Source organism: the organism of the source record quoted next, unplaced genomic scaffold, assembly GCF_019419815.1.
Source record: "Pyrus x bretschneideri cultivar Hongxiangsu unplaced genomic scaffold, Pyrus_bretschneideri_v1 Contig128, whole genome shotgun sequence".
Lineage (NCBI taxonomy): Eukaryota > Viridiplantae > Streptophyta > Magnoliopsida > Rosales > Rosaceae > Pyrus > Pyrus x bretschneideri.
The window spans coordinates 206020-269270 of record NW_025999422.1 but is presented as its reverse complement, the minus strand read 5'-3'; the positions used below and the strand labels follow the sequence as shown (position 1 = coordinate 269270).

At 37.7% G+C, this 63251-nt stretch overlaps 3 protein-coding genes, 1 long non-coding RNA gene and 4 pseudogenes across 4 annotated transcripts; 2 read left to right on the top strand and 6 right to left on the bottom strand.

The window, feature by feature from the left end:
- Positions 1–3423: 3423 nt before the first annotated feature.
- Positions 3424–4041, bottom strand: LOC125474673. Its single transcript, XM_048578638.1, has one exon. It carries the CDS (start codon positions 4039–4041, stop codon positions 3424–3426), a length of 618 nt encoding a protein of 205 aa, XP_048434595.1.
- Positions 4042–9156: 5115 nt separating this feature from the next.
- LOC125474672 (uncharacterized mitochondrial protein AtMg00810-like) lies at positions 9157–10383 on the bottom strand. Its single transcript, XM_048578637.1, has one exon. The coding sequence runs from the start codon at positions 10381–10383 to the stop codon at positions 9157–9159; it is 1227 nt and encodes a 408-aa protein (XP_048434594.1).
- A 5046-nt stretch (positions 10384–15429) lies between these two features.
- On the top strand, positions 15430–17199 carry LOC125474671. Its single transcript, XM_048578636.1, has 6 exons — positions 15430–15531; positions 15577–15711; positions 16166–16246; positions 16349–16760; positions 16825–16927; positions 17055–17199. Exons 1-6 carry the CDS (start codon positions 15430–15432, stop codon positions 17197–17199), a joined length of 978 nt encoding a protein of 325 aa, XP_048434593.1.
- Positions 17200–18805: 1606 nt separating this feature from the next.
- Positions 18806–19528, bottom strand: LOC125474670 (annotated as a pseudogene).
- Positions 19529–24578: 5050 nt separating this feature from the next.
- Positions 24579–25198, bottom strand: LOC125474666 (annotated as a pseudogene).
- Positions 25199–30070: 4872 nt separating this feature from the next.
- On the bottom strand, positions 30071–31372 carry LOC125474667 (annotated as a pseudogene).
- Positions 31373–56143: 24771 nt separating this feature from the next.
- On the top strand, positions 56144–57480 carry LOC125474663. The gene is made up of 3 exons (XR_007256118.1): positions 56144–56503; positions 56746–56875; positions 56999–57480. It is a non-coding gene; the product is annotated as an uncharacterized LOC125474663 (long non-coding RNA).
- Positions 57481–59454: 1974 nt separating this feature from the next.
- On the bottom strand, positions 59455–60463 carry LOC103966373 (annotated as a pseudogene).
- Positions 60464–63251: the final 2788 nt, after the last annotated feature.

Below are 63251 nucleotides of genomic sequence, written 5' to 3'. Positions count from 1 at the left end.
TTCGTCCATCCACCTTGCTCTATGCATATGCAATCCATTCCAAGCCCAAAACTGCTCCAAATAGCACCAAATTGCACTTTCTTGCCAACTTTGTCATTTAAACCTACAAACACACGAAAATAGCTTAAAACACTATAATAAATAGAAACTAACTTACTAAATGCAAAGAAACAAGCTAATAAAGTTGCATAAATATGCTCCTATCAATCTCTCCGTCTCGGATTGTATGTATTTGAGTATGGATCATTCCTTTGTTGCTTTTGGCCTTGATAACCTATGGCATTGGTGCTTTCCCATCCTCCATTCTCTATCAATGGAGGACATTGATCATTAAGATGCCCTTGCACAAAGCACACTCCACATATTACCGCACCTTGCACTGAGGATCCATCGACAACCTGTGACACAAGAATAGTGAGATTAGCCAATTGAGACTGAATTTCAGAAATTGCACTTACCTCATTCACTTGTTGTTGCCATGGGGGGTCTCTTTGTCCAACACCTTCGTATTGTTTTGCATTCAAGGCTCGATTTGCAATTAAGACCTTGGCAGCCACGGGTGTTTTGTCAACCAAAGCACCCCCTGCCGAGGCATCTAGCATTTGTCTCTCAATTAGAAGGAGTCCCTCGTAGAAATATTGAATTAAAAGCTCTTCTTTCATTTGATGTTGAGGGCATGATGCAACTAGAGTCTTGAAACGCACATAGTATGTTGGAAAAGACTCTCCTTGGCTTTGTTGAATTCCACTAATTCTCTTCCCCAAAAGAATGACTCTCGAAGTTGGGAAAAACTTCTCTAAGAATGCTCGTTTCATGCTTTCCCAAGAAGTGACGGTTCCGGGTGCCAATTCATATAGCCAATCTTTAGCCTTTTCCAAAAGAGAGAATGGAAAGGCCTTCATCTTCAAAATGTTCCCATCGACATTGATAGGTGTCATGCTTGAACATACCACTTCAAACTCCTTAAGATGCTTGTTTGGATCTTCCATGGACAACCCATGGTATTTGGGAATGTGATGCAACAAGCTAGACTTCAATTCGAACTCATCGGTATTGCCTTGAGCTGCCATAGGATATTAAATGCATAAAGGCATGTCATTGTCTAATCCCGAGGTTGAAAGTTCCTTGATTGTTCGATTATCCGCACCCATGGCTTGTTCTTCTTCCTTCACTTCTTCTTCTTCAGATTTGGCCTCAAAACTAGGTAGACTAGGTTCTAGGTGTCTCATTTTTCTTCTTAAAGTTCGTTCAAAATCGTCATCAAATTCCAATATGTGCTCACGAACAGGTTAAGAACTACGAGTCATGAACTAGTACCTATAACAAAGCAAACAAAAAACATAAAATCAGAAAACTAAACAAAACACATGAACAAAAATAAATGAAGACACACGACAATAAACAAAGAGGGATTAGCAAGTTTGTTAATCCTCGACAACGGCGCCAAAATTTGATGTGAAAATTAACTTGACACACAAATTAAACCCTACTGTTGACAATTGTAGTATATATGTAAGTAGGGATCGTTCTAGACTGGGTATTAACTAGGGATGCTAATCAACACAAATAAGACTCAAAAACACTAAACTAGACTCTATAGACTCAAAACTAACTTAAAACACTCAAAACAACAACAAACAATAAAAAAGACTCAATTTTAGACCTAACAAGTGATTTTGACGAAAATAAAACTTAACTTGACTAAAAAGACTAAAAGAAAACAGATTTCGACTCAAATAACAAGACTAAATGAAAGGGGGATTGTTTTTGACGAATTTAAAACTTAAAACAGAAACTTTGCATAAAACACTTTGTAAAAACGAATTTGGTGAATTTAAATGGGTGAAAGGCTAGTTAGAGGGTCCTTCTCCACACATGATATATGCATACAAACCAATTCCCAGTTATTATTCCTTTAGACTACGAATGACAACACCCCAAGTTAATTGCATCGCACAACCAACCATCAGATTTTCCTTATTTCATTGAATTGAATGAATACGCATTACAACCAAATTATCTTTCTCAAGTTCCCTATATGAAACTCATGATAGAGATACATATCAAAAGTCATTAAGTTCTATGAAAATCATAAGCATTGACAAGGCATTCATCACTATGAAATGCATGAGACTCATGCCAAGGATTCACTTAACACGATTGTGACTAGCAACCTCCACTACTTGTGAATATAAGTTCATAACGATTAGGTGAAACTCCCTTATACTCTAGCATCAAATTCATGCACGCAAATTAAGTGTCGACCCTCAATCAACATACATTAACAAGTTTTACTAACTCAGATAAGCAAATCACATTCAAGACTAAAGAAACAATAACTGGATATAATCAATTCATATAAAACATATAATCATGGCTTCGAATTCACCTCTAACTATAAAGAAATTAGTTCCATATGTTCATCATAATTGAAAACCAAATTAACATAAACATTGAACTAAAACTAAGGATAAAAAGAACCCAGAAACACTCCCCACTCCAATGGTAGATTTTGAACCTTCCTTGGATGGCAGATTGCACGGCACTCTTCTTCTCATTCCTTCGTTGCTTGCGGCACTAGGGTGATGTGGTGTGAATTATGGTGTTTGATGGCTGAATGTATGAATGAATGAATGAGTGAATGGATGATTTAAAACCAGCGACAAAGGCTTGTATTTATAGGCTAGGTCTTGCACAATTTCTAAAGGAAAAGGATTGCATAATCCAATGGGAAAAGAACTAAGGTTTGGCAAAAACCAAGAAGGAAAAGGTTAAGAACCTGTGGTGTTCAATTAGGATCAGGTATAGGGCTTCTAGAAAGGATGTTTTAGAACATATTTTTGACTCTAAATCACCACACATGCGGCAAGGATGTAGGAGAGGGATTACAACTCCTAATCCACCAAGGAATGGCATATATGCGGCACATAAGGGATAAGGTCTCTAGAATCTGAGTTATGTATTTAAATGTATAACTAATCCTTTCTAAATAGTTATAATTAAGGCACAAACTGATTTGGGTAAGATAAGATAGGATAATGCTAGATTTAGGAAATGATAAGGTTGGTTAGGATAGAATAAGATAAGGTTGGATAATGTTCCTTATTTCTTGCTCTTTCCTTATCATCTTTGTATTTGAACTTGTTTCTCCATATTTGTAGCATATTCCTAGCCTCTCTTGAATTCAATTTCGTCCATCCACCTTGCTCCATATGCAAGCTATCCATAATAAGCCCAAAACTGCTCTAAAAGGCTTAAAATTGCCTTTGTTTGCCAACTTTACCATTAGGACCTACAAACACACGAAAATAGCTTAAAACACTATAATAAGTAGTAATTAGCTTACTAAATGCAAGGAAACAACATAGCTAAGTAGCATAAATATGCTCCTATCAATGGCTCCCCCCATTAACAAGTTGGTCCTTAGGCGGCAAACTCAGGAAAATGAGTTAAGATAGAGTCGGCATCCTCCCACGTAGCGTTATGCTCCGGAAGACTTTTCCATTTAATGAGCCAACGGTTGATTGCGTGATTGTCTTGCTTGAACATTTCACGCTGAAGGATCTTTTCTGGGTTCCAGATAGAGGCACCATCTGAGGAAATTGGTGGAAGAATTGGTGATGCAACTGTATGAGCACCCACCTTGGGTTTGAGTAAGGACACATGGAAGGTAGGATGAATACGAGAATGAGGAGGCATGTCCAGAGTATATGCCACTTGGCCAACACGAGGAAGCACCTTGAACTGTCCATAGTAGCGATGAGCCAATTTAGGGCAATGCGTCTTAGACACTGATGTCTGGCGATATGGTTGAAGCTTGAGAAAGACCCAATCCCCGACTGAAAAGGTTCTATCCGAACAATGTTTATTAGCCTGCTGGCGCATTCTGTGTTGAGCGAGGTGTTGGTTCTCCCTCAATTGCCTAAGTAGTGCATCTTGATCACAAAGGGTGACATCTACCAGATGTACTGGAGAAGAGCCAGGAAAATAGAAGGACACTTTTGGAGGTGGGTAACCATAAACGGCCTGAAAATGGGTCATTTGTATGGCAGCCTGATAGGTAGTATTATACCACCACTTGGCCCAAGGAAGCCACTGTATCTAATCCTTAGGTTTGTCATCTACAAAACTGCGCAAATATCGTTCAAGGGTGCGATTGAGCACTTTGATTTGGCCTTCGGATTGTGGATGATATGCCGAGCTCTTGCAAAGAGTGGTGTTCTACTGTTTAAAGAAGGCAGTCCAAAAGGCATTGATAAAGATGGGATCCCGATCACTCACTATGGAAGCCGGCATGCCATGAAGACGAAAGACCTTTTGAATAAAGATATCTGCGATTTTGGCTGCAGAATATGGGTGTTTGACTGAAATGAAATGACCATACTTGGATAGCCGATCCATTACCATGAAAATAGCATTACGACCATGGATCGAAGGAGGCCCTCAATGAAATCCATTGCAATGTCCTGCCATACCTTGGTAGGAATGGACAGAGGTTGCAATAGGCCCGGTGGTTTAATCGTCTCATACGTTGTACGCTGGCAAGTGTCACATGCATCCATAAACTTTTTAACGTATTTTTTAAGCCTCGGCTAATTGAAATTGAGTGTTAACCTCTTGTAAGTGCGTAAAAAACCCAAGTGTCCTGCAGATGGTGAAGAATGAAACTCTGTAATGAGGCATGTTCGCCAAGGGGAAGATGCAGCGACAAAAACACCCTTCTTATAATATAAGAGATCCCCATGAAGTTTAAATAAGGCATGACGCTTCAGGTCCTGTTGCAAGACCGCCAAAATTGAAGAAGCTTGAGGATCAACGACATAGTCTACTTGTATAGCAGCGACACAATAAAAAAGAGGCTGAGATAGACCTATTAACCCAAGAATTTCCACGACGTCAGGAAAGAGCATCAACAGCTGTGTTCGAAGTTCTTGGCCTATATTCCAACATATAGTTATAACCAAGTAACTTCAATAACCACCTTTGTTGAGTTGGAGTAGTGATGCACTGATCAAGGAAATATTTCAAAATCTGGTGGTCAGTAAGGATTCAGAACTAATGGCTAATCAAATAAGAATGCCATTTTTGGATAGCAAAAACCACTACCAGCATCTCCTTATCATATACTGAAGAGTGAGTATCGGTGTGGAGGACAATTTCTGTTTAAGGGCTGAGAAGGCCTGATTAGCGCCGGTGGACCACTAGAAACTGTCACTACGTAATAAGTCCATAAGTGGTCGTGCTATGATGCCAAAATGACGAAAAAATTTATGATAGTATCTCGCAAGACTAAAAAACCCGTGAAGGGCACGATCAGTGGTTGGTGTTAGCCAATCTGAAATCGCAGAAATCTTAGAGGAATCCATGGCCACTCTCATGGCTGATATAATGTGTCCCAAATATGCAATCGAAGGCTGGCCAAAAAGACACTTTAAAGGCTTCAATTTTAATTGATGAGTGCGTAATAGCTCTAACACTGTAGCTAAATGGGAAACATGCTGTTTCATAGATGGGCTGAAAACCAATATATCATAAAAAAAGAACTATCACTGACTTACACAACAAGGGCTTCAGAATGGAATTCATTAATGCCTGAAAGGTGGCTGGAGCATTGGTCAGGCCGAATGGCATGACCGTGTACTCATAGTGCCCCTTATGCGTTCGGAAAATAATTTTCAGAATGTCAGGTTCGTGCATCCGTATCTGGTGATACCCCGAACGCAAGTTGAGCTTCGAAAAGATAACAACACTCTGTAACTCGACTAATAATTCATCAATAATAGGAACTAGAAAACGGTCTTTGATAGTGACGAAATTCAAAACCCGAAAGTCTACACAAAACCTCCATGTATTGACCTCTTTGGCAACTAAGAGTGCCGACGAAGAAAAAGGGCTGAGACTTGGCTGGATAATACCTGCAGTTAACATTTCATCCACCTATCATTCAAGTTCAGCTTTCTGAGCATGTCCATAATGATAGGGCTGCACATTCACGGGGCCAGTGCCTAGAAGTAGAGAAATCCGATGATCAATGATCTGGTGAGGGGATAAGGTGGTGGAATATTCAAAAAGATTAGAATATTGGAGGAGTAAGGCTTGGAGGATCTTGGGTGGTGGCGCTAAATTATATAACCCAGTTGGTAAATTGGAGAGCTGCGCCACAATATGGACTGTATCCCCAATTAAATGATCCAAGGAAGACAAAGGAGTTATGGAACCGGCCGTAGGGGCTGAAGACCCCACCAGATGATAATTAGTGCCCTGCACAGTGAACTCCATGACTGTTAGGAGGAAGTTCTAGCTAATAAGACCCAATGTTTCCAACCAATCAACTCCAAGAACCATGTCACACCTGACGACAGTAAGGAGGTGAAAGTCCGCATTGAAGTCATACCCCTGAAGGTGAACAGAGAGATTGCGAGCCATACCCTGTGTGCGAAAGTAGTGGCCCGTGGCCACCATCACTGCTTTACTAGAGGCCGAATCGATTGGAAGGCCCAAACGGGCAGCTACCTAAGGATTAAGAAAACTCTGGTCAGCCCCAGAGTCTATGAACACTTGAATCTGAGTATGGTGGATGACACCCTCCAATCACATAGCTCGCCCCCGAGAACGCTTTGTAGCAGAGATGGCGTTGAGAGCAATTGGTTACGCTGGTTGGTCCCCCATGGCAATGTCGGGTGGGTTAGAGGTCTCGGGTTCCGGCTGCAGTTCGAAGAAATCCTCATCCGCCAAAAGCATGAGGATATGGGATTGCCGACAACGATGACCCGGCTGATATTGCTCATCACAATTAAAACAAAGCCCTTGTTCCCGCCGTGCTTGCATGTCGGCTTGGGTGAGGTGTAAGATGGGCTTAGAGAGAGGATTCGGTGTGGCTGGTGGTAAGGAACAAAGAGTAATAGGGGGAATAGAGGGTGCGGCTGTGGAAGCGTGGAAATGTTTAGAGGGGGTAGAAGAGGAACAAGGAAGGCCCGGGCGAAAATTAGAGCGATGCCCTTGTTTGGTCTTGTAAATCGTAGTAAGTTCGATAAAATGGGCAAGGGAAGCAGGGCATTGGGCCACCACGTCATCTTGCAAGTCCTCCTTGAGCCTTCCCAAAAAAGTCCATAAGAGTTACTCATCTGACCAATCTGGAGTCCGACAAGAAAGTCGAATGAAACGGCCGACATAATCCTCTATCGACTCGGTTTATGTTATGTCAGACAGAGCCATGTGAAAATTGAAGGATTTTGTAGGTCCAAAACGTTGCAGTAACTATGCGGTGAAGGTCACCTAAGAGAAGAGAGGGAAACGCATTTTGAACCATCGGAGCCAATAAACGGTATCCTCACTGAAATGTAGACTGGTGACGGTGGCTGGGCAGTGGCTATTCAACCATACGGGTCTTCCCTGAAAAAAGCGTGGAAGCTCAATCTTCAAGTGCAGATGCGGCGAAATCGGCGATGGAAGAAGTGGGTAGTGGTGGGTGGACTGTGGGTCAGGGCCCAAGGTGTGGCCAAAAGGTACGCCCGAGAATGATGAGAGTGATCTGGATGGGAGTGGACCACCAGTGGGGTAGGTAAAAAAGGGAAATGACGTATGGTCGTAGAACATGGGGGAATGACCTGCGACAAACGAGGTAGTGAGTGATGAAGAAGGTGAAGTACCCCAGGTGGGTGGGGGAAGGGTGGTGGAGAATGGCCCAGAGCCGAGCGAAACAGGAATGGAACCAATCGGAATCTGGGGAAGGGGTTAGGTTGTGGGTGGGTTTTTCAGAGATTAAAACTCATTGATGAGGGTTTGGTGAAATTGACTCTGCTGAGTTTGGTAGACATTTAGATTGGCGAGAGACAGTTGCAGATCGCCATATGATGCTGCAATTCATCTTGACGGAGGTTTATCAGTGTCATGGCCTCTTGGAATCTATGAAGTTGGGTAAGGATTTTCTGCTGTTGAAAGTCCAAGTCGAGCTCCACCTTGGAAACCTCGGCCACCGTCACAGAGGCCTTGCTCTTGCCCATGGATGCACAACTTGGCTCTGATACCAATTGATAGGACGGCTCTGATACCAATTGATAGGACTCTAGTTCATAGAAGAAGAAATAAAAGGAAAGACAGCTAAGTTAGGTAGGAAAGTTAAAGCATATTCATTTCATAAATAAAAGGAGATACAATTGGGGGCTTATAAACCCATTAGCCAACACAAACAAAAGGCTCAAGTGCTGAGTCATCCTCTAATAACCACTCCCAATTACAATAAGGATAATAACAAAAGGTAAAGAAAGTGGACCCGATAAGGTTCTAACATCAAGCTCAATCACAAGGCTCTCTCTGACGTACATACGGCGTCGTCTTTGCCGTGTCTTTCTCTTAATTTCGTATTGGATTATTGTCAATTTTATAAATTTCATTTTATGGGTACAATTAATTTGTGATTTGCAAAAATGGGCAGGTTTCGTGCTTGGGCGAGTTCAAGAACTTGGAGAGGCTTGACCTCAGCTTCAACAACCTCAATTCTCTCGAGGTAATTGATCGATTAGCCGTCTTCTTTTTTGTGATGTGAATTTTGTGGAAGCTAAATTTGTGTGCTTTAAAATCAGGGGTTAAAGTTATTAACATATGAGATTATGAAGAATGGAAGAAATGAACAATGGCAGAAAGATGAATTAACAAGGAAGATGAAAGAAAATGCTCTATGTATTTCTCAGAAAAGTCAAGTCTAACATACTGAGGAAAATGGCTTTATAGCTACCTTTTGTAGTAACAGCCATCTATTTCAAAAGACTCAAATACCCTCACTAAAAACTTTATCCTAACTAACTCAATCAATTCAATCACTTAACCAATGATACTCTGCCACATCATCATATGGTTATTACTCCCTCTCAAACGAAGCTGAGCTGCTGAAGCTGAGTTTGTTGCAGTTAGAATCCCTAAACCAAGCCTTCGACAATGCTTAAGGAAGATAGGACTATGTAGTCCCTTAGTAAAAACATCTACCACTTGGTCATCAGTTGGAATATAATGCACTGTAAGATCACCTTTCTGAACCTTTTCTCGTACAAAATGATAATCAGTATCGAGATGTTTTATTTTTGAATGAAAGATAGGATTTGAACTCAATGCTAGAGCTGATAAGTTGTCACAATATAAAGAAGGATGAGCTGATATGTGCTAATGAATATCCTTGAAAACTGATCGAATCCAGAAGATATCAGCTGCATAGTGAGCCAAAGCTTTATATTCAGCTTCAGTAGAACTACAAGACACAATATACTGCTTATTTGATTGCCACGAGATATGATTGTCTCCAAGATAGACAACAAAACCAATAATTGATCTTCTGGTGGTAATATTTGCTGCCCAATCAAAGTCTGAGAAAGCAATGATATCAAAGTTCTTGTTCTTAGTATAGTTAAGATCATAGTTGACAGTACCTTGTATATATCTCAAAATTCTTTTAGCCAATAACATGTGTATATCAGTTGGTTGTGTCATGAATTGACAAACCAAGTTCACTGAATAAGCTATATCGGGTCTAGTGAAAGTTAGGTACTGTAATGCTCCAACTATGCTTCTATAATGACTAGGTTCAGATAACAAACTCCCTTCTCCTGCAAGAACCTGAGTATGAGGTTTGGATGGTGTTGAAGTAGGTTTACAACTGTCTATACCTGCTTTCTTTAATAGATCTTTAGCATATTTGGTTTGAGTGAAAAACAAAGATCCATCATCGTGATATTGTATATGCAGTCCCAAGAAGTATGACAATCTCCCCATATCCTTGAGATCAAACACACTAGCAAGATCATTAATCATAACTTGTAGTTTTATTGGATTTGAACCAGTAAGGATTATGTCATCAACATAAAGTAATAGAAAAACAAGATCACCATCATCCATTTTCACAAAGAGACTACTATCTGAAAGTGATGATTTGAAACCAATGGCTGGAAGATAGTTTGTGAACTTGGAGTTCCAAGCTCTAGGAGCCTGTTTTAGGCCATAGAGTGACTTGACCAATTTGCACACATGATTTGGGCATGTAGGATCCACAAAGCCTTGTGGCTGTTTCATATATACCTCTTCCTCCAACTCTCTATGAAGAAAGGCATTCTTAACGTCGAGTTGCCTTAATTGCCAACCAAATTGCGCAGCCAAAGCTGAGATTATCCTTACTGTAGTATGCCTTACTACAGGACTCAACGTCTCGAAATAATCTAAACCTTGTTCTTGAGTGTAGACTTGTGCAACCAATCGAGCTTTGTATCTCGAGACAGTACCATCTGGATTTTTCTTCACCTTGTACACCCATTTACTGCCAATAACTGATCGATTTGATGGTGATGGGATCAACAGCCAGGCTCCTTGGGTTTTCAATGCATCAAACTCCTTTTGCATTGCAAGCTGCCATTCTAGTTTTGTTGAAGCAATTTTAAATGTTTTAGGTTCTTCACCATCTGTGATATTAGCCAAGAATGAAAATCCCCCAGAAAAATGCTCACTAGTTGCACTAGATTGATCATCATTATATGACTCCTCAAGTTGTAAAGAATACAACTAAGGTAATGAAGCAAGACACCCCATATAGCTCTTTCGAGGAATATCACCAGTTTGTAGTCTGGTCTGAATACGATTTGAATCTGTTCCTGTGATAATTGAATTATGACTTATAGAAGATGAGGTAAACGGGAGGATTACCTGTAACTGTGCAGGGTCCATGACAGGAAGCAAATGAGTAGTGTCTTGTGGAGAAGAAAGAGTATGTGATGGCTGAGATCCCTGAATTTCTGACTCAGTAGATCCATTATCTCAAGATTGTCTTTAGATGGACTGTTGTGTACTTCAGTAGAATCAAACTCTATCAAATTCTCATTACTTGTTGGAGAAGATACTTCTGTTTCAGGTTGGGCCAATGAACTCTATGAACCTGCATGTGTTCCACCTTGCTGACGTCTTAATATAGGTATAGATATAATAACAGGCAGGTTCTTGATTCCTAATAATCCTCATGTCGCTGTGGAACTCCATTCCTAGTGTTATTAACCATTTTTGCAGGAAATAAACTTTCATCAAAATACACATGTCTGGAGATTATGATCTTCTTGGTTTGCATACGATAACAGATATGGCCTTTATATCCTTGTGTATAACCCAAAAACACACATAACTCTGACCTTGGTTGTAATTTATTCATATTGTATGGTCTCAGCCATAGAAATACAGCTGAACTAAACACTTTAAGAGATAGTAGATCAGGTGCTTTCTTATACAAACTGAAGTAAGGAGAACTAAAAGATAAACTTTTGCAAGGCATTCTATTTATTAATAACACTGCATGTGCACATGCAAACTACCACAGCTCAGAAGCTAAACCTGCATCAGTGAGAAGAGTAATTGCAGTCTCTACAATATGTGTATGTTTCCTTTCTATAACTCCATTCTATTGTGGAGTGTAAGGACATGAAATCAATTGCTCAACACCTTTATCAGCAAGAAAAGAAGTAAAATTTTTGCTTGTATATTCACCCCCTCCATCCGTTTGTAAAGACTTGATTGAAACACCAAACTGATTAAGAATAAACTTGTAGAACTTCATAAATATCAGAAACATATCAGATTTATTACTCATCGGAAAAATCCATACAAATCTTGTATATTCATCAACAAAAGTTACATAGTACCTATAGCCCTCTAGAGATCTTATAGGAGAAGGCCCCCAGATATCAGTGTGCACTTTTTCAAAAGGAAAAGTACATCTATCTGTTCTAAGTGGAAATGGAGTCCAAGACATCTTGCCTTTAATATAGGAAATACAAGTACTATGGTATCATCTGTTTGAGCTGAAATATTTGACTGTTTCAACATTATAACTACAATATCATGAGTTGGATGCCTGAGCCTTTTATGCCAAATGCTATTCTTCACTACTTTTCCCAAATAAGCTTATGGATTCTTGATAGTAAACTGAGAACCTCTTTAACTTGTAACCACAGGAATCTGGAATAACTCATCGGGCCTACTCTTTCCTTGATACACTATCTCCTTTGTCTTCTTGTCATGCACAAAAAAATTCAGACTCATCACATATAAACCAGCTTTTGTTGTCAGCACACAATTGTTTCACTGAAAGTAAACTCCTAGTGATAGCAGGCACATGTAAAACTTTATTAAGAGTTAGAGAGTATGTTGGTGTCTAAAGTATAGTTGAACCAATATCTTTAATTGGTAAACTTGTACTATTCCCAATAGTTATTCTCTCAGGCCCTTCAAATGGTGTTACTTGAGATAAGGCATTGATATCAGAGGTTATATGATGTGAAGCCCCCTGAATCAACAACCCAAGCATCTTAAGGAACAAATGTTGAAGTCTGTTGTGCATTCATTGCAGATAATGATGAAGGTGGAGGCTGCCCTTGATAAGCATAATTCCCCCTTTGATAAAAATCCAATGCAGAATGACCTCTCTTACCACAAATCTGACACTCAATCACAAATCCAGCGGCTGGAACATTTGTATTCCTGTGAAAACAATTAACTGCAGTGTGTCTTCATACCATATTAACATATGAGATTATGAAGAATGGAAGAAAGGAACAATGGCAGAAAGATGAATTAACAAGGAAGATGAAAGAAAATGCTCTGTGTATTTCTCAGAAAAGTCGAGTCTAACATACTGAGGAAAATGGCTTTACAACTACCTTTTGTAGTAACAGCCATCTATTTCAAAAGACTCAAATACCCTCACTAACAACTTTATCCTAACTAACTCAATCTATTCAATCACTTAACCAATGATACTCTGCCACATCATCATATGGTTATTACAAGTCATGTGTCAATTTGAAATGGCTATCTGTTGCGAATAATAAGCTGCAAGGCCTCAACGGAATTGAGGGATTCACTAAGCTCACTATAAGTACTAACTTTTTTCTACTTTTGATTTTAGTCAAAATGTGGGTGTTGGAAGATGTTAACATTTTGAGGGTACCCTTTTAGCTACTTGATATTAGCGGAATATGGATGTCGAACTTTGTTTAGGGTAGGGCATCGTGTAGCCTGGACTAGTTAAGGAAGCTCATTTAGTGGGAAATTTTGAAATTTCAATTGGTCTATCTTGGTCAGGCGGTATTTTTATACTACCGTACTCTTTGTTGTTCAGACCGGAAACTTGATAAACATATGGCCATTATGGTGTTCAAGTTTTCCGTCACATCCAATGATTAGGATTTTTTAACCTAATAATTTTCTTTCTCATGTACTTGCTTATGCTTTATGGAGAAATTATTTCGTAAACAGCACAAAGCAAGAAATCATGGATACTAAGTTTACATATATTAAGTTCCTTTCTATTAGTTACATGCCATTTTGCATGCATAAAAATAAGAGCTTGTACCCAGGGTTCTAGCTCACATGGGTCTTTCATTCAAAACTATATCTTGCTTATGCTTTATTGTTATCATGCTTGATATGTTTTTGAATAGAAAACTCATGTGTGTTACGACCAAGGAAATCTTGTAAGACAAAAAAAGTTGATATTAAGAATGTGCTATTGTATTATGGTTGCATCATATCAAAGGTGATTTGAAAATCAGTATATAAAGTATGTCAAACTCTATCCTAAGAAGCCATAATTTGTGGCTTCGTTGGCTCGGGTCACAACTTGATAAATCGTAGACCTACTGTCAGCTACTATCTCCTGTAGTATGAGGAGGGTTAGCTCCAGGTAAATAAATGAAATTGATAGAAAACACTTAAAAACTAGAGTGAATAAAGATGAAATAATTATACTACACAAGAAAATTTATGACTAGATTAGACAAAGTAAAAGAAAAATAAATGGAATAAAAGTTATAACAGTCGGAAGGATTGAACTAACCTGATGGTGTGTTTTGAAGTCTTTGTTGGCTCTTAGGAGAAAAGTGAAGAACAGAAAATCTCTAGTTTTCCCCTGCTTGTATCTGTTTGTAGGGGAAACTAGGAGGAAAAGGGATTTTTAAGGACTTATCTAGGATATAACGTATTTAAACAGCTCTCAGCTTCTCAAATCTGAGAAGTAAAAGGTAGGCCTCGATAGAGGTTGGTCCTCTTTCACTTCTTTGTTTCTCCACTTCGCAGAAACACTTTTTTAGACAGCTTACAAACAAGAATGCTGATAGTTCATTTGAGTTCCCTTCATGCCTTTTAAATAAACACATTTTTAGACAGCTTACAAACAAGAATGCTGATAGTTCATTTGAGTTCCTTTCATTCCTTTTAAATAATCGACTATTGACCAAGTCAAGATAATTCTATAATCAGTAAATCCACAATTTGGGTTCTAGAGTCACTTTGTTCAATCTTTGTGATCAGGTGTTAAATGCTGGCAACAATAAGCTTAAGGCGATGGATGAGGTCAAGTCTATTGTGAGCTTACGTGCAGTAATTTTGTATGGTGAGAATTTGTTTGAACATTTTGAGAAATATCATTTGGGCTCATCCTTCATCCTTTTACATTTTGATGTTTGTGAAACAAAATAAAAATGGAATGACATACAAAAGGGGATACCCAAGCGAACCAAATGGGCACCCATAAAAAGCAAGGCTAGTAGTATTAATGACACCATAGTAGAATGTTCTTATAATAGAAAACCTCTTTAGCATGGTAGGTAGGACCGTAAGAACATTTTCTCGCAACGATAAGAGCAAGAAAGCAATGGCTTCAAACCCAAGAAACCATTCTGATGTAAGAGAGGAAATAGCTTAAATTCATGATATCCCAAGTCAAGTGGGCCAATTATAGTGAATAGTAGTATTGGAGGATAAGTATTTGCCACACTGGAAGGTAGTGACTACTTAAAGTACTCTCTCTCTTGCTCTCTCTCCCAGTTTCTCATTTTATCTTCTGGGTTTTGTAGATAATGAGATTGCTTCAATTTGCAGACTTGAACCGTTGAGAGAACTGAACACTATTGGTATGCGTTCTAAAGTTTTTTTTTTCTTTTGCTTTCCTGAATTCAATAATGACTTATTACTTTTAGTTTTATTGTAATAAAGATAACCAATTTTGTCTACGGACTATTTTTATCTTATTTTATTTGAAGTGGTAAAAAGGTAGGATATAAAACATGAGGTGGAGATCCTTTCATAGAGTGAATGTCAATGTATATAAGATTTTAATGTGTTTCTGTAGTTACCTTTGTTTAGAGGTGAAATTCAAATTTATTAACATGTATGGGGTCACCTAGATTGCAGTGTCTCATTAGTTTGTTGCATTTCTTGGTAGAGCTTTAGTCAGAATAAATCATGAAAAGCCACAATTTCCCCCATTTTCTTTTTCTCACACTACAAAGCCGATAACCTCATATTCTGTTGGTTTTTTTTTTTTTCCTCTCTCTCTCTCTCTGCTATTCTTGTTCATGATTCATAATTATCAAGAAATATAAAAAAAAATTGTTCATGATTGATATGAATTCTGCTCTTTTACTTTGGGACTTTTCTGTAGTTCTTTCTAGAAATCCGATCCATGACGTTGGTGATTCTCTGAAGAAGATGAAATCTGTCACAAAGGTAAGCATTTTTCTGGTGATTGATTGTCCTTTGTGATAATTTCAGTTAAATTTAGCTAAACCCTTGAAGTTTTCTGGGTTTCAGCTTTCTCTCTCTCACTGCCAACTTCAGACTATAGAGGCTTCACTCAAATTCTGTATTGAACTGAAAGAGCTCCGTCTTGCTCATAGCGATATTAAGGTGTGTTTTCTGCTAATTGGTTTACCTGTTGGAAAACATGGTTGATTTTAAAATACCGTTTTCTTGTAATTACCTCCTACACTACTCAACCGTTGTAATTATTTCCTTTAATGATTACGCAGTGATTTGCTCTACTGTTTCTTCACCTAAGTGTTGAAAACAAATATTGTTCAAGTAGCTAGGGTTGATAACCGTGTGTTGCCTGGTTTTGTATGCTATGATGCTCTCTCTTTCTCACTTACTCACCCACTGTCTCTGTGCATGCTACTCAGAGTCTCCCAGCCGAGTTGGCTCTTAATAAGAAGCTCCAGAATTTGGACTTGGGTAATAATGTGATCACAAGATGGTCAGATCGAAGGTTAGATCCAACGACCTGGAACTTTTGTTTCTCTATATTTCTTTTATCTTGTGGGAATTTATTTTGGCCCTGCTTCTCGGTTGCATTCTGAGGTAGGTAATCAATTCATTGGTTAATCTGAGGAATCTCAATCTGCAAGGAAACACTGTTGTTGAAAAGGATAAATTAGAAAAGAAGGTACTAGTTGTTGTCCTAGTCTTTTTTTTTTTTTTTTTAGGTCTCTCTTCTGACACTAGATTACCCTTGTTAAATATACTTATAGAAACAATGTTACTGTAGATTAAAAAGATGTTGCCGAACCTCCATGTATACAATGCAAGGCCCATAGATAAATACATCAACAATGAAAAGGGCGCTGGAGTTGATGAAGTTGATTATTCTTCACTTAATACTGCTAGCAAGCGAGAAACTCAAATAGAAGAGCCAAAATATAGAGATTTCAAACATCGTGCAATGGGTGAAACCAATGGTGATATCGAAAATGCTAGTCATTCTGATACAAATAAATCGAAATGGAAAAGGCAGGGATCAAAAGACAATGCCTCAAACAATGTTGTTGTCGAGGGGGATGAAAAACGAGATCCTGTCAAGAAAAAGAACCGCAAACATCAAATGCAAAATGAAGATGATATGGAAATCTTGAGAATACTGGGGATTTTGAGAAAGCATCGCAACAGAAGACAATACCAAGGTTGGAAAGAAATCAGAGAAATTCCAGATGAGAAAAGGTGACCTTGATGTTATCGATGATACAGATACACCATTTTTGGAGCTTTTTTCTGTTGATGCTGAGGTTGCTGGTGAAGAAAAGGCTAAGGACAAGGAAATAGAATTGGGTGGCTTAGTAACCTTTCCCTTGTAAGAGTAAAAAAGCAAAAAACTTGGCCTCCACCGATTCTACTCTACAGCCGTCGCATGTTGATGAAATTGGAACAGGCGGGCCATCAACATGGGGTGATGATTAGATTAATGGTTGTGGATTCAGATGCTTGGAGCCCATGAAATTTTGTGTTGAGCTGGTGTCTAGATTGTACCCCTTCTCGACAGTTTTCATTTTTGAGATGCAGATGTACTGGCTATGCGTAAAATCTAGTTTTAGGAAACTTGCATCAAATCAGCAAAGAGTATAATGTGTTGGATAACTTTTCACATTTACCCTTTTGTGTTCGATAATTTTCACCATTTACCCTATAAAAGTTTAACCCTTTGCTTGCAAATCTTTCTATCAAGTTATGATTTTTACCATTCTAGAGACAACAATCCTTGAGCATCGATCAGTGGAGATCAAGGAGGGTTTTGGACTACTTGCCTTATAATTAGAATTTTCTTTCTTATTGGTTACATGGGAATTCACACGCGATAAAGCAAACCTCACACGTTAAAAGTTGATTAGAATAGTGTGTTCCCTCTAACCTTGATCCACCTTAAAAAATTGACCTAGTGAGCACCCCAGCACTCTGCATGCGCGGCTACATGCATGCATGTATAAAACTTCTTAAGCGGAATGAAAGTACCACCAGTCACCAATTAGAGTCCCAGTTTCGGCGCGCTTCATGGGGTCCATCGAAGAAATCTAGGCCTTGGTCGGACCCAATGAACACGCTCCACCAATGTCCGAGCTATTTCACGATGTTCGTTAGCCAGTGCCAGCTTTGAGAATTTGGCACGCTAGGCGAGCTTTTGAAGTGGACTCATATAGTTCTCTGAATTCCGATCTTTTGTACATTGGTAAGTATAAAAAGAATTTGCTAATACATGGAAAAAGTCTATTTCTACTTCAAATACACCTACATAAAGGCAAGTAACAAACACAATAAAAATACCAAACTATCCATACCATAGAAAAAAAAATTCCAATAACTCAAAAATAAAAAACTATAAAAAAAGAAAAATTTTTCCCTTCGATTACCTTATGAATTTGCAGTCAAGAGTCTAAATTGAGAATTTTTTGTCTATTTGAGAAGGGAACCAATTAGAATAAACAAGGGAGTTTAGGAATGGGTGTTTGTTTGGGGAATGCGGCAATGGCCAAAGGGCTTAATCGTTTATGGCCTGTCTGGTAGTCCAGGAAGTACGGCAAAAGAAATAAACAAGTTTATTTTTCAAGTTAATTAATTATATAGAGCAATTAAATCATCAAAATGTTGGACACTGTTCTATTGTATTTAGACAAAGACTCAAAGTCTGCGAACTTTCTATTTGAGCAAACACAAGGTTTGTGTGTGTGTGTGTGTGTGTGTATATATATAATGAAATAAAATATTGGGACTCAAAGTCTGCGAACTTTCTATTTGAGCAAACACAAGGTTTGTATATATATATATATATATATATATATATATATAATGAAATAAAATATTGGGACCTTTCAGAGTGGGGGCCCTAAGGCAGCTGCCTATTCAGGCTACCCTAAAGGCCAGCTTGCTTACAAAGGATGTCTTAAAAAGGAAAAGGTGGTGGGTGGGTTCAAAAGAATTGATTATCAAGTAGGCGAAATTCTAAATCATAATTTATTGTAAAACTAACAGTTTATTGCTTTCTTCTTTACTCAATTTCTCCACAATTATTCTAACTAAGCTCTAAGTTTTATGAATTAGACGTGCGCCCATTTTCTTTTTACTTTTATACTAAATAGTAAAATCAAAATATTTCTTTTAATACAAAACAAAATTTTTTTTTTTTTAATACAAAACCAAAATATCAATCCACCACAAATAATCAAGGAAATACTATCATATGGTCGACAATAAATTAATTATGGCAAACAATGTAATACAGGTTGATGGCACACCCTTTGAACACATTATTCGTAATTATTCAACAAACTATGTAATATTGGTCATCGACTCTTCAATTATGCGACTATCTTTATGGCTTGGGAGCAAGACCGGCCTTGAGCTTCCGAATGTGCCAACATCAGTCTTGAAGGAGATAGCCAACACATTGTCGTCGATGCCGGTGGTGAACAAGGTGGAGGGGATTGATACAGTTCCTGCATTTGCACTTCCAAATGCAGAAATGGCTATGGCTGGGTTTTCTGAATCAGCGTTGTACTGGAAGTGTGCAAGTCCCATGGGAAACACAAACAGATCACCTGTCTGAAGCGTCTGCGTAAAGAAGTTGTTTTTGGATTCAACGAAACCGACTTCAAGGGTACCGCCAATGAGGAAAAGTAGCTCAGCAGAGCGAGGATGAGTGTGTGGTGGGTTGGCAGTGCCATTTAGGAACTGAAGGACGGCATACGAAACACTCTGCCTATTAAGAGCAAGGAATTCAGCCATGGATGCCTTCATAACCTTGAAGGCTGTGGGAGGGTCGGCTCCAACAAGGGCACGAAAGCCGGTATGTAAAGAAGTTTCCATCTAATTAGGTTATATACTAATCCAGCCATAAATTAAAACAATTATAGCAATGAATCTTGATTGCAAATAAATTCCTCATCACATCTACTGCACCCATTCTCGAAATTTATCGCATATAAAGCTGGCCTATTTCCTTTCTCTGTTCCACCATTTTTGAGCTGGTTCGAGGAGAGCAGTAGAAGCCGATGTCGTAAGCAGAGAGAATGAACGGGCAAATCCCTCATTTTTAACTTTTATATAAGGGTATTTTTGTAACTGACACTTTAGAGAAAAAAAAGTCAATCATGTCATCTTTCAATATATTAATTTTTGTTTCTCCTTGAAATGTTTAAAAAATGTTTCTTTTTCAATATAAAATTAAGTATTAAAAGTATACTCTATGTGTAATTTTTTCTTTAATATAAGAGCAAATATTATTATTTAAAACCGTCTCATTAAATGTTATACGCTTAAACGATAAGTCCAAGAAATATGTAATTGGGAGAATGTGATCTAAAAAAGTTAGATTCATGAGACCATTCTCTTTTGTACGTATATCATAACCGTTCATGATCATAGGATCGTCAATTGGGCATTGGTGTGACTGGTCTCGAGTCATGCTATGTCTTCTCTCTTGGAGAGCGACTGGTCTCAGGTCATTGGTGTGGTTGACACCAAGACAAGTATGTAGGTGCTCAATAAAGAATGAGTCCACTGAATGCGATTAACAAGGTGTTCTCATACTCATATCACATGCGAACTCATGGTTGGGATAATGACAAATATTCATTTGACCTGAGGCATCATAGTTGTCTTGTGATTAGGTCCTTGATCTTTGACTGTGTCAAAGGCACTCCATCAGAGGGTGTCCATGGCATAATTGGGGTTAAGCTACTTAACCATGGAGGCAGGTGAATGCGCAACAAGAGATATCTAACCCTCAAACTGTTAAGGGAGAATACTTTATGATATGATTAAGAATCTCTGGTAAGAGTATGAATGAGATTTAGAAAGTCCAAATCACATTCTAGGTAATCATATAAGTAAAAGAATCACATTGGAAAGTAGATTTGAATAAACTATCATATCAAACTACATGATCAAGAGTATTGAATTCGAGAAAGACCGTATTGCAATTGTAATCCCAAACTGAATAGGTTCTCTAACCTCTTTTGATTAGCTGAGGTAGCCATGACATACTTCTAGGTGTCACTCATGGTTTGTGGAAGCCCTGAAGATGTATAATCACTAAAAGGAGAATTAAAAGTAACTTTCAATTCACAATCGATTAGAAAGAGTTCTAATCGCCCACTGTCTCGTTAAAAGTAATGGATCACACACCATGTAAGGTAATGATTGAAGGAAATAACGGAGATGCGTAAGGGCAATTAAACAATTTAATTGTGTAAGGTAAGGATTAATTATTATATTAATTAATCATAAGGTTCGTAACGGGCTTTATTAAGTTTCATGTTTCGGGGTCCAAATAGGTTTTGGTCCACAAGGCCCATTAAGTTTAAGGTGTATGACAACTAAAATGAAATGGGCAATTAGCCGACTAAACATAGCATGGTCGACCATAGGGAGGGAATGGTGAGGTTTGGTTTTATTATAACTTATGCCACTCAAATGTAAAGGGCTATGTAAGTGACCTTGTAATCTCGCACATCATTACGATTTCTAAAAGGCAAAGACAGAAAACATAATGCTCTCTCTTCCCTTGAAGAGGCCGGCCACCTAGGAGAAGTGTAGCTAGCAATCTTCTTCTCCTAGGTCACTCATCTTTTTCCTTCCACCACCCTTGGTGTCAGAACATAGAGGTCTCCAACTTTAGGGACTTTTGGAGAATCTCTCAAACATTCAAATCCAAGAATCCAAAGAGAAAACTACATGAAGATGATGGCCATGGAGTTCAATTGAAGGAGAGGAATGAAGGCCCTCTCATGGGTGACTAGCCTTTGCTCATGCAAAGAGGACCTTCAAAGGTATAAAATTTCTCAACTATTTTGTTATTAGAGTTGAGTCATGGTTCACCACCACTACTAAGCTTTTAATTTCGTGATTTAAGTTTTGTTTTAAAGTGTATAAAAGCATGCTTCCGCCATTTTATTGTTAAATGCATGCAATATGTTGCATGGTGCTTATTGAACTTAGTTTCTCAAATATTTTCCATTAGAAACGTCCATCCTTGATGTGCTCAACTCTAAAGCCAAACCATGTTAGACCCGTGTGTGGTTGGACACTATGAAAACAAAGAGATTTTTCAGTGTAACCGTCACACGAGGTGGTACACCACATGTCTCTATATAAATAGTGGGATATGTGTGTTAAAAGATTAATAACTTAAAAATTAAAATTTTTCACCACTTACATAAAAATACGTGGTGTATCTTCCGTGTTCCCATCACAACTAAAATTTTTTCGTGAAAACGGCTCAGAGGCCTCGTTTTTAAAACGGAATGATTGAGTGTGCTTTGAATTTAAAAATACAAATGATTTGGTGAACCAAACCGGAGATTTTCTCAAATATGTCGTAACTCGAAAGCTTTAAGCTTCACGCATTCACCTATAAATACCCCTGTTTTTTTCCTTATTTCTTTACGCTTTAAAATTCTCCTAGAAGCTCTGAGCAATAGAACCCTAAAATTATCAGAAAGTTCATCCCTTTGCTTTCTAGAAATTCATCCAATTCCTAGATACTCATCTAATTATTCAACTTCCAAAATGGCTCCAACCCTAACTTCCCTTTCCTATTGCCAAATAATCTCCGACGAACTTCAAAAGATCAAAAACTCCATCGAGCCAAACACCAAAATTTTTAAGTATCTTGATAAGTAGGAGGCAAACCATCAAGTCCTAGGGGTGAGTTTTGTGAAGACCAAGCATGCCGAAGTATACTCATGGTAGAACTATACTTTTTCGGCACTCTTCTGGATATCTGATATTATCCTTTAAGCAAAACCAATCCGCACGGGGCTTTTGGCCACTTCGTCTTGAACTAGGATCCTAAATCTAGTCCTCTTATTTGTTCGATTCACTCCTTATCTGGTTAGCTTCGAGTTTTGATTCTTGGAAAACTATGAATCTTATCAAAACTCATTTTGATCTTTAACAATTTTACTTCAATTACGACTCGGCCGAATCATTCCTCAATTCCATCCCTTAAGAATCCTACTTCTATCAAAACTCAGCTTAATCCTATTATGGGTTGGATATCATCTTGCTTGATTGCACAATAGGTGAAACCAATGCTGGTATTGAAAATGCTAGTGATTCTGATACAAAGAAATCGGAACGGAAAAGGCAAGGGTCAAAAGACAACGCCTCAAACAATGAGGTTTTTTTATGTTTTTTTATTTTTTATTTCTTTTTGTTGACAAAAAACTGAAAAAAACAATGAGGTTGTTGTCGAGGGGATGAAAAAAGAGACCCCATCACGAAAATGAACCGCAAACATCATAAGCAAAATGAAGATGATCGTGGTAATCTTGACAATGCTGACGATTTTGAGAAGGCATCGCAACAGAAGAAGCAGAAAAAGCGTTCAGCCCATACCGAAGATAATACCAAGGTTGGAAAGAAATCAGAGAAATCAAGAAAAGGTGACCTTGATGTTATCGATGATGCAGATACACCATTTTTGGAGCTTTTTTTCTGTTGATGCTGAAGTTGCTGGTGAAAAAAAGGCTAAGGACAAGGTAATGGAATTGGGTGGCTTAGTAACCTTCCCTTATAATAGTAAAAAAAGTAAAAGACCGGGCCTCCACCGGTTCTACCCTACAGCCGTCGCATGCTGATGAAATTGGAACAGGCGGGCCATCAACATGGGGTGATGCTTAGATTGATGATTGTGGATGCAGATGCGTGGAGCCCATGAAATTTTGTGTTGAGCTAGTGTGTAGATCGGACCCCTTCTCTACCTCAGAGTTCCGTTTTTTAGATGCAGATGTACTTGCTATGTGTAAACTCTAGGATCTAGGAAACTTGCATCAAGGCAGCAAAGAGTATAATGTGTTGGATAACTTTTCACATTTACCCTTTTGTGTTCTATAACTTTTCACCGCTTACCCTATTTTTATTGCAAGTTTAACGTTTTACTTGCATTTCTTTCTGTCAAGTCCTGATTTTTACCATTCTAGAGAACAATCCTTGAGCATTGATCAGTGGAAATCAAGTAGGATTTTGGACTACTTGCTTTCAGGACAGCTTGAATTATATAACTAGAATTTTCTTTCTTATTGGTTACATGGGAACCCACAAGTGATAAGGCAAACCTAGCTAACCTCACACATTAAAAGTTGGCGAGAGTGGTGTGTTCTCTCTAACCTTGATCAAGAACCACCTTCAAAAATTGACCAAGCTAGTACCCCAGCACTCTGCATGAGTCGCTACATGCATGCATATATAAACTGCTTAAGCCGAATGAGAGTACCACCAGAGTCACCAACCAGAGTCCCAGTTTCGGCGCGCGTCATCGGAGCCATTGAAGGTGACTTCTAAATAATCTAGGACTTGGTAACACTCTCTACCAACATCCGAGCTCTTTTCCGATGTTCGTTAAGTTACCGAGAATGTCTTTGCCCTTTATTTCATTTTACAGACCGCCACTAGGAGGGTTGCCGACCGCAGGACTTGAACCTAGGCTTTGGTCTAGCAAAAAGAGATATCCTTATCAGCTCAACTAACTCTCGTTGGCTTAGCTTTTAGTTTTATTCTATGTTAGAATTAGAGAAGAACGAGGAGTGGAGAAGGCGAGAGGTTGTGGGAGGGTTTAAAAGAATTGATTATCAAGCACGCGCAATTCTAAATTATAATTTATTGTAAATCAAACAGTTTATTGCTTTCTTGTTTACTCAATTTCTCCATAACTATTCTAACTACATCTCTAAGTTTTATGAATTAGAAGTGCGCCAATTTTCTTTTTACTTTCATACTGAATTGTAAAACCAAAATATTTCTTTTAATACAAAACCAAAATATTATTTTTAATACAAAACCAAAATATTAATCCACCACAAATAATCAAGGAAATATTATCATGTAGTCGACAATAAATTAATTATGGCAAACAATGTAATACAGGTTGATGGCACACGCTTTGAACACATTATTGGCAATTATTCAACAATGTAATATTGGTCATGGACTCTATGATTATGTGACTATCTTTATGGCTTGGGAGCAAGACCGGCCTTGAGCTTTTGAATGGTGCCAGTCTTGAAGGAGATAGCCAACACATCTTCGTCGATGCCGGTGGTGAACATGGTGGAGGGGATTGATACAGTTCCTGCATTTGCACTTCCAAATGCAGAAATTGCTATGGCTGGGTTTTCTGCATCAGCGTTGTACTGGAAGTGCGCAAGTCCCTTGGGAAACACAAACAGATCACCTGTCTTAAGCGTCTGCGTTAAGAGGTTGTTTTTGGTGTCAACGAAACCGACTTCTAGGGTACCGCCAACGAGGAAAGGTAGCTCAGCAGAGCGAGGATGAGTGCGTGGTGGGTTTGTAGTGCCATTTGGGAACTGAAGGACGGCATACTAAACACTCTGCCCATTAAGAGCAGGGAATTCAGCCAAGGCTGCCTTCATAACCTTGAAGGCTGTGGGAGGGTCGGCTCCAACAAGGGCACGAAAGCCGGTGTATGTAAAGAAGTTTCCATCTAATTATCCATTTGCATTTGGAGGCACTATGAAGTCAGTAATAATGTCCGGGTCTCCGGCCATTGCCATTTGAACAATGGCAAATGAAAAAATTAATAGTGAGTGAGGCGGGAAGTTCTGGAGGCCATTGTTGAAATCTGATTAACTAAATTTGAGTTGGATGAGATATTTGTGCTTCAAGGGACTATGTATAGGGTGATGGTTGTGTCGATTCTAAAGGCAAGGCAACGGCATTCGAATATATTAATATGTTGCTGCAGGCCTTGTTGTTGTTCCAGGTTACAATATTAGTTTATCTCGTGCCAACTTAGACGAATAATACGATGTTTCCTTGTAGTTACAGTAGGGAACGATGAAAGTTAGAGATTTTGCTTATATTGATCATCATTAAATATATAGATCGAGTAGAACAGAAGTATATGCTCATGAGCATTTGGCTTTGTTCACAAAACCTTCCTTGTCGACTAATAATATTACAACATAATCTGGTATATGTTCATTCGGTTCTTCTGATTCTTGACGCCCACAAGACGTTAATTCCAGCTTAACTTTTGCTTTATCGAAAAAGCATACAGAGAACAGCTTTGTACAGAAAGACTTTCCAAGCTTTCTTATTGTCTTTTTGTTGCGACTTTCTTTAGTGCTCCACTGTACTGGGTACTCTGCATGTTTTTAACGGTTAGATCTTGTTGGAGAACAATTTAGAAATAAACAAAAAATAACAGAATTAAACAGAACTTGATTTCCAATATTTTATTAACCAAATATACTTGATGTGCATAATGAAATTATACAATAAATACATAAACTAATATAAAAATATCAATGATACTAACTTGATCACAGAAGGTAGAGGCTAGCGTAAAAGCTATGTCATTTGAACAGTATTTTCGTCCCACTCTTGTGCTTGTGGTTCTACAACGTCTGCTTGACCAGGATACAACTACCTAATTCTACAACCCGCACTGGATTATAGAACTCTAGCGAATTGCTTTGTGTGTTTACTCTTTGGAAATTTTGTACGGAAGACAAGGAGGGAAAAAAAGATCATTCTCACTTGGATAATGTGATTGCAGATATATAGGCTGTTTCACACCCTTTCAAATACCTGTTTAGTGTATTTGAAAGCACACAACTCTTTCTAATAGCTGTATCTTTTAATAAAAAAGTACAACTCTTTCTAATAGTTGTGTCTTTTAATCAAAACGTTTTTTAATTAATAAATTAATTAAAAAACTTAATCCGAAAATTAAAATTAATGATTAATTAATATTAATTGTATTTAGGCTATATTATATTCAAGCCTAATCCACACAACCATAAGGCCCAAGCCTTAAATCCATTTCCAAATGGTCCAAGTTCTAATTACTAAGAAAAGGGAATAAGCCTATATAAAGGTTAGTGAAAAAATACTGTTGACCAATGTGGGACAAGAGGGTCTCAAACTCCAACATATCTTACTTTTTGATGTGAAGCCTTAGGGCTTATGTTAGAAGAGCAAAAGGCCCGGGACTAGGATGAGCTATGGGGGACAACATAAGTTAGCGAATGTGTGTGTAACAGTGTAAGCTCAGTCAAACATGATTGTTTTAGGCAGGGCGGGCCACCACCTTCAAATGGTGTTGGTCCTATACGGATCGTGAGTGCTAGAAAAAAAAAGATAAGTGAAACTTGCAGGGCAAGAGAAACAAAAACACAACATGGTGGAATCAAGGGAAACTAGATGAAACTAAATTGAGTGAAACAAATCTATCTTGTCAATAAAGATGAACGATTATTCACTGCCCGGAATGATTTTGTTGACTGTCGAACAGGTGTATAAAACTAACTTCAATTAGGATAATTTATTTGGTCGTCGTTAACTCATAATGTAAAGGTATGGATTGCACAAGTGAATTATGAGTAATTTCATAACATTTACTTAATAACTTACGTCTATAATCTACAAGAAGTTCATGATGTAACAATTAATGTTGATAGAATTAAAGTCTAGGGTTTAGCTCATGAGTTTTCGGCTTCGCTCAAAACCTGAGTCCTAAACCGTAAGCCATAAGCTCCACCCACCCCCAACTCGATCCCAACACACTAAAAACCATTTAAACCCAAAACCCAAACTGGTGTAACGTGTTCAATGAACTCACTCATACCAGCATTGATAAAGGGGGATATTTTAACTCCCCCGGGGAAGTTGAATAACTTTAAGATACATGCATTTATACACCACATGGATAAATATATAACTTTCTCTCATGTTCATATGATAGGATGGAGATTTAGCAAATAACATAAATAATAAGGGTTTAGGATATTGGTTGGTGGCAATTAAACTTATCTAGTTTGAGTTCTTGTGTCATGTTTTGTAAATCTTTTCCTCAGACAACAATTAGTGAACTAAGTATGACAAACAATATGGCATTACAACCAAGGGCAGAGCTAGGATTTCTTCAACGGGTGGGCTAGCAAAATATATTACCATAAAATGATGTGATCAAATTTTGTCTACATGAAGTTACATTATAATCAACCTGAAAATAAAATTTTTCAAGTGATAGACCAAACAATTCTATGGCTTTCCGTTAACTAATTTCCAACCAACTTAAATATAAATAAAAGTATAAGTAAAACAATTGGATCATTGACTCCTGATATATGATATGTGGGACCATGATTTTCTAGGCCCATGATACGTGGAAAGAATGATTGGAATGCCTGAAGCCAATGAAGCGTAGTCCGATAGGATAGGCTTAGGCTTATTAAAGATATTACTTGTCTCCCAAGTAAAGGAAACCCAAGTTAAAGTCAACTTAGGATATCTTATGTATTAGCCAATATAATCATGATTGTAGGAAGATTGGGTACGTATCTTATCTTGATTTCCTCCTAGATAGTCTCCCGATTTGATGAAGACTACCTTACCTACAAGAACTCTCAAGATCCCTATAAATGCACTAGCCTAGGTATTTATCAGAGATCATCTATCTTTCTCTCAGACGTATAGACGTCACATCTCTTTCTCTTCGACTTCTCTCTCTAAGTCTATTCTCTACTAAACACATATTCTCTCTATGCCTAACAAAGACCCTTACGCCACTGTCTACACGAAGACACGTCCATGGAGAACTCATCTCCCAATGCCCCGCTATAAGCTATTCGTCAAGGATGGTTCACACAATTCTTCCTTAGAACTACACCTGTGGTTTGATTCTCCTTCCTAGAGATATGTAGGCAGTCCAACCTGGATTCAACCATACCCAATCAACCCTATTCTCCCTTCATCGGAGATCATGGGCTAGTTCGACTGGATTTCGCCTCCTTCCGTGGATGTGTGCGAATTTGGTTCCAACAATTGATGCCTTCATTGGGAGAAGACTCATATTCCCCGGCCAAATCACTACAACCAGAGCTAAGTGTTCAACTCTTATCTTCCATCATGAATAAATTGTTATTTTGTATGATTCGATACTTACAGAGTGGGTCTTGCGGCCACATCTAGATAAATTTCCTAATTAATAGCCAAATAAGTTTCCTATTTTTATTGTTTTTTTAATTATTATGTTTTGTGGGACCATGATTTTTTAAGGCTGGAGAAAGTCTGACATGAATACATTTACCTCAACTACCAAAGGTTGAACAAGAAATACATGGTCAGATGGATACAAAATACCTACTAAAGAAATCTTAATATATAAATAGAATACAAGACAAAAAGATTTTTAGCAAATTTGACTATAAATCTGGATTTTGGCAAATAAAATTAGACTTTGTTTACATATAACTTTGTTATTCTTGTTTGGGAAATAATTACATTTTGAACATCTATCCATCATGAACCGTAAGTGTCTTACGGAACGATGAATACAATTCATTATAGTTTAAACCTTTTGAGTTCCTCTAAAAGGTTCATTATTTGCCAAGTAATATTAATTTTTTTGTATTTTTTATTTTTTTTTTGTAAAAGGAGCTATATTTTTTAATTTTTTTTATGTTCGTTTGTTCTAGGTGTGGCAAAACTATATTTTAGTCTGCTACTCCTCTGGTTGGAGCCACCCTTCCATCAACTCCTAGTGGAGCTATATAAGACGGAGTAAGGGTGCCATCATCACTCTACTTCGGAGCACTAGGCGGAGTTCTGGCCACTTCACTAGATGACCATGCTTGTTCCGCAAAACACGCAGTCTAATCCGAATATGTACAAAATCAGGTCCTATAAGTCTTGGAGTTCCTATAACCTAGGGATTGACGTGTGCCGCAATTAATCACAACTCTTAATTAGAGGGTGCACTATCTACTTCGAGATTTCCTCTAGGATTCTCTTGGCTTAGCTAACCCTTATTCGCTTAGCTTTTAGTTTTATTCTATGTTAGAGTTAGAGGAGAAAAGAGTGGAGAAAGTGAAAGGTGGTGGGAGAGTTTAAAGAATTGATTAACAAGGAGGCGCAATTCTAAATCATAATGTATTGTAAAACGAACAGTTGGTTTCTTGTTTACTCAATTTCTCCATTACTATTCTAACTGCATATCTAAGTTGTATGAATCAGAGGTGCGCCCATTTTCTTTTTACTTTTATACTGAATTATAAAATCAAAACCTTTTTTAATACGAACCTGCATCCTTTTTGTGGGAATTCTAGGGATCCATGAATTATATCCGTTCATCGTATATTGTGCGGTTCGAAATCATTTTAAATATTTTTATTTAAGATTAAACATAAATAGTATTTGACAAAAACTGACCGCATGATATACAATAAACGGACACGATTTACGAATCTCTAGGATCCTCACCAAAAGGATTTGGAGAGGATGCTGTTGGTTTTAATACAAAACCAAAATATTAATCCACCACAAATATTCAAGGAAATGTTATCATATAGTCGACAATAAATTAATTATAGCAAACAATGTAATACGGGTTGATGGCACACCCTTTGAACACATTATTGGTAATTATTCAACAAACAATGTAATACTGGTCATCGACTCTATGATTGTGCGACTAACTTTATGGCTTTGGAGCAAGACCAGCCTTGAGCTTTTGAATGGTGCCAACATCAGTCTTGAAGGAGATAGCCAACACATCGTCGTCGATGCTGGTGGTGAACAAGGTGGAGGGGATTGATACAGTTCCTGCATTTGCACTTCCAAATGAAGAAATTGCTATGGCTGGGGTTTTCTGGATCAGCATTGTACTGGAAGTGCGCGAGTCCCCTGGGAAACACAAACAGATCACCTGTCTGAAGCGTCAGCGCAAAGAGGTTGTTTTTGGTGTCAACGAAACCAAGTTCAAGGATGTTGGATAAATATTAATAATCAATGATAAATTTATATATGCTAATAAATAATAAATGCGAATGAATAATTCAGCAAAATATGAACAAAACGAAATAATATTCAAACAGACAAACTGAAGATCGAGGCTTGCGTACAGCAATGTCATTGAAACAGAAATTTCGTCCCTACTCAGTGTTTGTAGTTCTATGGATGTCTGCCTCACCAGGATTCAATGATCTAAGTCAGGATTCCAGCATTAGAAAACTAGATTTCTAGCGAATTTCTTTGTGATTCTCTCAGTAAGAAGGTTTGGGATTGTAGAAGAAGAATTTGATTTTTCTGTGTTCTAAAGGCCATGCAGATAGATGTATATATAATGGGTTTATGCATGTTCACAATAGGTATGATAATGAGATACGTTTGTTGGGAGACATCATCTCAGAGGGGTGCTTTGCTCTATTGTGTTCTTTCATCACTTCAGATTTCATCTGAAAAGATTAGTCCGTTGATATAAAAAAGTAATTAACTAAAGAATTCAATTATTAGAGCCCGAGCCCCAAGGCTCATCTTTTGATAATTAATCAATTAATTAGCACACTCTAAAGCCCAAAATCCAAGGTTTGAGCCTAATGTTATTCTCTAAGATCCAACACTTCCATCACTTTTTAATAGAGACAAAGTCTTATAAAGTGAGGGAATATTTTGGTGGTGACCAATGTGGGACAATGTATAATGAAGATTACTACTCAAAATTTCTAACTAAGGGCACCACCGAGGAAAGGTAGCTCAGCAGAGTGAGGATGAGTGTGGTGGGTTGGTAGTGCCATTTGGGAACTGAAGGACGGCATATGAAATACTTTGGCCCATTAAGAGTAGGGAATTCAGCCAAGGATGCCTTCATAGCCTTGAAGGCTGTGGGAGGGTCTCCTCGAACGAGGGCACGAAAGCCGGTGTATGTAAAGAAGTTTCCATCTAATGTTCCATTTGCTTTGTCAGGGTCTTCGGCCATTGCCATTTGAACAATGGCAAATGAAAATAATTAATTGTGAGAGAAATCTGAGGCGGAAGTCTGGACGCCATTTATTGGAAGTATTGGCGGTTGTCCTACCTACATGCTTGTATCCCTTAATTTAGGGTGATTTGATCTTGTTACTTGTAATTAGAGTTTTCTTATAATTAGGGATAACTTCAAGGATGTTAAGGTTGTGGTGTGTTGGCCAACGGGCTCTTAGGCTGGCCAATGGTTCTTAACCTGGCCAGCGGTCATAAGCCTTCCCGTGTTTCATGTATATAGACCTTTGTAATCTTGTAGAGAAGTATAATGAGAAAAAGCATTCTCTTCCATATTTTCCACATGGTATCAGAGCAGGAACCTTAACCGGCCTATCTCCATTGTTGTCCCTTCTCTTCTTCTGCACATTCTTTTCGATAATGGCAGAAGATAATCTTTTTGGCTCAAAAGCTGAGAGCTTCACAGCTTCTCGCCCTAGTTTTCCAGAAGCTGAAGTCAACCCAAACCAACGCTTATGTTCTGTGTTGTTAAATGAGTTAAACTATCTTCCATGGTCCAGATCAATATCTCTTGCCCTTGGAGGAAGATCTAAACTTGGATTCGTCAATGGAAGTATTGAAGCACCTGACGTCTCATCACCGGAGTATGAAGCATGGTTGTGCAAAGACCAGCTGGTCATGTCGTGGCTCCTCAACTCCATGGATCCTAAGCTGTCTGAAATTTTTAGTTTTTCAGAATCCTCTAGTTCTCTTTGGAAGGCAGTCAAAGACATGTATGGAAATCAAAACAATGATGCTCGAGTATTCCAGCTTAAGAAGAATCTCGCAAGTCTTCAACATGGTGATAAATCCTTTGTTCATCATCTCGGTTGCATGAAAAATATGTGGAACGAACTAGATATGTATCGACCACACACTATCGATGCTGCCGTACTGTTAAAAAGGTCCGAGGAAGACAAACTCTTTCATTTGCTTGCAAGTTTGGGTTCTGAATATTAAGATCTTAGAAGCCATATTCTAATGAATCCCGAACTTCCGTCATTTGCAAGTGTTTGCATTACTATCCAGCAAGAAGAAGTACGCAGAAAAGTCATGAATGTTGACGTAAAATCTAGTGTGTCTGAGGCTAGAGCTTTTGTGACAAATCACAAGTCATTTGGAGATAAAGTATACAAGGGAAAAAGGCCAGATCTGAAGTGTCTACACTGTAATAATGTTGGACATCTAATAGATCGATGCTGGATATTGCACCCTGAGTTGAAGCCAAGGTTTGAGCACAAGCCTTCAAGAGATCATAAGGGCTCACACACTAGACCACATACAAACAAGTACCATGCTGCTGCTGCTACATCCATCGGTGGGTCGATGAACTTTACAGCCAATCCGGCTGACTTGCTGAATGAGTTCTCAACCTACCTTCAAACAAGAAAAGGAAGCACAGGTGAAATGTCGACTGGGGGAAGTCAAACTGCTCTCCTTGGACAGTTTGCAGGGTTCTTAGTTGAGTCTGGTCATGTACCTCAATGAGACATTCCAAGTATCATGTGTGCTCTTTCAACTGCTCTAAATGTTAGTTACTCTCATGATTTTTGGATTATAGACTCAGGTGCCACAGATCACATGACAAATCAATATTCAAAGCTATACGATTTTGAAAGCTACACTAAACCATCACTAGTTTCTGTAGCAAATGGTAGATGTGTGCCAGTTCTAGGTAGAGGGAAAGTTAAACTGATCTCAGAAACTGTTGAGTCCACAGCTTTATATGTTCCATCCTTTCCTTTTCAATTATTGTCCGTAGGAAGGATTAGAAATTCTCTAAACTGTCATGCAATTTTTCCCCCCCCACAATGTTGTTTTTCAGGATCTAGCCACCAAGAAGCTGATTGGTGAAGGTCACTACCTAAATGGGATGTACTATTTTTCAAAGGACCTCAATGTTCCAAAAGGATTCCAAGTCAGCTTAAACCTAGAACATCGGTTGTGGCACCAACGCCTAGCACATCCCTCAGAATTTGTGTTGTCTACGTTGTTCCCTAGTTTATGCAAATCCTCACTTGTATGTGAAATTTGTCATTTGTCAAAATTTACTAGACTCCCATTCAATTCTTCCATGTCTAGGACTAGCAAGCTTTTTGAGATGGTGCACTCCGATGTTTGGGGACCTGCACCTCTAGATTCTTTTGATGGTTATAGGTACTACGTTACTTTTGTTGATGATTTCTCAAGAGCCACTTGGTTGTACCTCATAAAATTCAAAAGTGAAGTCATGGATGCTTTCAAGAATTTTCATAATCTTGTCATGAACCATTTTTCGTCTCAAATCCACATACTAAGGTTTGATAATGGCACTGAATATACATCCAAAAATATGACTAACTATTTGAGCACTCATGGAATTATACATCAAACAAGTTGTGTAGGTACTCCTCAGCAAAATGGAATTGCCGAAAGGAAGAATAGGGACCTACTTGAAAAAACCAGGGCTCTAATGTTGCAAATGAATGTGCCTAAGAGGTTTTGGTCTCAAGGAGTTCTTGCAGCCACTTACCTTATCAACAGACTGCCTAGTCGTGTTCTGGATACAAAATCACCATCTGAGGTTATGCAAAACAAAAAAAATTAATCTTTCCCATCTGAGAATCTTTGGATGTACCTGTTATGTTCATATTCAATCCCATCACCGAGACAAGCTCGATCCCAAAGCTGTCAAGTGTGTTTTCATGGGATACTCCTCCACCCAAAAAGGTTACAAATGCTACAATCCGTGCTTCAGGAAGATGTTTGTCTCAAGAGATGTACGGTTTGATGAGAGCCAACCATATTTCAACAAATCATCAGATCAAAATCGTCAGGGGGAGCACTTCTTAGATGTCTTCCCATTGTCAAATCCAGTCGAACCAAGTGACTGTGTCCATTCACTACCTCACAACCGTGACTCTCATGCAACCTGTAATGACAACATGCTTATTAGAGATGACACTGAAGCCTCAGAAGCACAAGTAGTTCCTCATGACCATAGCACAACATCTATACAAAAGAGTGGAGCTGAACCTATTGTGATCCCAGCTCAACCTCGTAGGAATCCAACTCGAGATAGACATCCACCATCAAGGCTGCAAGACTATGAAACTTACAATGCACGGTACCCCATTCACAAGTTTGTAAATTACTCCAAAGTCTCTCACTCTCATGCAGCCTTCCTTAGTAAACTGTCCTATGAAAGTGAACCAAGGAACTTTCAAGAAGCCAATTGTCAAGTTGTGTGGAGGCTAGCCATTGAAGAAGAACTCAAGGCCTTGAATGAAAATAAAACCTGAAGTGTAGTTCAACTTCCCAAAGGCAAGAAGGGCAGTTGATGGGTCTATAAAATCAAGTTTAATTATGATGGCTCAATTGAACGACACAAGGCAAGATTGGTGGCTCGTGGTTTTACTTAAACTTTTGGAGTGGACTATAAGGAGAAATTTGCTCCCGTGGCTAAGATGAGCACAATGAGGGTTTTGTTATCTGTTGCAGTTAACCATGAATGGCCGTTGTACCAAATGGATGTAAAAAATGCCTTTTTACATGGAGACCTTGAAGAGGAAGTTTACATGCAATTACCCCCGGGTCATCCACAAGCACAGAATTCAGGTATGGCTTGCAAGCTTCATAAGTCAATCTATGGCTTGAAACAATCTCCTCGTGCCTGGTATGCCAAACTGAGCTCTGTGCTTGAAAATTTTGGGTTCAAGAGAAGTCATGCTAATTCCTCCTTGTTTGTTCGAATATGATCAGTTGGCAAATTAGTTGTACTAATCTATGTTGATGATATCATCATCACAGGTGATAACATTGATGAGATTCACTCTTAAACATTCTCTTCATCAACAATTTGCCATTAAAGACTTAGGAGTTTTAAAATACTTCCTTGGGATTGAACTGGCTACTTCCCCCAAGGGACTTTTTTTAAGTCAAAGGAAATATGTGATTGACTTACTTCAAGAAGTGAAGATGATGGATTGCAAACCAACTCGTACTCCTCTTGATAGCAAATTGAAGTTGGAATTGAAAGGAGAACCTCTCAGTGATATCAGTTACTACCAACGACTGGTGGGTAAGCTTATATATCTCACCATCACTAGATCGGATATAACTTACGCCGTCAGTCTTGTAAGCCAATTCATGCATGCACCCACTGAAGCTCATTTAAACATTGTTAAAAGAATTCTCAGATACCTCAAAGGCTCCATTGGTCGGGGAATCGTCATGAGAAACAATGGTCATACTCAAATCATCGCATACACCGATGCTGACTGGACAGGGAATGATATTGATAGAAAATCCACTACTGGCTACTGCACATTGGTTGGAGGAAACATCGTGACATGGAAGAGCAAAAAACAAAATGTAATTGCTCGCTCAAGTGCCGAAGCTGAGTATAGAGCCATGACTTCCACTGCATGTGAACTCATTTGGCTCAAGGGCCTTATCTCGGACTTGGGGTTCTCAATCAACACACCTATGTTTCTTTTCTGTGACAATCAAGCAGCTATGCATATTGCCTCCAATCATGTGTTCCATGAACGCACCAAACACATTGAAGTTGACTGTCATTACGTTCGGGAACAAGTCCAGTCCAAGGTAATTCAAACCACATTCGCTCGAAGCCAAGATCAACTTGCTGATATTTTCACGAAGCCTCTTGCTTCTCCTCAGTTTCAACGTCTGCTCTCCAAGCTTAGATCAATTAACCTCCTTGATCCAGCTTGAGGGGGAGTATTGGAAGTATTGGCGGTTGTCCTATCTACATGCTTGTATCCCTTAATTTAGGGTGATTTGATCTTGTTACTTGTAATTAGAGTTTTCCTATAATTAGGGATAACTTCACGGTTGTTAAGGTTGTGGTGTGTTGGCCAACGGGCTCTTAGGCTGGCCAATGGTTCTTAACCTGGCCAACGGTCATAAGCCTTCCCGTGTTTCATGTATATAGACCTTTGTAATCTTGTAGAGAAGTATAATGAGAAAAAGCATTCTCTTCCATATTTTCCACACCATTGTCGAAACCTGATTAACTAAATTTGAGTTGGATGAGATATTTGTGCTTCAAGGGACTATATGTAGGGTGATGGTTGTGTCGATTCTAAAGAGAAGGCAACGACATTCGAATAGATAAACTTGTTGCTGCCAGCCTTGTTGTAGTTGCAGCTTACAATACTAATGTATCTTGTGCCGACTTAGTCAAACATTACTATGTTTCCTTGTAGTTATAGTAGGAAAAGATGAAAGTTAGAGCTTTTGCTCATCTTGATTAGCATTAAAGATATAGACGGAGTAGAACAGAAGTATATGCTCATGAGCATTTGGCTTTGTTCACAAAACGTTCCTTGTTTACTAATAACATTACAACATAATAGAGTATGTTCATTCGGTTTGTTTGATTCTTGACACCAACTAAACATTTATTCCAGCTGAACTTGTGCCTTCATGGAAAAAGTATAGAGAAAACATCTTTGTACAGAAAGACTTGCCAAACTTTCTTATTGTTTAATTATTGGGAATTTTTGTTGGTGCTCCACTGTACCGGGTACTCTGGGTGTTTTAACGTTAGATCTTGATTTTTAATGTGAAGCCTTGGAGCTTACGTTAGAGGAGAAATAGGCTTGGGGCTAGGGTGAGCTGAGGGGGAACAAGGTGAGTGAATGTCGTCAGATATTATTGACTAAATTGATCGGGCGTTTGGTACTGTCTTAGATTAATTTTTGCATTGAATAATACGTCGGATTATAATAATTTTTTAAAATAATTTCACAAAATAATTGTTGTTAAAATGTAAAAAAAGGAAGAAAAAGAGAAAAAAAATAAAACATCATTACACAGACAAAATTTAAAAAATAAAAATTAAAAAGGATGGAAAAAACCCATGTCTCTTCCCAGTCTTCATCGTCTTCCCCCAGTCATCAAATCCCACCCTCCATACAAACCCACTCATTGATTCACCAACCAAAATAAAAATCCTAGAAATTAAATAGTTTCAATGGTATAAACCAACATTTTATCATCGAAGCCCAGATCCGAATTGTTATCCCTTCCTCATTGGAGCCCATCTCCCTTCCTCCTCGTCGAAGCCCAAATCGGAAGAATTCAAATCATCTTCTTCCTACTTCAAAACATGGAAAGTTTTGTTGTCACTTGTCATAGATCGAAGGCAAACGGAGGGCGAAAGGAGGAGGTGGGAGGTGGGTGTGTGTGTGTGTGTGTGTGTGTGTGTGTGTAAGGAGAAGGGAGGAACATAGAGAGAAAAAAAAAAAAAGAAGACGGTGAAGATGAACCTGAGATCCAGACGAGAGAGAGCAGGCGATGCGAGAGAGTGGATGGAGAGTGCTACGAGAGAGGGATGGAGTGAGCGAGATCCTACCCGACTAATAATACAAAGGTTTTGGTAAGGATTAATAAGCGGGTGGTAGGGGTATAAAATAAGTAAGGCCGGATTAAATAATCCGGTGCTTATTTAATATGAAGCTCACCAAACATTCATTTGAATCGTTTCATATTATTAATACTATCCGGTGGTCTTATATAGCGTGCCAAATGAGACCTTAGAGTACCGAGTAGTCTGGAACACCCAACAAGTTTTGCTATTTGTTTTGTTGGTAGTTCTTCATAAAGATTGCATGGTAGAAAGTGCTAGACTGCTAGTGCTAGAGAAAAGATAAGTGAAAATTGCAGAGCAAGAAACACAGAAAAACAACATGCATAGATATGGTGGAATCAAGGCAAACTAGATGAAAGTAAAATTGAGTGAAACAAATTTATCTTTTCAATTAAGGTGAACGATTATTCACTGCCCGGAATGATTTTGTTGGCTTCCTAACAAGTGTATAAAACTTTCAATTAGGATTATTCACTTGGTCGTTATTAATTCATAAAGTAACATTATTAAATGTAAAGGTATAGATCACACAAGTGAATTATGAACAAGGTGGTGTTGGTCTAAAGAAGGTTATGATTCAAAGTTTTTAAACAATTCATCTGATAAGATATGACTGTCCTATAAGAGTAATGTAAAGCCCTTGAAGAGGCAAGAATATCCAAAGCAATGAAATATTTAAAATCTATGCATGTGCATGCACATGAGAATTATGGGATCATGAATTGATGATAACCAATATTAATTTTGGTTTTATAATAACTACTGGATTCATAAATGAGTTGTGTTAATATTGAGGCACGTTCTTTTGTCCGTCTTCAAAAAGCAATATTATTAACCAAAATGGAAAGAGACAATTCAATTAGAATTTAGTAAGAACATGAAAAAATGGACCTATAGTATAAATTGTCAAATGATGTTGAACCTAGAAGGTTACATATGGGCATTGGTAATACAATGCAATACACTCATATGATATGACATAAGGTTCCTAGGTAAAACCTGAAATTGTAATACACTCCTGTAACACGATTTCTCATTGTGAAACTTGTTCATTTCAATGGAGGATTATATTATACAAAGGCTTCTGAAATGCCGAAGCATATCTCCATAAGTAATTTCCTCAAGTATAAATAGAAGCAAATTGCTCTGTATAAATACCAAGGAAGAATGTGTCATGAAGTGTAGAAAATCCCTGAAAGATTCCAATTGCTTAAAGTAAGCCCTGGAAGGGTAAACCAAAAATTATGTACTTAATACCAATAGATGGTATAAATTGCCCTAATGAGTACTATCGATATAATATTGTTGCAACGTATTAAATCTCTTGCAAGAGTTCATATTAGATTAGGACTCCTAAAGAGTTTAGAAAGGTTATAAAATGTTGAAGGACAAATTGTCTTGAGCTGCAGATCGAGCAATATGCCAACATGATTCTTATCCATCAAAAGGCTTAGGGGTATCAAAGAACCATGTGGATTGCAGATCATGAGTTGAACACTCAAATGATTAACCAATATTTAGACACTAAGAAAGATCACTCATCCTCATGAGGGAAATGATGAATTAATACTTGGTCTAGAAGTACCATATCTTAGTGAAGTATGTACCTTATTATATTTAGCACAATACACTGGATCAAATGTTACACTTCCTGTGAAGTACAATACCAACATATGTGCATTGGAATGAAACGAAGCTTACTTATTTTGGGTTAGTCTCAGTTTACTATCTTGAAGTTTCTTTGTTTTCAACATTTGGTACATGAAGTTTTTTTCGTCATAGTCTGGTACCTAAAGTTATAATTCTGAAACATTTTCATACATCCGTTAAGTTTTCCGTTAGAACTTCTATTAACTGATGATGTGGCGCCCACATGGACAATAATTGGGCGCCACATGTCAAATGGGCCCACTTGAATATTAAAAAAAAAAATACAAAAACACAAAAAAAAAAAAAAAAAAAAAATACCCACCCGTCTTCTACCTCATCCCCAACCCCTTCCATCCCTTCCTTCCTCTGCAACCCGCACCCTCCCTTCTCTCCTCTGTAACCCCCACCCATCCACCCTCCTTCCCTCTCTCTCTCTCTCTCTCTCTCTCCCTCCCTTCTCTCCTCTGTAACCCTCACCCACCTCTGGAAACAAATAAATTAACAAATATTCTTTTTTTGTTGAGGAAATGATATTATATATTTATTATATATATAATTTGGGAGAGTAATGGGTACTTGGGTAGGGGAGGAGAGGAGTGATTGACGATGAGGAAGAAAGCGCCGACGTTTGCCCACCAATCAGATCAAGTTTTCTTCCCCTTAACATGTTCATAGAGATGACTTTTTGAAACTTCGATTTTTCAATTTTTTGGTGCCCTAACCTAAGTTATAGTCCCCCTCTCTCTTTCTCTCTGTGCTGCTTGAAATAAAAGTCCTGCCATTTTTTATTAATTATTTGGTGTACACCTGCAGATTTCAGCTTCTTCTGGACCGTTTGATCATATAATGCAGTTAGATTGGGGTGAGGTAAGGTAGGAGAGGTGGGTGTGGGTTGCAGAGGAGATGAGGGAGGGTGGTGCGGGTTGCAAAGGAGAGAATGGAGGGAGGGATGGAGGGTGGGTGGGGTTTGCAGAGGAGAGAATGGAGGGTGCGAGTTGCAGATGAAAGAAGGGAAGGAGAGGGTTGGGGGGGAGGTAGAAGACGGGCGGGTAATTTATTTAATTTTTTTGTTATTGTTGTATTTTTGTATTTTTAATTTTTTAATATCCAAGTGGGCGTTGACATATGGCGCCCAGTTATTGTTCATGTGGGCGCCACATCATCAATTAACATAAGTTTTAACGGAAAACTTAACAACTGTATGAAAGTGTCCCAGAATTATAACTTTAGGTATCAGACTGGGACGAAAAAATTTCAAGTACCAAATGTTGAAAACCAAGAAACTTCATGGTAGTAAACTGATATTAACCCTTACTTATTTATATCTCAGCGAAATTATAGACATCTGCTTGTTTTATTCCAATGAACTCGCTAATAGCCATGGTCTTATTGGGCAAGAAAAATCTAAATATCTCTCTCGCTTGCATAAAGGTTGCTCACAGAATAATTAACTAATGGAAACTGGAGAAACGTGTTCAAAGCTAATATGGTACACAACCTCACCAACTATCTGCCAAATTTTTTGCTTTAGAAGTTCACGAATTGCACCAACATGCATTGGCCTGATGACTATTGGAAGTATGGCGACAAAGCCACTCATTTGATGTAATAGCTTTTGGAATACTTATTGTGTTAAACTATTATATGTTTAATGAAGGGCAAAGCTTATTGTTAATCACTATTTATTGTATTATGCGTCTAAGCAATAATGGAATCCAAGGAATGTAATTAATCTAAGAGAGAAGTGATCTAAGTAAGTCAGATTAACGAGACCTTTCTCTTATGTTTATTCCTAAAACGTTCCTAGCCATAGGATTGCCAATTGGGCATTGACAATCCGCTAAGGTTAGTATGTGTTATGTTAACTCAAGGGTGAGTATGACTAGTCTCAAGTCATTTAGTGTTGGACACTGAGACAAACACATAGCTGCTCAAAAGGTAATTGAGTACATTGAACAACGATCAAAAGAGAGTTCAAACATACATGTCATGTAAGAACTCGTAAGTTGCAAAATGCAAAGTAGTCCTTTGACCTAAGGCATCATAGATGTCTAATGGTTAGGTCCTTGATATTTGATCATGTCAAAGGCATTCCATCGAGAGTGTCCACGGCATTGTTGGCATCAAGCTATCTAGTCATGTAGGCATATGAATGCACAACAAGGGATCTCTAACCTTCCATGGTGGAGGGAGAATACTCTGAGATATGATTCGGGAGTCTTTGGCTAAAGTATTCGAATATGAATTAGGAAGTTTGTTCCAAATCATATTCAATTGAATCATATAGAGAAGTATCACATTGGATAGTAGACATGAAACAAGTTATTACTCAAACAATGTGATTAAGAGTATTGTATTAGAGAAGGATTGAATTGCATTGTAATTGTAACTGGATAGGTTCTCTAATGACTTCTACTTAGCTTGGGTAGCCATGACATATTGCTAGGTGTGACTCATGATTTATGGAAGTCTTGAAGATTAGCAAACACTAATCCTCATCAAAGGGAGAATTGAAATGTAGTTTCAATTCACAATCGATCATTAAGAGTAACAATCGCCCACTGCCTCGCTAATTGGAACCTAATGGATCGTACACCGAGTAAGGATGAAAGTGAAGAAATATAAATGAGATGGATAAGCAATTAAATGATTTAATTGGGAATGGTCAAGATTAATTAACTAGTGAATTAATTATACAAAAGGTTCGTATTGGGCTTTTAAGTTAGTTTCGGGTCTCGGGGCCCAAAAGGATTTTGGTCCACAACGCCCATTGAGTTTAAGTTGTGTGACAACTAAATCTAAATGGAAATTAACCCAAAAATAAAGTCAAAACCGGCCATAGGGTGAGTGGTAGCAAACTTAGGTTAATTGCAAGTTTACCACTCACATGTGAGGTGGTATAAAGGCAACTTTATAGCCATCCTCTCACTAGGGTTTTCTTGAGGTAAAGAAGAGAAACTTTCTCTCTCTCTTTTCTCTATAGAGGCCAGCCACTTAGGGAGACTTTTACTACATCTTTGGTGTGGAGACTTAGGGACACTAAACCTTTGGTGTTCTTGGAGATCCTTTCCTTACATCCTCAAGGAGCAACGGAGTATCAAAAGGAAGAAAATCACAAGGAAGATCTAAGGAGCTAGGAGGTGACTTGAAGGCCCTCCACTTGGGTGAATCCCTTGTGTAAATAAGGATGAGCTTCAAGGGTAATGAATCTCAAAATCCTTTCTTCTCTTTAATGTTGTTAAAGAGTCTTGGAGTTCACCATTCACTAGACTTTGAAAGTCATGGGTTTTAGAATTGTTTTTTAATGCATGCCTACTTTAAAGTGTTATTAGTTTGCTTAAGTGTTCAAATGTTCTCACATGTTCTTAGCTAGGACAAAAATTTTCCTTCAAGTGGTATCAGAGCCTAGGTGTAGTGTATGGTGAATCCTTTTGGGTTTTGTGTTTTTCATGGTTTGTGATTTAAATGTTGTAAATGTTAAAAGCTTTGTTCTTACTTTTTGAATATAAATTTTTCTTGAAAATTTAGCATCTCAAAAGTTGTAGATGTAGTTCATTTATGCATGAATTTTGGAGCTAAAATTTGGTGCCATGTTTATGGGGAAATTCGACCAAATCCAAAGGGTGGAATTTTGGGTTCTTGTTAGGCTTGGTAAAAGTGGTTTAAAGTGACTTTTGGAACCCCTAAGTACCCTAGAATGTTAACCCTATTTTGAGTAGTGAAAATTTGAGTTTTATTGAGTGAAAACATTCATGGAGCTCTTATGGGTTTTCATGGATGTTCTTCAATGTTCTTGCTTTGTTCTTGTTGTTCTTACCAAGAACAAAAAGGTTTGGTGTTTTGATTCAAATTTTTTTGGTTGTTTATGTAAAGTCTTGTTTCGTGATGGTTGGTGTGACTTTTTCAATCATCACAAAGTGTGGACACCCATACCTATTTTTTCAACACCATACCCATCACCTTTTTCAACCATAGTTTATGACTTTGCTTTTCAATAAAAACCAACCCCTCCACTCACACTACAAAACCGGCCACCCCTAAGTAAGGGGTACTTTTGGGGTTTTTATGCAATTACATAAAGTTTTGATACTTTTGTGTATTTGCACTTTGACCCAAAAATTTACATTTTTACGTAAAGGCGCAAAATCACTAAAGGACAAATTGTTTTGCTCCTTTAATGAAGTTTTTGTTATTGTTGAAATTTGTGGTTTCTAGTTGTAATTACATGAAGTTGTGGACTCTTGTGTTTTTACAAAGTGGCCCCAAAAGTTTATGTTTTTGAGTTGTGGCCCAATAGTTGTGGTCATTGCATTCTTGGCCCAAATTAAGATGAGAACAAAATGGTTTTCTTTCTTTAATGAGAATTGGATTTTCATTTCATTTAGTTCCATTTAAATCAATTCTATGAATCCAAAAATCAATTGTTTAAGTTGCTTTCTTAGTTAATGTAATTGATTAAGAAAATGGTGATTCTGAACCAAAGGTCTCGATAATTGAGCTATGTGATTGGCCGCTTTACATTATGAATGTTTGGATTAAGTGGTTTAGATTTGAATGTAATTTGATTAGTTCAAATGTGTTGTAAAAGGGCATAAGCCCTTCTCTTAATTTCAAGTATTCTTTTTTGTTTAATTGCATGCAAATTGGAATAGTTGGGTCCAATGCCTAATAGGAAATAACAGTTTAATTAGATTAAATGCGTAACTAAAATCAACAACTACGTGCCTTAGACCCAAGGTCCAATACAAGGCTCATGTTGGATTAAATCAAATGGTTCATAATCATCCTAAGACCTAAAATGACTATATCGTCCATATGAGGATGCAATGCATTCGTTAGTAGTTCCATATAGTCTCACTTGTTTCATCGAAATAGTGGGAGTATTATATTCTACTAATTCATAAAAACTTGGACCAATGGTTGTGATAGGCCCAAGTTCTTTTAATTAGATTAAAATGAAATTGATGTAGCCCAACACTACTCCCTCAACAAAACGAATATTAAGTTGATAAGCAAGAAATGCTTTGAACATCTCTTCGTAGGCCTTCCACCATGATGGGCTCCAATCGTTTGTGACTCGTACATCGGCTTCACCCTATCATGGGGAAGTTCAAAATATGTGCTTACATTCAGGAGGAATTCATATGTACATACATGATATGGTAAGGTGGGCAACGAGGATGGCCAACATCATATCATTGTGAGGCTATTCTTGAACCCCTACACGAACTAGCATGGTGGGAATGACTTAACTAAGTGCAATGGTGCCAACATCATATCATTGTGAAGCATCATTCTCTAGAGGCCAAACTAAATGGGTAATTACAAGAGTTGTAAATGACTAAAGCATTATTCTCTCATCATTATTGTTGCTAACCAACATCATATTATTGTGAGGTGGGCTTGGTAATGGTAAGCCTCCCATACCCTACTAAGAGTTCAACATAACTCTCGGATTCCATTGAGGGATGTGGAATTTGCCAAAACTAGTGGGTGGTACTATTTGATTTAAGACCCAATCAAGTAGTTTTAAAATCAACAATCTAATACGATTTCTGTTATGTTATGTAGTTAACGACATGCCTAAAATTACACCTACCATTATACTTGACAAAAGGGGCCTTAGGGGCCAACGTTTCCTTGCTTGGTATCATCACATTGAGAATGTCTTAAAGACGAATGACATATTGTATGTACTCAAGAAATCCCCCCCTCATCTACCTCCTATGAAACTAGCTTCAAAGGAGGAGTGTCAAAATTATACTAGACACTTTGAGGATGACTTACAAGCCAAATGCTTAATCCTCACTTCACTTAGTGAAGAGCTTAAGAAGCTACATGAGCACATGGACACTTCTTATGCCATGGTTGATAGTTTGCATAAGATGCATGACATTGAGACTAGTAATGTACGATTCTCAAATGTTTGTAGTATATTGAATGCCAAAATGGCAAAGGGGACATCGGTCCAAAAACATGGACAAAAGATGGAAAGGATTGTTCAAGATCTTGAAAGTTTAGGAACTTCCATCGATGGGAAAATGGCCCAAGATTTTTTCCTTGCATCTCTCTCGGATAAGTTCACTAAGCTTATAGTAAACTATAAAGTGAATAGATTCGATTATACTTTTACCGGGATGATTGACATGTGTTGTAAGTATGAACAAAGTTTGAAAAAGGATAGTGGGAGTGAAAATGCAATCATAAGGAAAATGTTGCATAAGAAGAAGGCAAGAAAATCCAAAAGAACATGTTTTCATTGTGGAAAGGATGAATGTTGGAAAAAGAAATCGGGTGCGCATTGTGAGCCTTATGACACGAACTTTTGAAGGGACTATTTCTGTCATAGAGAGGCTTTTATAGCAAGCTCAAATTCCTGGATATTTGATTCAGGCTTTAGTCAACATATCTGCAATTCGTTGCAGGGACTAACAGGGAGCAGGACACTGCGTAATGGGAAGATGATTGTGCGAGTTGGGAATGACACTAAGATCTCTGCAAAAGCAGTAGGCACCTTCATGCTTAAATTACCCTCTGGGGAAGTCTTGGAACTTAAAAATTGTTTATATTTTCCTTCATGTATAAAGAATTCGATTTCTGTCTCTATGCTTTTACGAGATGGGCACTCAGTATTGTTTGACAAAATGAGTTGCACTTTATACTTGAATGATCTTATTATCTCTCATGGTAATATGATATAGGGACATTTTCACCTAGAGACAAGTAGTGGGATGCACTGTATTGAAAGCGAGAATACCTCAAAACCCAAATGGGCTAGAGAAGAAGTTAACCAAGAAAAAATGTGGCATCTTAAACTTGGACATGTGAACCTTGATAAAATTCGCAAGATGTCGAAAGACGGATATTTCTGCCCATTAGGTAATGACCAAATGGGTACTTGTGAATGTTGCTTGAAAGGGAAGATGACCAAATCTCCATTCATTAGGAAGGGAGAGCATGCCACTGAAATTCTAGTGTTAATCCACACTGACGTATGTGGACCTATGTCTACTAAGTCAAGAGGAGGCCTCTCCTATTATATCACATTCATCGATGATCACTCTCAGTTTAGCTATATCTTATGAAGTACAAGTCAGAATCCTTTGAAAAGTTGAAAGAATTCAAGAATGAAGTTAAGAAGCAAACGGGGAAGCAGATAAAGATCCTAAGATCAGATCGAGGGGAAAAGTATCTAAGTAATGAGTTCCTAGATTATCTCAAAGAGTGGAATAATATCACAGTAGACTCCACCGGGAACTCCACAATTTAATGGAGTTTTTAAAAGGAGAAATCGAACCTTGATGAACATGGTTCATTCTATGATGAGTTCTGCTAATCTACCAGTAACATTCTAGGGATACACTCTATATACAGCAGCTTACTTTCTTAATAGAGTACCTTCCAAATTAGTTTCATAGACGCCCTATGATATATGGCATGGCAGAAAGCTAAGTCTTAATCATATTAAGATTTGGGGTTGTGAAGCATATGTCAAGAATCTTAAAGTTACTAAGCTTGAAGCGAGATAAGTTAGGTGCTATTTTGTGGGATATCCTAGAGAAACTATGGGATATGAGTTCTACCATCTTGACAACCAGAAAGTCTTTGTCGCCAGAACTGCAAAGTTTCTAGAGGACAAATTTGTTCTCAAATGAACTACAAGGAAAACAATGGAAATTAATGAAGAACCATAAACAAGCACTCGACAAGTTAACAACCCTGTTCCTGAACCCCTAGCTCCATGTAGATCTGAATGGGTTAGTAAGCTACCTAAGAGGTTTGGCTTGGATAATGACTTTGGGGAGTTGCACCTTCTAGGTAACAAGGACACAAAGGAGGACCCTAGAGACTACACTGAAGCAATGGCTGACATTGATTCAAAGAGATGGCAAGAGGCCATGAAATCTGAGATGGATTCCATGTATCAAAATTAGGTCTGGACTCTAGTAGACCTTCCAGAAGGTATAATACCTCTTGGAAACAAATGGGTCTTCAAGAGGAAGATAGGCGCTAATGGGAACATGGAAATTTATAAGGCTAGACTAGTAGCCAAGGGTTATAAGCAACGAGAAGGGATTGAATATGAAGAAACCTTCTCTCCTATAGCCATGATTAAGTCCATTCGAATTTCGCTTGCTATAACTGCGTACCATGATTATGAGATATAGCAAATGGATGTGAAGACGGCCTTTTTGAATAACTGCCTAAAGGAAGAGCTTTATATGACTCAACCCGAAGGTTTCGTGTCCAAGTCTAAAAAGACTAAGGTATGCAAGCTTCAGAGGTCCATTTATGGACTTAAGCAAGCCTCTAGGAGCTGGAACATTCTTTTTGATACTGAAATCAAATCGTTTGGTTTTACTCAAAACGAAGACGACAATTATGTTTAGCAAAAGGTCGTTGGGGATGCAATTGTATTCCTAGTGTTATATGTAGATGACATATTACTATTCAGGAATGACACTGCAGTACTTTCTTCTATAAAAGTATGGTTGTCCACAACCTTCCATATGAAAGATTTGGGAGATGCATCTTATGTATTAGGGATAAAGCTCTATCGTGATAGATCCAAAAAATTAATTGGATTATCCCAATCTATGTACATAGATAAGGTGCTAAGTAGGTTCCAAATGGAACAATCTAAGAAAGGTCTTCTTCCTGTGAAACATGAAATTCACCTTTCTAAGTCCATGAGACCAAACACTCTTAAAGAAATACGGCAGATGGGTAGGATTCCTTATGCTTCTGCCATTGGAAGTCTCATGTATGCCATGATATGCACAAGGCCTGATATCGCATATGCTGTAAGCATTACTAGTAGATATCAATCTAACCCAGGATCAGAACATTAGGGAGCTGTCAAGACGATCCTTAAGTACTTAAGAAGAACTAAGGACATGTTCCCCGTTTATGGAGGAGCAACAGAGTTGCGAGTGGAAGCCTATATAGATGCAGATTTCCAATCTGACATCAATGATAGAAGTTCCAACTTTAGATATGTGTTCACTCTCAATGGTAGGGTTGTCAGCTAGAAAAGCAAGAAACAAGATGTAATTGCTGATTCCACAATAGAATCTGAATATGTTACTGCAGCTGAACTCAGCAAAGAAGCGTTTTGGATGAAGAAGTTCATTACTGAACTTGGAGTGGTTTCAACCATTACATCACCAGTAACTTTGTACTGTGATAATAGTAGGGCGATAGCTCAAGCCAAGGAACCCAGGGCTCATCAAAAGAACAAGTATTTTGATAGACACTTTAATATGATTAGAAGATATGCTACCGAGGGGAAAGTCAACATCCTTAAGGTTGCCTCAGCTGATAACGTAGCAGATCCATTGACGAAGCCAATGTCTCAAATCCAACTTGACCGCCATATGGAAAATATGGGTATTAGATACATGGGAATGTGGCTTTGAGTGCAAGTGGGAGATTGTTGGAAGTATGCCCACAAAGCCACTCATTTGATGTAATAGCTTTTGGAATACTTATTATGTTAAACTATTATATGTTTAATGAAGGGCAAAGTTTATTGTTAATCACTATTTATTGTATTATGTGTTTAAGCAATAAGGGAATCCAAGGAATGTAATTAATCTAAGAAAGAAGTGATCTAAGTAAGTTAGATTAACGAGACTCTTCTCTTATGTTCATTCCTAAAACGTTCCTAGCCATAGGATTGCCAATTGGGCATTGACAATCCGCTAAGGTTAGTATATGTTATGTTAACTCAAGCGTGAGTATGACTAGTTTCAAGTCATTTAGTGTTGGACACTGAGACAAACACATAGGTGCTCAAAAGGTAATCGAGTACACTGAACAACGATCAAAAGAGAGTTCGAACATACATGTCATGTAAGAACTCGTAAGTTGCAATATGCAAAGTAGTTCTTTGACCTAAGGCATCGTAAATGTCTAATGGTTAGGTCCTTGATATTTGAACATGTCAAAGGCATTTCATCGACAGTGTCCACGACATTTTTGGGGTCAAGCTATCTAGTCATGTAGGCATATGAATGCACAACAAGGGATCTCTAACCTTCCATGGTGGAGGGAGAATACTCTGAGATATGATTCGGGAGTCTTAGGCCAAAGCATTCGAATATGACCTAGGAAGTTTGTTCCAAATCATATTCAATTGAATCATATAGAGAAGTATCACACTGGATAGTAGACATGAAACAAACTATTACTCAAATAATGTGATTAAGAGTATTGTATTAGAGAAGGACCGTGTTGTATTGTAATTGTAACTGGATAGGTTCTCCAATCATTTCTACTTAGCTTGGGTAACCATGACATACTGCTAGGTGTCACTCATGGTTTGTGGAAGCCTTGAAGATTAGCAAACACTAATCTTCATCAAAGGGAGAATTAAAGTGTAGTTTCAATTCACAATCGATCATTAAGAGTAACAATCACCCACTTCCTTACTAATTGGAACCTAATGGATCGTACACCGAGTAAGGATGAAAGTGAAGAAATATAAATGAGATGGATAAGCAATTAAATGGTTTAATTGGGAATGTGAAGATTAATTAATTAGTTAATTAATTATACGAAAGGTTCGTATTGGGCTTTTAAGTAAGTTTCGGGTCTCGGGGTCCAAAAGGGTTTTGGTCCACAAGGCCCATTGAGTTTAAGTTGTGTGACAACTAAAACTAAATGAAAATTAACCCAAAAATAAAGTCAAAACTGGCCATAGTGTGAGTGGTAGAAACTTGGGTTAATTGTAAGTTTACCACTCACATATGAAGTGGTATAAAGGCAACTTTATAGCCATTCTCTCACTAGGGTTTTCTTGAGGCAAAGAAGAGAAACTTTTTCTCTCTTTTTCTCTATAGAGGCCGGCCACTTAGGGAGACTTTTACTAGCATAAAAAATCTCTCTAAGTCATCTATCTTCTCTTCACACTACATCTTTGGTGTGGAAACTTAGAGACACTAAACCTTTGGTGTTCTTGGAGATCCTTTCCTCACATCCTCAAGGAGCAAAGGTGTATCAAAAGGAAGAAAATCACAAGGAAGATCTAAGGAGCTAGGAGGTGACTTGAAGGCCCTCCTCCACTTGGGTGAATCCCTTGTGTAAACAAGTATGAGCTTCAAGGGTAATGAATCTCAAAATCATTTCTTCTCTTTAATGTTGTTAAAGAGTATTGTGGTTCACCATTCACTAGGCTTTGAAAGTCATGGGTTTTAGAATTGTTTTTGAATGCATGCCTACTTTAAAATGTTATTAATTTGCTTATGTATTCAAATGTTCTCACATGTTCATAGCCAGGACAAAATTTTTCCTTCAATGACATGTTATAATCCTAGCTTATTATAATCAGGGGGAGTGTCTAAGAGTTGATACATTGGCCATATCAGCAAAGTATTTTTGTTTCCGTTATACCATCCATTAATTTCATGAGTTATTATTGGAGAAATTTTAAAGACAGTCTATCAAAAAAAAAAAAAAAAAGACTTGTGGTCATCTAAGAGAGAGTTATAAAAGTAGATGATCCACATGAAGAAATAGGCACCATCCCACTTCTTGTTGACCAACAAATGTTGAAGGCGTGCTGCTAGTCTTGTGTAGCATGTGCTACCTTCAAATTTCTTTGCCTTTGCAGGGAACTATATGTTTTCCTATATGAAGGTCTATTAGTTCACATATGTTATAGAGAAAAAAAAAATATACAATCTATTGTTTTCTTTACTTTGTAATTTCAATTTAATAATGAGAAAGACCATATGTAGGCACACTTGTCAAACTTTGCAGATATTATATCTTATTTATTTTATATTTCACTGCACAAATATCTTTAATTTCACAACATAGACAATATTATTGAAGAAAATGACATTTTATAACCTCAACGTTGATGAGTGCATTGATGTTGTAAATGTCGTATCTTGCTGTTAATTTGAAAAAGCAAAAAGTACATTATCGTAGCACACAATGTGAAAGAATGTCATTCATCATCTTATTCACTAGTAATATGTATGATGGTCTGAATATAACCGTACAAACATTTGTAGAAATGATGCCAGGTCGATTGGATAGAATAAAAATCACTTCACGTCTTATCACATCAACAAACTTTCTAAAATGGCAGGCGCGCATAACTTTTGCATTTGCAAAAGTCAGGAGCACATTCTACACATCACAATTAAATTTAGAGAGTTTTAACAAAAAGCACACGATACTATTTATTTTAACGAAAAATTATATTTTTACACTAAAAAGTCAATCCTGGTACTATTCATTTTACCCTTTATTTTATCCTTATCATTAAAACTCAAAGTTTTCAAATTTTTTTCATTAGTTTTCCTTTAAATTTACTCGATTGAGTTTGGTGATTAGTTGGCATATGCCTGTATTTATAAAAAAAATATATAATTAATTTATAATTACTCGCTATGTGCGTCATTTATAACACTTTTACATTATCTTTAAAAACAATGGTGTTGTGCACACTCTAAACGTGCGAGTTGACCGATCAGTCCGGCAAAGCCGTGGAAAACGTGTAAATATGATTGAGCTTGCCCAAAGAATTTGACTCTAATGAAATGACTGCAGTGCGAAGAACAATAAATAATCACTTTTAAAATTCATGTTCTTTATTTCTTGTACTATCCTATTGATTTTTTACTATAAGTTTGGCATCTTATTCTTCACATTCGCTAAAAATTAGAGAGGCAGATTGTCTCCCATTCTGATATGGTGCCCTCTCCATGTCCTCCTATTTTGTGTGATTACGGTTAAGCCACGTCAACATTTTATATTGATTTTTTTTATAGAGATAATAAGACAAAAAACAATAGGAATATAAAATGTTGATGTGACTTAATCGTGACCGCGCAAATAGAAGGGCATGAGAAGGGCACCATATCAGGAGGGGCAGATAATCTGCCTCCAAAAATCAAGACTGGTTTCAGAGTCATTACCTCGTGAGAGCTTATAACTTCATACAATGTATTTATTTTACTTTGAAAGTGATATAATATTAGTGATACTCATACCAACATGGAGTTGTTATTTGACTTTTAAAGTGCATTTATTGCACCAAATTATTTCGGACTAGACTAGTTTGGACGTACTAACTTGGTTTGAACTAAGTTAGATAAGAATTATAAAGGATTTGGTGCACTACTGGATTAAGCTATAAACTAACAAATTTTGAAACCAATATAATTTTTTTGCCATTTTTTAGATTTAGTTCTGCCTTTGAAAAAACAAAAACTATATAAAAAAAAACTTATCCTAAGCCATCTTCGATATCCTAGCCCATCTTTTCTCTCTCACACAGAGCTTCAAATTTGTTTAAAATGGGTTGCTTGATTGCGGACTCTCTAAGAAAAACTTTCCATAACAAATACTCATATTTCATTGCTAAATCTGCTTCCTCAAACTCTCCGACTCCGACTCCAACTTCTATCCTGATCCAATCACAATTATTGAAGATTTGTTTTTGATTTGATCTCTCACAGTTCACCGCCACCATTGAGAAATAAAGGAGGTGAGGGTGCGACAACAAGATAGTGGAAGTGCACAAGGGTTCCAGTAAGGTACGAGGAGAAGGAATTGGGAGGGGAATGAGAGTTGGGAGGGATAGGTCGCGGTGATGGTGGGCTAGCTGGGTCACCACAAATGAGGAGGCACAAGATTGCTAAGGATTGCTAATACCGAGCTTTGGATTGAAGAAAGTTGAGGTTCCAATATAAAATTAATTGGTAATATAAGGAATAGCTCAACTTACTTATAAGCCCATGCAAGGTTCATCTTCTCATCAATGTGAGACTCATTTTCAACACACTCTGTGATGAATTTTCAAGCCTAACATGTGGGCAATACAACGGGATGACGTGAAGCGCGTGTGACTGTTTAGCTTCATATGTGGGACATGCTCTGATACCATAAAGAAAGTTGACGTTCCACCATAAAGCCAAGTGGCAATATGGGGAGTAGCTCAATTTATTTATAAGCCAAGATCCCTCATTCCATCAATTTGAGACTCATTATTGGTATTAGCAGTGAGGTCTTTAGTAGGGGTGGAAAAAATTCCCAAAAATCCCGAACCGAACCGAAAAAATCCCGATCCCAAACAAAAAATTTCCCAAACTGAAATTCCCGAAATTTTCGGGATGCTATCCCGAACCGATCCCAAAATTTCGGTATAGGATTCGGGATTGACTTCTCGATATTTCGGGAATCCCATACCGAACCGAAAATATATAATATTAATTATTATATATATATATATATATATATATATATTATTCTTTTATAATTGATGCTAGTAGTTTCTAATTCATGCTCTGCAACCTGGAATGCCCTACACCTTGCATATTTTTCATGTTTTGTTTGATATTCATGTGGATTTTATTATTGCTGCTGACATGGCTGATGATTTTAGAAGGCTTGATTCTTTTGTCTCTCAACATATTGCAAAAAAGGTTTAATTAATTTGAATTTTGACTATGATAAAAACAGTCAGACATGCCAGTGTTCAATTAAATGGTAGTGTGAATGAAATGAAATTCCTAGTTCATGAATGTGTTCTTGAACTATATATTTGAAGAACAATTCATAATTTCATATTTCAATTTGGGATTCCCGATTTGTCCCAAAATCCCGAAAATATTTCGGGATTCCCGAAATTTGGGATTCCCGAAAATTTGGTTTGGGATTGGTCTTCAAATTCCCGTTCCGAAAAATTTTGATTTGGGATTCGGGATACTAGTTTCGGTATGGTATCCCATACCGAACCATCCCTAGTCTTTAGTGAGAGTGAATTCCACCTAGTCTCATTAAAATTAATCCTTTAACCAGGTCAAACAAGGGACTAGGACAATAGCTAAGCCAATCCTAGCTACCGCTAGCTAAGGAGCCCAAACAAACAGGGCCTTAGAGTGCTATAATAACGATTATTTTACATTAATTTAAATGGGAGAAGGAAAGATTTAAACCTTCAAACGTAATAAATTAAAAAGAAAGATCCCTTTTTTTTTTTTTTTTAACAAAATATATTATTTATACTAAGATGAGGAGTGAGTTTAGCCTTACAATAGGCTAGTAATAATGTAATTCAAATTCGCGATTTGTGAGAATCGAACCAAAGACTTCTCACTTAAAAATGAAAAAAAATTTCATTAACTTGTAATAATAAATGGCGTGAAACATTCTAAATAACTACCAGGGTCATCCACTAATGATGCACTGGCCCTTCTTTTGAGAGAAATATTTAGAAGACAAAAAGGTCCTTATCATATATTAAGAGATTAATACATAAGGCAAGCACTGCTCTTATTAATCTTTTAATTAATTGTTGGTTGTTACAAAAACACATTTTTGCCTCTACCTCCACATATACTAATCTCAAAACTCACAATTTTTTTTAGTACATCGATATTTTAACAATGGGCAACCTAATTTGGTATCGAATTTGCCATACACGAGATTTGAACCTAAAACCTCTTATTTCTAATTAAAGAGGAATACCACTATACCATAGTACTGAGTGATCAATACTCTCAACCTAATCAATCAATTGTTGGTTGTTACAGAAAGACATTTTTTATTCTTAATAAATTAAACCGAAGAAAATCAATTGCGATTTCAAATATCAAAGATATATTGAAAGGACCCAACACCCTCAGACCATCGCTGCATGGATATTCACTAATTTTTTGGAAGGATTTCAAATGATGATCTTTGAAATAATACGGTTCGTATTATTAGATTTTGTTGTGAAGTGACCCGTTGACAATGAATTTCATATTAATAGGAAGAAGTATCTTGCATGGATTATAAGTAAGTTAGATTATTTTCTATATTTTTATGGTGAAACCTCAACTTTCTTCATGATTCTTGTCCCATGTGTAAGATCCAACGACTATATGTGCTCCTCTTTACTCGATTTGTGTTGTCAAAATGCTAGGCTTGAGAAGTTTCCATACATGAGGGAGCATGTTGAGAATGAATCTCACATTGATTGGAGATGAACCTTACATGGCTTATAATGACTTGTAAATAAATTAGGCTACACCACATATTACCAATTGAGTTTATGGTATAACCTCAACTTTTATTGATTAACATTATATTAACTTATTAGCCAATTGGTACGTACAAGATTTTGGAACAATAGTACGTACGAGATTTGGAACAGAAAATGGGACACATGCATCTTCCATATACACCTAATTTGAACCAATATACTACAAGGAAATAACTCATTGATCACATTAATTTTACCACGAACATTATGTGCCCGTTATAAAAAGTGACCATTTACCACGGACTTAGTCAGCATGTTGTAGATAATAGTGTTTTACAACAGGTAAGTAATGGTCTCTTATAATAAAATAATTTACTACCATGGTTTTAATTAGCACGTTATGAAAATATTAAACCACCACGGATATTAACCGTGGTCAATATGGTCAATATTATTAATAATTACACCGCATTGTTTTATTTACCACGGACATTAAATGTAGTGCAATTACGTACACTATTTAAAAAAACAAAAAATCAGAAGGCGGGATTAAAAAAAAATCGAAAATTTCCCAAAATTTGAAATCTTTCAAATTTCACACTACTAGAAAATAGACGCAAGGAATTGGTAAAAAAGTTAAAATTAAGCGGTTTCGTCCACTCCTCTCCCCCTCTCTCTCCCTCTCCCTCGCTGCAAATAGATAGACCGACAGCCTCCTTCCGGTGGAAATCGAAACCGTCGTCAAAATCAAAGCCCTCAGGTTTTTTTCCTTCCCCTTCTAATTGTCATCTTTAATTCATGTTTCTGATGCATAAATCCATTAGTTTTTCCTGTAATTCTCTTTCGGAACCCCCAGTACAGGAAACGCTCTTACTTTCATCTCTCTCTCTGATCTTTAGGTATTATCGCAATTCCTCTCTCAATTGGTGCTATAGTATTTCATAAAATTATTAGATTTAGGGTTGGGCAAACTGATTTTAAGGATTTTGATTGTACTTTGCGTTCTGATTTTGTTTGAGATAGTCCCGTGTTTGGTTTAGATGTAAGGCCTGAAGCTTTTCGAGATGAATCTTAACCAAGGAGGACTTGAAAAGCATTTTGAGGTAAGATCATTTGATTGTTGTACTGATTGTTTGAGGTCTGATTCTAGAAATCATCATGAATTTTTTTATTTTAATTTTGGTGCCTTTTGAGGGTTTTGTGAGGGTGGGGCAAAAATTCGATGTTACAGTTGGAATGTCTAAAGTTGGGATAATGGGTTTGGTTGATGTTTTCTTTGGTGTGATAAGTCTCGGTCCTCGTATTGAATTTTGTTATATTTATGTGTTTTCCGTTTCCCTGTCAGGTACCTGGCAGTCCTGCAGATGCAGGACCACGGCCAACTTCGTTACTGGCCTTCAACTGTTGCAGCTGCTCTTGTCATCCTGGCTTCTTTAGAAGACAATCGTGATGTGTCGTGCCAACGAGTAATAGAGGTAATTGCCAGAATTTTTCTTTCAAACTACATTAGACTATAATGTAGAGCGACATGGTTCTGTTATTGTGAAGAACACATCCAGTTCTCAATTACTCGTTGACACGATCTCATGGTTTTGCAGACTCATGTGAGAACAGAAGGTGATGATCTACACTAGAGGTATGGATGAATTCTGATATCATGAATTTTGATCGCATTTTCATTTCTCCATTTAAGTTCCTAAGAGTTTCGATTGCAATTTAATATAATCATTGTATATTAATGTAGCTGACAATGTGCTACATTTGACAGAGCCTAGATTGGTTGTTAAAGTATGTATGAGAGCATCCTAGCAGGTAAAGGAACATGTACATCACCATTCTGTTTCTGATTTCCTACTCATCTAAAGACATAGACGGAAGGTAGATTGAGCTGAGCCTTCTAAAGCCTGATCAAGAGGTAAAAAAGAATCTGATTCTTTCGTCAATCAACATGACACTGCGGCAACTTGTAATCACTCCATAAAAATAACAGAAATTGTACCTTCTAAATGGTTGCGAAGGCACACGTAAACTGTAAGAACTTCTGCTCGAAAAGCTTGCCATTACTCATGATGAAAATATTCAGGAAAACAAAACTGCTTTTCATGCTTGGGTTCTCAACTTTTTGTTATTGTTTAGAGAAAATGTAATAGGTTTTCTAGCATACATAAATCTAGTGGATGCTCTGCTAAGGATTGAATTATTGACACCTCTAGCTCTAATGCTTGAATATCTTCATAAAGTTTGAAGGTTTATATGGTTGGGTTGATAATTCTGTTTATTGAAATATCTGCACCATGTGCATCCTTGTTAGAGAAGGACCGGTTCTTATATCAGTTACAGTTATAGGACATTTGCGATTCTGAAGATTTTGGTGTGATAAGTTTGGTTGGTTTTTTGTATTTGATGTCTTTGAGTGATGAGTTTTGATTTCTAAGCTTGGTGTGATAAGATTTTGGTGTGATAAGTCTGGGGGTACACTTATGGAAGTGGGTTTCCACAGAAGATGGATCTTGAAAGGCAAATCCTTTCTCGGTATGTGATTCTTTTTTTGTCGAATTTTGACTTGTGTTTGTGAATTGTTGTAATGGGTTCCTCTTATTTTTTTATGATTGAGTATGAAAGTTTTGCATTAGAGCTGTGTTGGTAGTTCTGTTTGTGCAGGTCTTAATCTCTTTATACAGTTGTGCTCTTAGGTTGTGCCCAGTTTGTATCGTTATTTCTCACTCATTGACGAAAAACTGATTCAATCAGGAATATGTTGATGGAAATTTGTGTTCTTATGTTCTTTTGTATCTCCTCTAAACAAAATTTTTGTTCATGGTATTGGGTTGGCTAATCTTTTATGGTATATATTTGCAGAAATATATGTAGTGGCTCTGTTTAGCTGGTTCTTAATCTATCATGTGTTTATCTTTTCTCAAAGGAGCCCCCCTTAATATAATTTTTCAAGAGTTATATTCACTTTTCTTGATTGAGATCAAATGTATATTTTTACCTATACAAGTACAAGATTTTTTTTTCTTGATCCATATGCTTATGTCCATCTAGATAGAGAGAGGCAACAATTGCTAAGGTTCAAGCATTAGGGGTGGTAGTTCACTCTCAAGGTCCTTTGTTTGGAGGTGTTCAAAGAAATGTGAAGTCTTCAAGTGACAATGTCCTTGTTTGTCGAAGGTCTTTGGATAGTTTGGTATTTCTTTGTATATCTCATCGTTTTGTTGTTAGCTTTAGTTTAGTGTACAGTTGTAATGTTTGAATCTATGATTTTTTATTTAGGCTTCGTTTGGCAGCTTGGACTGTACTGACTATTTTTGTCGGATAGGATAAATAGCCACCGGATAGTACTGACTAAATTAGTCGGGTGTTTGGTGCAGTATCGGACTAGTGATCGTATTATTTATACTGTGTTTGGTATTATACTAGATAGGAGGAATCAAACTTAAAAAAAAAAAAATTTAAAAAAAGTGAAATCATTTTTTTGTTCCCAGATCTCTCCGCACCCCCCAAACACCCTCCCTCTCTCTCCCTTCTTCCCTGACTGCAGAAGAATCCCAAATAATTGTACCCCAGCTCTCTCCGCCACACCCCCCAAACTCCCTCCCTTTCTCTCCCATATTCTTCTTCCCCGACTAAATAATCCGGGCGTTTTGGTCGGTTTTATTAAACGGGTCTATACCGTGTTATCTTATCCGACCGGTTAAATTAATCCTAATCCGGCACTTATTTAGTACGAGTGAACGCTAAACATCCGAGTCCGTATAATTAATTCTATCCGATCCTTTATCCGATTTGCCAAACAGGGCCTTAATTGTTATATTATAGTAAATATGTAATTTTGTTTGTAAATATTATATAATACATTTATTAAACAATATTTTATTTTATTTTTAGAAATTTTTTTATAACAGGCATTAGCCGTGGCCAATTTGTAATCCACAACAGTTATAGTGCACGTAGTGTTAGATCTTAATATACAACGGGAACAATCTGTGGTTATATTACAATTGACAAGGGGCAAAATCTGGGTTTTTCATCATCATCATCATCTCTTAGACTATCTGAACAAGATGAATGACCAGAACGCCATAAAAATAGTAACCCCAGTGGCAATGCAGATCATGTCCAAAGCCTTCTCTCTCCTCTCCCTTCTCTTTTTCCTCTCTCTTCATCTCCAAGTACTCCTCCAACCTCGCCTTCCCCTTTATCTCCTTCCTCCTCTTCCCTCCTTCGATCGACGTCTGCAATATTACCAAGCTCTCCCTCCCGTTCAAATGATTCCCCTCCATGGCCTCCACATGCATGCTCACCTCCCTCACGTGCAGCTCCCCACCTTCGGTCCCCTTGCACGTGACCACTGCACCGCACTGCACATACTCACCCTTCTTCTCCCCCACCAATATCGTCGCGAACCGCAGGTGTATTTCCCCCGTCAGCCTGTGCTTCTGCACCGTCACCGGCCTTCGGCTCGACAAATTCGCCGCCCGTTTCCGGGTCGGATCGATCACGATCCAGCTCAAACTCAAGTTCTCCTCCAAGTGCTTCAATGACTTTTGGCCTTCTCCGGCATGTCGGATTGGTGTCCGAAAGGTTTCTTTCGGGTCAAGCAAGTCCACCCGGAAGGGCGAGCAGAGGAACCACTCGGATTCGGTCTCTGATGCCTGAACCTTAGAGAAAATGAGCTGGCCTTTGTAGAAAATATCGACGGCCGAGATTAACTCCGCGGTGGGAGACGAAGGGCTGAGAGCGAATTGGGAGGGGGAGTGGTCGAGGAGCGGGAAAGAGTCGGAGAAGAAAGAGCGGTGACCGGCTGGGAAAGTGGAAATGAGGTCGTTAACACGTGGATCGGTGGTTGAAGGCCACATGGCGGTGCTGATGTCCCGCCAGAGTTTTTCTTCGGCGGAGAAAGCGCGTAGTTCGGACGATGCGCAGGCCACAGCGGCCAAGGTCTGGCCGTCGAGGCAGGTGAGGATGTGGGCCGTGATGATGTCGCGATGGACGGCATAGATTGAAGCTTTGTCGCCCTTGTCGACGGCCGGTGTGGTTGAAGCAGCAGAGAAGCACATTGTGAAATAAACAACGATGAGTTGAGGTTTTCTTGAGTTGTGTTGAGTGGTGACAAGGAAGGGTGTGGAGGGGCAGGTTTTATGGTGAGGAGCCTGAGGGGAGTAAACCAAAGCTGAATGGTCAAACAACGTTTCAAGGTTTATGAATCTTAATTAAACTAGTTGCAGTGAAGGTACGGGCAAACCTCCTCTTTGATTAACTAGATTTGTGTCATTTAGTACTTGGAACTTGGAACACAAGCGTGTTTCATACCTTCTTTTCTTTCATTTTTTAAATTTATTTTAGCGTTTAAGAATTAAATATAATCTGTGTTTCTCTTGGTTTCCTTTTTATTTAGGTTGGTTGATTATTGTAATGTTTTTGGTGGGGATTGGGGGAGTTTTTGGTTTCACCTATTCTTTTTGACCTCTTTGGCAATTATTTCTAAATTATTTACGTAGCATGTTGTTAATAGTTGTGGGTATATTCTAGTTTTGTGTTTGGTTTCAACTACAAAAAAGTGAGGTACCTATGTACTAGATTCTTGTTTTTATTTTTTTGACGACACTTGTTAGCCGAAGATTTATCATTTTTTTAATTGATTACATCTAGATTTGAATGAATTTTAAAATCCTTTAAAATCTTTTAATTGATTACACCAGGATCTCAAATCCGAATTTGATTACACCCCCTAAGATTTTAGGTACCTTATAATAATATTCATTAGAAATACGATTGAGACTTGAGACCATATTAATTAGGGATTTAATTATACCGTTATCATCTTATCACAATTTTGAGGACACAAGTGGTAACAACGTACGGCTAGTTGACAGCTCTATTTTGGTTGTGTTTACATTAGAAATACGATTGAGACTTGAGACCATATTAATTAGGGATTTAATTATACCGTTATCATCTTATCACAATTTTGAGGACACAAGCGGTAACAACGTACGGCTAGTTGACAGCTCTATTTTGGTTGTGTTTACTTGACTTGACTATTAGATTCAGCAGTCAAACTTGCTCAAATAATTAACACTGCAGATTGTGTGCCCTTCTGTTTGGGTGCCCTTCCCATCGTTTCTTATTTTGTGCGGTCACGATTAAATCATATCAACATTTTATATTGATTTTTTTATAGAGATAATAAGACAAAAGTAATAAAAATATAAAATGTTAACGTGGCTTAACTGTGACTGCATAAATAAAAAGGGATAGAAAATGCACCCAAACACGAGGGCAGACAATCTGCCTTCATACTTTAATTATACGTGGGCGGCAGTGATGCCTTTCTGACTTTCTCTTAAGCGACTATGTCAACACATTTCTCTTATCCAGTACGTGGGGAGGTGGAGGGAATGTTCGCCACTGAGCTCAACCAAACCCCATAAAGCTAGGTTGCAAGGACATGAACGCGAACACGGGTACGACGAGAGCGACACGACCACATGGTGACATGAAAAACTTAAAAAGAAAGATACTGACACAGTTAGAACCCAAGGATTAAAATATAAAAAATATTATATATATAAAAACAATACTTCGAATTCGAGTGCATAATATAACAAAGTATTGAAGTTTATGAAATTTATTCACCATACATAATAATTAAAACACAAACATAATAATTAAGACAACACATGATTTGAGTCTTAATGATCTTCAAGTCTCTTTCCATTTCCTCTTGAACTTCAATTTTGTCATTAGTAAAGATCACTGCCTCTAGTTTCGGTTCATCAAGAAAGGTTTGTGATTTCGAGGGAAAGAGGACTGAAGAGATGACTTGAGAGAAGACTGAATAGGATTGGAATAAGGACTTGGGAGTAGAGACGCCGCGAAGGAATAGAGAGAAGGGCTGAAAGAGAATTGAAGTTAAGGGGTTGGAAAGTTTTAGGTTTTAGAAGGTTTGATATTTATAAAACTGCCCTAAAATATTTTTGTATATTAAAAAAATGGTCCTATCGTATCTTGACCGTCTCCTAACAGTATCTTGACCGTGTCCTGAACGCATTCGAGGCGTGTCAGCATAGTGGAGTGTCGGATACTCTGATACTTTGGAGTTTTGGAGTGTTCGTGCGACCGAAGCCAAGTAGTTTAACTGGCAACGTGTTTGGCATTTTAACATTATATAATTTAGCACCACTTTCTTGGATCAACGTTTCCTTGTCGAATTCCAAACGAGTAAAAAGCCGAATAAATAAAGTAGTGGACTTTCTCAATGAGGAAGCAATGGCCCTTGGGGTACCACAATACCAACCATTTGTATTTCCTTTCGTTAGGTTTTGCTAAGTTTTCTATGGTCACACTTTTAGCAGGACTTTGTCAGACATTCTTAGCACAATATTATTATATTGAGGGTATGTCAATGATACTGCGTCGTTATTAACACGAAGTAAAATAAATGAAATTTGAAAGAACTGATCAACTTGTAAGAATGTTTTGCATTAGACAATTACAAAGTCTTCCCACTAAATACATACGTTGTGTTGACGCTTAAAAACGGCTTGACGTTGGAACAAAATATAATGTAAAGATGTGACCCTTGCTAGGTTGCTTCGGTCACTTATTGAGTTCTAACAATGGATTAAGTAGATAATGATATCGTGATCAATTGTTGGAAAATGATCTCCTTTTATAGTTGAGGAGAGTACCTTGTTTTCGTCCCCAGTCAATGTGGGATTTTAGAAGTTTTATTTTAGTGTTGACATGTGTATGTTGTGATTGATCTCTTGATTAGAGAGGAACTCATGTGCTTTGCATAGGTGTCTCAACACGAAACCTTCAGTAGGTCTTCAAAGATATTTA

Excerpts from the sequence above, each read along its gene's own strand:
- LOC125474673 (XM_048578638.1), bottom strand. The coding sequence starts at position 4,041 with ATGACCCATTTTCAGGCCGTTTATGGTTACCCACCTCCAAAAGTGTCC.
- LOC125474672 (XM_048578637.1), bottom strand. The coding sequence starts at position 10,383 with ATGCAAAAGGAGTTTGATGCATTGAAAACCCAAGGAGCCTGGCTGTTG.
- LOC125474671 (XM_048578636.1), top strand. The coding sequence starts at position 15,430 with ATGAATTCTGCTCTTTTACTTTGGGACTTTTCTGTAGTTCTTTCTAGA. Across the intron at positions 15,712-16,165 it reads TTGCTCATAGCGATATTAAG|GTAATCAATTCATTGGTTAA; the intron begins GTGTGTTTTCTG and ends ATTCTGAGGTAG. Across the intron at positions 16,247-16,348 it reads AGGATAAATTAGAAAAGAAG|ATTAAAAAGATGTTGCCGAA; the intron begins GTACTAGTTGTT and ends ATGTTACTGTAG.